General features: G+C 40.5%; 2 protein-coding genes across 4 annotated transcripts in view; one reads left to right on the forward strand and one right to left on the reverse strand.

Annotated features, from left to right (window-relative positions):
• The window catches only part of CCDC148 (coiled-coil domain containing 148), a 236,277-nt gene extending 224,576 nt beyond the window's left edge, over window positions 1-11,701 (forward strand). For all 3 annotated transcript variants that reach the window (XM_073883847.1, XM_025854665.2, XM_073883855.1), the window contains 3 exons: window positions 2,963-3,080; window positions 5,531-5,671; window positions 10,315-11,701. In XM_073883847.1, the coding sequence (XP_073739948.1) occupies window positions 2,963-3,080; window positions 5,531-5,671; window positions 10,315-10,461 (406 nt within the window). In that variant the 3' untranslated portion in view covers window positions 10,462-11,701. The remainder of the gene's footprint in view (window positions 1-2,962; window positions 3,081-5,530; window positions 5,672-10,314) is intronic.
• Window positions 11,702-31,730: 20,029 nt separating this feature from the next.
• On the reverse strand, window positions 31,731-52,039 carry UPP2 (uridine phosphorylase 2). The gene is given in 7 exon segments (XM_025854363.2): window positions 31,731-31,801; window positions 44,039-44,184; window positions 46,297-46,357; window positions 46,360-46,514; window positions 49,893-50,014; window positions 50,588-50,783; window positions 51,879-52,039. Coding segments are annotated over 7 exon segments (912 nt in total).
• Between the last annotated feature and the right edge of the window lie 20,050 nt (window positions 52,040-72,089).

The following is a 72,089-nucleotide window of genomic DNA, read 5'->3' on the forward strand; positions in this document are numbered from 1 at the left end:
CCATATTATTACAGGAGAGGTTTTTCTGATCACCACATTTCCCTGATCAAAGCCCTCATGCTTGCAAAGCCCCAGTCTGGCCTCTCCTGTGTCTCCAGCCTCAGCTCTTGGCACTCTTCACTTTGCATCAATCACTTTTGGTCATCCCGAATATTTTTTAGTTCTTCAAAAATATTGTGCTTTCTCACCTCTGGGCCTTCCTATGTTATTTTTCTCTGCCTGGAACATTCTTTCTATGCTCTCCCCCTCTGCTCCTTTTTCAGGTCTAAAATTCGGAGCACTTCCTCTTGGTTGCTCCCTTGAATGCCCCAAGTCTGCAAAGGTGCCTCTCCCAAGGCCTATATCACGTGGCCTCTTCAGAGCAAGGGCCCCCCTTTGTCAAAATTGCCTGGGTCTTTGTATCCCCACTAGACTGCCAGTTCTGTGAGGACAGAAGCCTGCCTCCCATGTTGAAATTGTATCTGCAGTACCTGACACAGTGGTTGATGCAGAACAGATGCTCAGTAAACATTTGTTGAATGAGCGAGTAAGCCTCAGAGTAAACCGTGAGCCAGGCTTCTTCAGACACAGGTTCAGTTGCCTGACTCTCGTTTTTAACTTCTTCCTCACTAGTCAAGCTCCCCTAACTGGAACTACTATTACTTTTCCACAGCAGACAAAACTTTGTTGCAGACAAAGCAACCTATATATCCCAAAGGAAGAGAAACTTTTCAAAGGTTCTGAGAATTAGCATATGGTAATTATCAAATCCCAGGGTATCTTTTAATTGAACCTTCACAGTAGTTCACTTAGCTTGTACTCTGTACATAAATTGAGTAGAACCTCATTAGGGAGGTTGTGTCGTGCCTTAGTGAAATGGAGAGAATGAGCAGTAGCTTCCCATGACATGGAGGCCTTGGAGAAAGGGAGCAGTCTGGTTCGTGGCCTCTTTAATCTGTGTATCTGACCACCGACTCCTGATATGGGAGATGAGGGGGAGGACAGCCACGGCCATCAGAGGAGTTCAGGATCTGCCTTCTAAGTCCGGTTGTGGGTTTTGTGTTCTGCAAGAGTCTACTGCGTGCTTCCCTCCTTTCCTCTCCTGTGCTGCTGCTTTAATGTCAGCCTCAGGAGCAGCCTGGTTTTAAAGATTTTTTCCTCCTCTGAAGGAACCAGGTGACTGCCAGGCTCAGCCTCCCAGTACTTCCCTGGGCTTCTTTTTCATTCACTCACTCTGCTCAAATGACACAGCTTCAAATGCCTTACTCTGTTCTAGCCATCTTGGACTCTTCCTTTCTCAGGACTGTGACCAGGGGGCAAAACCTAAAAGTTGCCCACTCTCAGATGCCAACCCTATATTTACATGGGCCTTTCTTGACTCACCCTTGCCCTGGCTTGCTCTCTCTCTCTCTCTCTCTCTGCCAGGAAGGCCAGCCTCCCCTCCACCACCATGTCTCTCCAAATGCTAGTCATTGAGACCCAGCTCGGATGCTGCCTCCTCCCTAAAACTCTAGCTGAAGCCTCCCAGTCTTTCCCACAATCCAGCAAATCCCCGTGGCCCTTTTTTATTCCTCTCTGAAGGCACTGCATACCTTGACTCGTTCTCAGGCCTCTCTTTTTGTCTCTATATTAAACTACAAACTTCTAAGGGCTGTCTTTTTCTCAATGTGCTCATAATATCTAGCACAGGGGAAGCACACAGCAGGTATTCATGTAAGTGAGGCGAGTGGAGTAATCAAGGGGGAGAAGAGAGAAGAGCATAGTGGCTAGTAGAAGGGGGGTGGGAGGGTCAGGGTCGGCGGGAGATCTGGGGCCAGTCTCCCTGGGTTTAATCTCTGGCTCCACCACTTTCTGGGTGTGAGAACATGGGCAAGTTACATCACCAGTCTATACCTCAATTTCTTTGTCTTGAAAATGGGATCAACACTGGTACTTGTGGTGAAGTCTAAATGAGCTAAAACACATAAAGCATTCAGCAACAGACTTGATACATAGTGAACAGCTACATCAGTAAACCTCAAGATCCAGAATTAAAGAGGTCTAGTGAGGGTATATCTATGGAAAATGCAGGTATACACACTAAGGACAAAGCACATTTGTCACTGATGTCTTAAAGTTAAATCTAAACCATCAATAATGGAAGACCAAGGCAATGGCCTCATACTCCCTTGAGAACCCAAGTGTCTACTTTTTTAGAGAAGATAAATCTCATCCCTATAATTCAATAGAAGAGTGGCTTGGGCAAGAAGATGGGAAGGGGGGATGTCTAAAAAAGGCCGCAAAGGAGGGTCAAATGAGCTTGGAGGTATTGAAATGTGCTCTGGTTTAGTATCTGCTGATTTTAAGGAGAATGGGAACATAATGCTAACGGAAAATCGTGTTTTTGCTGCCATCTACAGTCAAAGTGCAATTTTTAAACTTACACACACACACACACACACACACACACACACACACACACACAGGGCATTCTTGACAAAATGAGTGACAATATAAAGTTTGGTTTAAGTTCCAATAATTTGGCATATTATCATAGCATTTTTTTTTACTATTCTTAAAGTATGTGTGTTTAACTAGTAACGTTGCCTTTTTAACATCTCAAATTGTGTAAAACTCCTCTTCAGAAAACTGCTGGACTAGTCACTCAGGAGTGAGAATGTCATCTGTTGGGTCGGATTAGCTGCAGCTGTGACAGGCTACAGACAGTTTGAGAGTCAATACAATGATTTCAGTGAAGGAAGAGATGGATTGGATATTACCCTACGTTTTCCTGCCCCCTGATCTGCAGTTCTCTGGTTCTTAGAATTATTGTAGCTTGCATTTTATACCAGTGTATTTTGTTGTGTGGCTGTGAGAAATCAACCAAAAACAAGTAAAAATAAATTATGACTGTCATGTCACCTCTGACATGCCTCCTGCCCCTATCTGTATAATTTCCATAATTATTATATTTTCCCAACATCCTTGTGCATTATTTTTAAAGGGTTAAATATAGACAAGAATTACTGGAAAAGCGTTTGATGGAGAAAAAAGAAGTGGCCCTTCAAGAAGCTCATGAAGAAGAAGAGCGAGAGAGGCGGCTAGAAGCCCTTAGGAAACAGGTGTTTTTAATTTGGAAATTTTCATGGGTGGTTTCTAAGTGTCCATAACATAATTAGTAGGCTTAGTTTGCAACCTCTGTGATATAAAATGTAACTTTTCCAAATTAGGACACTGATCTTCATTCCTGGGAGCAATTAGATTTATGTTGAACAATTTCCAGTTTCTTAGTATATTAAAATAACTTTATCAGCACCTTTCAAAAAGCTCTCCCAAGACTTAAATGCATCCATGTTACCTCTAGTTTATTAGCTGAAGAGTATCCACTTAAAGGAGCGAAACTGCATCTACCATAAGGATTTTATGCTCTCAAAACACCTGGTGGAGCTAGAGCAAGGTAATCCTCTTTGGGGTAGGAACCTCTGGAAATACCCTACAGTCAGCAAACTTGTGAAAAAACGCTTTTTAAAACTATTATTTTTTTTGTGAGAAAACCTCCCATTGCTTTGCCTAGTAAAAGTAGGCAAAAGTTTTTAACATAGACAGCAGATGGCAAAGGCAGGAATTTAAGAATTTGAGAAATGTGATAAAATAGTTTTACTTGATAATTTTTCAGAGGTTTTGATCTGGAAGTAATTAGTTCAACTCATAAGCTCCAAAGTCCATTGACACCATTTCCCTGCTGATTGGAAATGACTGTCTGATTTCCCTTCCATGTCGGTAGAGGCAACATGGAATCTTGGATAAAACTTGGCCTCTGGTGTCCTTCAAATCTGGTACAACCTGGTTCGCTTCCTATTGGCAGAGGAAACTTAGATCTTTTACTTAACTTCCCTGAGCTTCGTTTCCTCCTCTGAAAGATGGGACTGAAAGATGGGACCTCCTCTGAAAGATAGTATCTGCCTCATAGGTTTGTAGTGATGTGTTCACAGTCTAAAAATAATACTAAGTATAAAGCCCTCTTCTAAATGTTCTTAGGTTTTATCCCATTTAATCTCTACAACAACCCCATGATGTATGTATTGTTTCTATTTTATAGCAGTATTCCTATTTTATAGAAGAGGAAACTGAGGATGCACAGGGGTTCCCCAAAGTGACACAGCTAGTAACTGTCAGACTGGATTCAAACCAAGGAGGGCTAGTTAAATGGCATAGTTTAGAGGAAGTGTAAATACATACAACTATCATATCATCATCTTTGATAAAATAGATGACAGAAATAAATTCAAACATAGGAATGTAAATCCTGGTCATCCTAGATTCAACAAAAGTTAAATTATTCAATCATTAGCAAATAATTACATACCATGGCCTTCTGGGGACAAAACTTTAATGTCATTATTACTAAACACATTCTTGTTCACAATATAACTTTGATAACTACAGAGTCCATATGACTAGAATTCTTTCCATCTGTGAACTCTTTGAAAGAGGAACTGTGCCCGTTACCTGTAATCAGTGTTTAGAACTATAGTATAGGACATTTTGGCTAGGAAACCTATAATAATTAAAGTACGTTCAAACCCCAGTTATGTCATTATGGTTTCTAAATGGCATTAAAAATGCCATTTTCATTTCTTTTTTTTAAGATTTTATTTATTTATTTGACGGAGACACAGTGAGAGAGGGAACACAAGCAGGGGGAGTGGGAGAGGGAGAAGCAGGCTTCCTGCTGAGCAGGGAGCCCGATACGGGGCTCAGGACCCTGAGATAACAACCTGAGCCGAGGGCAGACGTTTAACGACTGAGCCACCCAGGCGCCCCCCAAAATGCCATTTTCTTAATGCTAATTCTTGACTTTAAGAATTAACAGGCAGGTGTTACTAATGGTGCATATGATTTACAAAATTAGTGGCTTCTTTTCAGTAGGATACAGGTTTGAATGATTTCAATTATCATAAAGGACAAGGGCATTTAGGTTAGAATGACTCTACAGTTTTTCAGTAGAAGGGGAAACAATGGTTTACAACAATTCCTGGAAATCTAGTTGCTTAACACAATGGGATTCACCCATCTCGCCCAATAATGCCAACACAACTCCACTTTACCCATGAGTAATATTCTTTCGATTGAGCTTGATCAGATTAAACTTTCTAGTATATTGTTGTTACCATGGGGTTGTTACCATGTCCATATGTTGCTAGCAGATAAAAGTTGATGTTTTTTACTTTTGGTTACCTTTAAGGTAGTTCAATATGTAGGTTTTCTGGATCAGATTTCCTGTGACTTAGCACCAGAAAGATAAATTTTTATCTAAATTTAATCCTAACTGTAATAATTCAATCAGTAGCAAACAATATATATCATGGCCTTTTAACATGTTTTGTTTTTAAATCATTAACTCCTTTGTGGATCTCTAGGCCTGGCCTGGCTTAATATTCTGTCTGCCTTCCTTTGGTTTTATCTTCATTGAAGTTAGGAAATTTTACTAGACATTAAACATTAATAGTGTTCCCCAGAAGTAGTTAGCTTGTGTCTTAAACCAAGTAAGACGTGCTCTTTCTTCTTTTAGGTTGCTATTGTCGCTCAGTTTGATCCTGTTAGAATGATGTCAGATACAACCGCATCAAAAGCAAGGATGGGTATTGGAATTGAAGAAGAATTTATTCTTCAAAAACCACTCTTTACAATGAATACATACAATGAATACCAGGTAATTATGAGAATTAGCATGATTAATGCAAAAGCCATGATGATAAGATTCATGGAAGTATGTGTTTTGGGTTTCAGATTATTTTCAGTATTTACATTTGAATGCCACATGGATTAGCATAATTTTTACTGCTAAATGATAGCACACAATTACTGCCCAATTCTTAATGTTATAAAATAGTTGATAGGTAATCCTGGAACAGTTTATCTGAACATATTATGAATCTGTCACTGAAAATTATTTTTTAAATTTACATTTTTATGTTAAAATTATTTTTAAAACTTATAAATTTTACTTTAAAGTTGTGTTAATATTGTATTTTGTTTAAATGTTTCTCTATCAATTTGGAATTTGTTTAAATTCATAATATAAGTCCTATTAAAGCAACAATTGATGATACTGATAAGACACAGCAGAAGGAAGCTTTCAGAAATTAAAATGAGTTGAAGATAATACATCAGAGCTAATGATAAAAGAAAACATTTTCTGTGGAAAAGTATTAAGGTGTTATTTACCCATTTCCAGGAATTTCTGACTCCTTTTAGTCTGTTACTGAGAAGGGATTTTATTTATTTTTTATTTATTTTAAAGATCGAGAAGGATTTTAAAAAGTCTTTTTGGATGGATGGATGGATGGATGGATGCATGGATAGAAGGCAGGAGGGAGGACAGATGAACGAATGGATGTCACTGAAATTAAGGGAGAAAGTAGTTCCCCCTAGTTTGTTAATTTTACAAATCTAAGGAGAGAAGCTTAGTATTTAATTATTTAAAAAGTAAGAAACTCCATTCACCCACTGACATAAATCGAGTGTGCCTCTTTGTGAATGGTTCACTTATTAATTGGACAAATATTTATGGAACATACACTGTATTTGGCACTGTGGGGTTGCCAGGGCTACATCCTAAACAGGATGGACTTGTTCTCTCGGAGGAAGTGCGCAGGGCAGCTGGGTTGGGAGGGAAGGTAGCCTGTATGGCAATAATGCTCTGGGGTGAGACTACACCTCCATAGTGGAAGTCTAAGGGCCGCAACAGTAAGGAGAAGGGAACCCATGGAAACGCTGACCAGGGAAGTCAAAGTGTCAAAGAGGAAACAGCTACATCTTAGTCTAGGATCCTTAGCAGCAGTAACAAAATTTATTCCAGGTGATTTAAACCAAATACAAAAAAAAAAAAAAATGGGTTGGGAGGAGGGGTGGGGTGAAAGGAGAGAGATTCATTATAAGGATATAAGTGTGTCTCCAGAAGCCAAAGCAGGGAGAGCAGCTGGGGTAGACAAAGAATTGGTCAGAAACTGGAAAACGCTCGGGTACCTGGGCTGAGGCAATAAAGGGTTTCACCAAGCCAAAGAGGGTGGAAAGTGTAAAGTCCGTGGTAAGGGTGGGTGCTGGGACATGAGATTGGAAACATAGGTTAGGGTCAGACTGAAAAGTATTTTAGCACTTGCTTGCTAAGACATTATCCTGTGCGCACAGGCGAGACTCAGAAGCAGGTGAATTATATGATCAGATATGTTTTAGCCATGTGTCCTGGATGGAAAATTGGTGGGTTTGGGGGGTGTGTGTCAGATCCTTGTCAGATGGCAGAGCCCTCATAAACATGGGAGGGAGGGGCATGAATGGCTCTGAGGGAGTAATGACTGTAAGCTAGGCAGCAAGTGACACTGAGGAGAGCCTGCATTCTGGATTCAAATCCACACCCACTATATACTGGCTATGTGAACTTGTGTAAGCTATTAACATCTTTATGTCTTGTTTACTTCATCTGTAAAATAATAATTTGTAAGGTTCTTATGAGGATTAGGATAATAAATGTCAATTGCCTAGGATATTGCCTGGCACCTAGAAGTAATTCAGTAAATTATAATCATTAGCTGTGGCTGCCATTAACCATATAAGAATACAGAAGTAAAAACAGACTTAGGGAGGGAGAGAACTTGTTTTGTTCTTTTCATGTTTGGGGTGAAGATGTCTAGAACACATTTACAAGAAACTGATTGGCTGCTTCTGGGGAGGTGAATTGGGGAAATGGAGGTCAGCTTTCGAGGGAGATCTCCATTTCACTTGATATCTATTTTAAAAATAGGATAATGAGACATTTAAAATTTTTTTATTAACATATAATGTATTATTTGTTTCAGGGGTTGCACTCACCATAGCACATACCCTCCCCAATGTCCATCACCCAGCCACCCCATCCCTCCCACCCCCCTCCACTCTGGCAACCCTCAGTTTGTTTCCTGAGATTGAGTCTCTTATGGTTTGTCTCTCTCTTTGGTTTCGTCTTGTTTCATTTTTCCCTTCCTTCCCCTATGATACTATCTTGGTTCTCAAATTCCTCATATCCGTGAGATCATATAATACTTGTCTTTCTCTGACTTATTTCACTTAGCATAATACCCTCTAGTTCCATTCACATCATTGCAAATGGCAAGATTTCATTTTTTCTGATGGCTGCATAATATTCCATTGTATATACGTATATCTACCACATTTTCTGTATCCATTCATCTGTTGATGGACATCTAGGCTCTTTCCATAGTTTGGCTATTGAGGACATTGCTGCTATAAAAATTGGGGTGCATGTGCCCCTTCGGATCTTTGGGGTAAATACCCAGTAGTGCAATTGCTGGGTCGTAGGGTAGCTCTATTTTCAACTTTTTGAGGAACCTCCATACTGTTTTCCAGAGGGGTTGCACCAGCTCTCATTCCCACCAAGAGTGTAGGAGGGTTCCCCTTTCAGGATGAGACATTTTAAACTTCACAAACCAGAAATTGAGAAGACAGGTGATTTCAGGAGATAATTAAGGAGCACACAGGTGGAGCATGAATCCTTGGAAGTGGATGAGGGGGACCACAGAGACTATATCCAGCAGAGGAGAAACTAGATCTAAGGCTCAACTACGTTGCTTCTCAGACACAAATCTCTGTATTTTCAACTTGTATACATCATTGCCTCTAGTTTCTGTACGTCCTCAGTTGCCAGAGTCTTTTGATTCTTCCCTTCATAATGTTTGACAGTTCTCTCTTCCTTGCTACCAGCCAAGCTTAGGCATTTATTACTTCATGTGTAGACCGCCGTAGTAGACTGCTACTCCAGTGTTCTACCCAAACTGCCCTGGTCCCAAATTGACCTATTTCACCTCTGAATTTGCATGTGCCTTCCTTTCCTGCTCTATCTCTTTTCCTCCTTTCTCTGCTTCATAGAAAAATAGGGTGAACATTACCGTTAGCTCAAGTGCTGCTACTTACCTGAGGTCATCCTGTCTCACCTGCACCGGGAGAGGTACCTCTGTGTTCTACTATTCTTGGAACACCATCCACATGTGCCATGAGCTGTAGTTATCTATATACATTCTTATTACCTCTATTAGCTTAAGAGCTTCTTGAAGGAGGGGCTGCTTTCAACAGCTTATTATTCTATCCTCTAGGGGGACTTCAAGTCCATGTAAAATGCCTCATTAGCTAAAATCCGTATGTGACTACCTTATCATAGCAAACAGCGTCTGTTGACATTTAATATTCGTAGAAGAGGAAAAAGGCCCAATCAGCTATAAATGAAAATAGAAATTGAGCCACTCATATTTCAATTCCCACTTAGAATCACATTGGCGGAAACATTTTCTAATTCTGCTTGAAATAGAAATCCAGCCTTGGAAGGAGAGTTCAAGTGATTTTTTTTTTGTTGTTTTTTAAAGTAGGGACCATGTGTTTAAACACAATTTACATATTGCTGAATGACTGAGAAATTGAATGTTTGTTTAAAGACCAATGCACAAGGTTGTGGTTTAGGTTTATTTTAAACAATGATTGTCTATACTTTCTAATTCTAGCTATCAGTAATGAATCAATGATAGTACTGAAAGTAAATTTTCCCCCATCTTTTAATAATTTCAATGTGTTATATTTTGATGAGTAGGATATTCTCTACACCTTGTGTTGGAAACTACAGATATACTGGAAAATGATAATGTCAAGAATATTTGGACATTTTCGGGGCACCTGGGTGATTCAGTCCTTAAGCGTCTGCCTTTGGCTCAGGTCATGATCCCAAGGGTCCTGGGATGGAGCCCCGCATCGGGCTCCCTGCTCAGCGGGAAGTCTGCTTCTCCCTCTCCCGCTCCCCCTGCTTGTGTTCCCTCTCTTGCTGTGTCTTGCTCTGTCAAATAAATAAATAAAATCTTAAAAAAAAAGAATATTTGGACATTTTCTTTTCTTTTTTTCTTAAGATTTATTATTTATTTGAGAGAGAGAGAGAGAGAGAGCATGAATGAGCCCAAGCAGGGGGAGGGGCAGAGGCAGAGGGAGAGAGAGAATCCACAAGCAGACTCCCTGCCTGAGCATGGAGCCCAACTTGGGGCTCCATCCCAAGACCCTGAGATCATGACCTGAGCCAAAATCAAGAGTTAGCTGCTTAACCAACTGAGCCACCCAGGTGCCACTGGACATTTCCAGTCAAAAAACAAACAAACAAACAAACAAAAAACACCTCAACAGAATATAGTCAGTATATATACCAAGTTTATAGGCATCTACCCAGAAAAAACAAGTTAAACAGCTTGAGGAAATGTGGAACTAAATGATAAAATGTAATTTAGTTCAATGAATTGCTACTTATTTAAATGTATTTTATTTCTACAGATAATTTCTGACCCTAGACTCCGTTTCGAGTTAGCGCTTCGAGAAGCTGGACTTCATAAAACATTTTATGCCAAAGAGATATTTCCAAAAATCAGTCCTCGAAAACCTCCAAGAAAGGACATGGAGTCTACTGTATTTAAAATCTAGAGTTCATCTGCAAATCCTATTATATGTAAATAAGATTTTTCTTTGAAAACAAATGTTTATATGGATAACAATTACTACTTTCTAAAACCTTTTTAAATATCAGATATAGAAATCAAAGCATTCATTAAAACATCTTTGTCTTTTATGACTCAGAATTTCATAATGTCATGCACTATTTCCTGTATCTTTGTTACGTCTAATAGTACTAAATTCAACAAGACTATGAGACATAATTATGACACATGTGATACATGTATTATCATTTAGTAAATTGCATATTGGAGGTTAAATTATCCCATGAAAAGAGCTCAAAATAACCATTTGCAAGAATTATAATTTATGTTGCTAGTACCTGCTGAAGTTCATTTCTGCTTGTTATTTCAGAATTTGACTTTTTAATTATGGAAACTCCATTATCATTAATACTTCTCTTATTTCTTGATTATTATAAGAGGAGACTCAACCTTTCTCTAAATTTAGAAACCAATTTGGTATACCATGTTTACTGCAAACCAATCATCCAAACAATTTCATTTTGCAAATTAGCCTGTAAAAATAAATTAGAAATTAGGAACAGCATTTCAAGCATGGGAATATCTGTTTTGGCTTGGAAAAAATGTATTTGTATGGTTGTTTAGAAGAAATATTTTAAAATTTATAATTTAAATGCTATCAAAATTCCAAATTATTTAATATCTAGATGGTATTATAGATAAGGAGCATTTTTTTAAAAAAAGATTTATTTATTTTTAGAGAGAGAGAATCTCAGGCAGACTCCCCACTGAGCGCAGAGCCTACTGCAGGGCTTGATCCCACAACCCTGAGATCATAACGGGAGCTGAAATCAAGAGTCAGCTGCTCAACTGACTGAGCCACCCAGGTGCCCCAGATAAGGAGCATTTCAAATAAAACTCAAGTGTAGGGGTGACTGGGTGGCTGACTTGGTTAGCGTCTGCCTTCAGCTCAGATCATGATCTTGAGGTCCTCGAATCGATCCCTGCGTTGGGCTCCCTACTCAGTGGGGAGTCTGTTTCTCCCTTTCCCTCTGCCCCTCCTAACTCCCCTCACTTGTGTGCTCTCTCTCTCTCTCTCAAATAAATAAAATCTTTAAAAAAAACCCATCAAGGGGCGCCTGGGTGGCTCAGTCGTTAAGCATCTGCCTTCGGCTCAGGTCATGATCCCAGAGTCCTGGGATCGAGCCCCGCATCGGGCTCCCTGCTCCGTGGGAAGCCTGCTTCTCCCTCTCCCACTCCCTTTGCTTGTGTTCCTGCTCTCGCTGTCTCTCTCTCTCTCTCTCTGTCAAATAAATAAATAAAATCTTTATTAAAAAAACCCATCAAGCATATATTTCTTGCTATTTAAAAAAAATTGATTATTTAATCAGAAGAGCAAGTCGTTGTTGGAAGTTACCACCGTTACTGTTAAGAAGACTACCTCCACCCCTTTAAGCTCTTTTTCTCTCCATTGCAACTCCCTGCCATTTCCTAGGCATCTCTAGCCCAGGGGCTGTAGTAACTGCAATAATGTAAAAAAAGACAAAAACCAGTGTGACTAGTAGAATATTTGGCTTCATGATTATTTCCAAGGTGATGGGAATAAATAATGTAGCAAACACAGCTCATTAGAATAAACCTTCACTAAAAAGTCTATGGGCAAAACCGCTTATCTCCACCCACAAGTCATTATAATGACCTCCCAGTTCAGCCTTTTGCATCATCACATCTCATAATAAGAAGAAGAAAAGGAATCCTTAACAAGACTCAGGGCAGTGAGCATTGGCAACTGTCTTGAGGATGTCTCCCACAGTCACAATTTCCTTTATGGGCCCTCGATTTACTTGACGCAAAACTTCAGACCATAAGCCATGAAAGCCCTGCTCTGTCAGAGCACGTCTTCTCTCTGTGGCAAGACATATTGTGGTAATGTCTCTCTAGTGTTCCTTCCTTATCTGTAGGGATGTTATTCTGCCTCCTAATCTTTTTTTTTTTTTTCACATTAACATTAAGATCTGATTCTTCCTTTGTTCATTTATACTTAACATTTTTTTCCTTAAATTTTAGAAATAATTGTAGCTCTAGATAATCCTTCTAACTTCACAGATCTATAGTTCTCTCTTTTGTTCTATTTGTGCAGTGTTCGAAAAATTTCGCAGCTTGCTTTCTGGAGCTATGTCCTCCCCTAATTTTATCTGGACCTGCTATTTCCTTTGACACTGCTGTTCCTGTGGTGCTCAATTTGCATTCTCCTTGCAACATTTTCTCATCGTGATGGAACTTTGTCCTAGTAGTAAGTTTTGACTCCTTAGTCTGGGACTTCATGGGACCCAGACTTCTGTGGCCCCTTCAGAGTTCACTGCAAACTCTTTATGCTCATTCATTATTAGAGTATAAAACCCCTCTCAGCTTTCTGAAGTTTCCAGTGAGTACTTCTTGGCTCTTTAGGGTTCTCTAGTCTGTCTGATGTCCCTTGCTTCCCTCTGTCCTGCAAAGGTGTTGGTATAAGCAGGTCTTACAGCTGTCAGTGGTTAACTCCTTTACCCATTCATATTTTGTAGTATATGGGAATTCCTTGTCACCTACTTTTGAAGACTATCCCCATGGGTGTTTGGCTTTATTGTGCTATTATTTGTTTCTTTTTATAGGCTACTTTGAGGAAATTAAAAAATTATGCCACTTCTGCTGTCATCTTCCCAGAATCCCCACAACTGAATTCTTGATCCCAATGGCCTTTCTTGCACTAAACAAGCCCACCCCATTTCAGTAATGGCACCACCATCCACCACAGATGCAAACGTGAAATCTGAGGGTCACTCAGGCTGCCCCCTCTCCCTCACTAGTAATATCGAATCTATCAAGACCTACTGACTTTCTGGCTTCCACACTGGAGCCATTCTTCCAATGGAAGATACGTGCCATGCTTTGGGGCCATTCTCACATTTGGGGATTATCTCACATTATGTACCCATTTCCCAGAGTAGATGCTAGCTACTCCATTTTCCTGGTTCTCATGGTATATATTCTATGCAAGTGAATGCACCTTTTTGAGATTTCATTATTAGAGAGCTATGTGAGAACCCAAGAATCCATTTTCTGGTGAGGTTAGTAGTGGAGGCTTTCAAGCTTTAGGGAGTAATGGTTGCATAGCTGGTAGTCTCTAGCAGTCAGTGTAGGTGATGACTGTAGAGGTGCTTGGGACTACCAGAGCAGCAGTGGGTCTCCATGAAGCAGTTTCCTGGTTAGGGTTGAGCATCTTCCCAGTCGGATAACCTCAAACACAGACTCTCTGGTCTCCCAGAAAGACCTAACACTCTTTAATAAATTGCTTTTCTATTTAAACTAGCTTATGTCAGTTTGCTACTGTGGCGGCAGGGATACACTGATCTTTCTGTAGTTGCTGTTATGCACCAAGCACAGTCTCATGCCCTCCACTGATCTGTCTTTTAATATGTCCTCTCAATTACCATCTCCCCTCTCTTCAGAAAGTAGGAAGAAGAAAACAGTTCAGGCTTTTTTTTTTTTTTTTTGGTCACCTTAATTGTTGAGTACTGTTTATCACAGCAGTGATTTTCACTCTAAGGAGAGACCAACTAGAAATTACTTTTTCTCTCCTCAAAGAGTTCGGTGCATTTCCCCATATCCAAAGTCCCATATAGCATTTTTAAAAAGCATAAAGAGCCTGGAGCTTCCTATATCTGGTATATATTTGCTTATTTTTTATGGAGCCTGTATTTTCTTGGGTTTTCTTTTGGCCTCATTAAAACAACTCCATCATCTCCTTAGCTGTGATAGATTTTAAGTTCAGGACACAGAGGTAAAGTATAAAGTCATTTTGAAGGTAAAGACATTTTTAAGGAAACTTGGGGAAATTAGAAACTTTTTAAGATCAAGACTGTGTTTGGCTGGAGAATCTACGATACAGAATTTTTCAGATCTCAGTCAGATCCTAGGAATGATGAAGTTTCACCTAAGGAGAGAAAAAGATCTGAGAATTCTGTTTCTGACATCCGATCAATTTGTTTTGGAAAAATGTTACATGCTTCCTGATGCATTTGAAGATGAGCACTTGCTAGATTACTGCTGAGTACCAGAGCGGTCCTGAGGGGGAAAGTTCTCAGGAACTTAGACATTAAGCATTTAGGAAGAGTGAATATTGCACTTTGAGCCTCAGCGTGGGACTGGATTATAATAATAGAATCCATGAACTGTGTGACCTCATGGAATCAAGTCTCAATCCTGAGAGAGGAATATGGCATCAAATCTGTCCTGTTCTTGTCATGTTAAAATCTCTAGAAAGATGTTTTCCAACCTCCACAGCAATTCCTCTTTTTACACGAACAAGTGCCTGTGTTCTTTTTCTTTCCTATCTTCAATAGCATTTGAGTCTACATTTTTCACTGCTTAGCCTGATTCAGGTTTGTATTTAAGTACATGTTTTAATGTCACTGTAGGCCTTACTAATTTACCAGGTGCCTTTTTTTCCCCTCAGAGAATGTATTATTTTGTATGTGGGAATGTAAGCGTGGGGAAAGAGCAGTTGCATTATTTCCCTCTGTTTTGCACATTTTCCCAGACACGTCAATATTACTTAGCACCACATATGCTTTAAGTTCCTAATATTTATAAATAATTTCAAAAACAATTTGCTTACATTTCTTTAGACATTTTATAAATGTTGTATTAATCTGAAATGCTTACCTTCACAGTATATTTAAAACAAATGCTGCAAAAATTGTCCTGTTACTGTTGAAATATTATAAATTAACTTAATTTGGGAAGATTATTAAAAGTAGTATTTATTTTTAAACTTACCAAAATGAAATAAAACGTTCCTTGAAAGCAAAAATAACTGACTTGCTAAAGGAAATCCAGCACAATGCAACATGAATTTATGTCCATGTGGATTAGGACACTGCTATCTGGAAAGAAAATATCTAGATAAAGTGAAAATATTTTTTCATCCATATTATTATATCAGTATATCATAGTTGCTTAAAACTGGCTTAAAGGACCAGCAGAAGTCTTGGAGCTTTTTTATTTTTATGTCTCTAAACAATTATCTTCCCCCCCCCATTTTCTCAATCCAAATCTATAGTTTAAATCAGTTCAACAAATATTTACTGAGATTGTGGCATAAGATAAAACAAAATTACTACAAAATTGCCACATTAAAAAGAATGAATGAGGATTGTGGTGGTGGCTGCACAGCTCTAAATATTCTAAAAACCATTAAATGATACACTATTTTTTTAAAAAGGACTTATTTATTTTAGAGAGAGAATGCAAGTGAGTGGGGGAAGGGAAGAGGGAGAGAGACAATCCTCAAGCAGATTCACTGATGAGCCTGGAGTCCACAAGGGCTCGGGTTGGGGCTCCATCCCAGGACCCCGAGATCATGACCTGAGCTGAAATCAAGAGTTGGATGCTTAACCGACTGAGCTACCCAGGTGCCCCTCAATAAAACTGTTTTTTTTTTTAAGATCTTATTTATTTATTTGAGAGCAAGAGAGTCTGAGTGGGGGGTGGGGCAGAGGGAGAGGGACAAACAGATTCCGTGCTGAGCAGGGAGCCTGATGCAGGGATTGATCCCAGGACCTTGAGATCATGACGTGAGCCAAAGTCAGATGCTTAACCAATTGAGCCACCCAGCTGCCCCTCCTCAATAAAACTGTTGTTTTAAAAAAACAAAAAACAAAAAACAAAAAACAAGGAGAATTACATGGCCTTATATGAAAAGAGAACCAAGATATATTGTATAGATGAGAGGTGGGGGCAACAACAGAAAAATACATATAGAATGATATTTTTGAAAAAAAAAAGAGTACAAAGTTCTGAAGGATAGATAAGAAACCTTCAACTGTTACTTTTGGGCTATTGGAATGGGAAGTTTGTGTGGAGTGACAACCAGGAAGTCTTACTTTTCCCTTTGTACCCTTCTTTGCTGTTTTAATGTTTACCATGAGCTTGTATTATTTTCATAATTTTATCTCTTTGTTTTTATAATTTTAAAGCTAAATATTTTATCTGGTGCTATGTATGAGATGCCAAGGAATCTAAGAGTTCCAGAACCTGCATAAACTGCCCTGTGATAGGACTGCCAGCAGAGGGTAGAGATGGATAGGAGTCGGTAAATGATTACTGTCTCAATAACGAAATGGATTGATGGATGGACAGGTGAACTGTAGGAGTTTTGTCTTTATATGGGATAATCAACTCATAAGTAATTATCTATTGTTGCTCTGAATAGGTATACGTATATAGAGTAGAAAGACACAGTTTAAAATAAATCCCTTCTTAGGGCTCCTGGGTGGCCAGTCGGTTAAGCATCTGACTCTTGATTTCAGCTCAGGTCATGATCTCAGGGTCGTGGGGCTGAGCACATGTCAGTCTCCACGTTCAGTGGGGAGTCTGTTTAAGATTCTCTCTCTGCCCTTTCCCTTTTCCCCCTCCCCCCCTAAAATAAATAAATAAATCTTTTAAAAAAATAAATAAAATAAATCCCTTCTTTTCTCAAAGCATGCCCAGCATATGGCTGAGAAGATAAAACATCTCATATTTAAGAAAAAATACAAGTAAAAGGCAGTAGGTAGGAGAAGACTGTAGAACAAGGCATTCGTGTCCTTCTTGCTACCCTCCTGGCTTGTGTTCCAACTCCTCAGCTTCTTGGGACATTGGAACAGTTTGCGTCTCCTCCTTTCCTTCCCTGCCATCTCTTCCCTGTCTTAAGCAGAGAGATGAGAAAGGACTAGGAGGTAAGGGAACAGAGAGGGTAGACCAATATGAATGGGTGCAAAGATTTGTGTCAAGGGGTAAAAGGGAGTGTTATAGTAAACATTGCGCAGCACACAGGTAAGTCTGGAGTTAAAACATGAAATTGGGATACCATTGCAGAGGACTTCTGTGGTTGAACGTGACCCAAACTGCCCTCCTGGAGAAATGGAAATTCCCCTAATCTCCTACACAGGTATAAATAAAGGCAACTGCATAACCTCTAAGTGCAGGCACAGGAAAATAGGTAATAGAATATTATGCAGCAAGAATACTGGGACCCAGAACTCAGACATTGGGCATAGATGATTGTCCTAAGTGACGTGGCTTGTTGAGTGGCTTTACAAGGTAGCAGAAGTTATCTTCTGGGTGATAATGGGACACTTCTAGTAGGAAAGGATGCATTTCTGGGTGCCCTTTTGTTCAAATCTGGCAGTTTTTTTCATCCCTGCAGGCTGCTGACCATCGTCACCTCTCTTGTCTGTTCCCATGTGAAAAAAAATGATACATCATTCAGATATTTCCTTTGTGCTGTTTGTGAGTTTCACTTCTGTCATTCTCCAACCTAACCCCCTTTTCTCAGACACAAGCCCATGGACCCTTGAATAACAGCCTAAGGTGTCCAAACTTTATCATGTAGACAGTACTGAAAAATAGTTAAGCTTTCTTGGACATTGAAACGAAGACAGTGTTTCTGGAAGGCTAACGTGAGAGTTGGTACAAGTTGGATGAAAGTAGGGAGAAGACTGGGACTGGGGGGAGCCCTTTATGATTAGTTAGAATAGATCAGGTGTGAGATGATGTGAAAATGGGGAAGAGTAGGGTCTGATCCTTATCAAATGAGGGGGAAAAGAGAACTCTGAACTCATTCACTCCTTTCCCTTTTACAAAGTTCCTTTAGACCATACCCAGTGAACCACGCCTCCTAGTAGCCATGCCGTTCTACAGTCCCATCTCTCCACACTGAATCTGGATGACCTTGTGACTTCTTTATCCAACATAATGGGCAGAAGTGATGCTGTGCCGGCTCTGAACCTGAGCGTTAGGAAAGGCCCGGCAGCTTCTGCTTTTGTGTTCTCAGAAGAAAGTTACCATGTGAGAAGTCTGATCACCCTCCTGGAAGATAAGCCACACAGAGAGCCCTAGAGGATGAGAAGCTCTGTGGAGAGAGACGCCATGGGGTGACGCACTGAAGCACCAGACACTGGAGGGAAGAAGTAATCTGGGACATTCCAGTAGATTCAGGTCTCCACATGACTCCAGCCCCAGCCACTGTATGACTATAACTGTGACCATACAAGAAACCTCAGGGAGACCAGCAGAAAAACCACTCATCTGAGCCCACTCATCCCACGGAATTATGAGAAATGGCAGTACATTATTGTTTTAAGGTGGTTTATTGTGCAGAAACTGATATCTGAATCTAAATCTTGAACAAGAGATCCTGGACTTGACTATGTTCAGTCCTTTGCCTGAACTCCTAGTAGGAGCAGCCAACGTCTATTGAGCACTCACTACACACCAGTCACTGTTCTAGATGCTTTACATGTATGACATAATTTGATCTACAACAACAACTCTATGAGCTATGCACTAACATTAGCCATTTTATTTAATGGGGAAACAGGCACAGTAAGGTGACTTGCCTTGCCCAATCTTACACAGTTCATCAGAACCTAGATTTAAAGCCAGGTAACCTGCCTTCTGAGCCCTGAACTCTACTGCCTCCTAGTCTCAGGATTTGCCAATCTGGCCATCCTTCTGTTGTCCCAAATATCTAGAACCATGTTGGGTCTCAATTGAAAATGATGGGACTTAGCCACAAGTCACATAGTGGTGACTCTTCTTTGGGTTTTTACCTGGATATGGAATCAAATGTATCATAATAATGTGATTTAAGAAGCACTGAGAAAGTCCCCCAGCAATCCACCTACCCTTAAATGATCTCCCATTATCAGCAATAGGTGCTAAATTCCTTTCAGTAGTGGAGCAGTTATGAAAATGTGAATTCTCTAGAAGGGCTACACCTTGAGCCATTGTTTTCAAGGTCTATCCTACAAAACTTTCTTTCCTAAGATCTATTCAAGCACCAAATGACTTCCCAACTAGTGACTATAAAGTTTCACTTCCTTTATATATATCAGTATTTTTGCCATTTTGTAGATTAAGACCCTATATCAGCTTGTATTTTTACCTACTCCTTTCCACGTTTCTGGAAATGCCTACATGTCCTACAAAAGTGTCCTGGTTGCAGCCTGTCATCTTAGCCAACCCTGTGGCTCCAACCATAGCCCTATGCTCTGAAGACCATCTTTTGCCATCTCATATTTGGCCTCACATAGGCAGTTTCCATTCTCTCTCTAAGCTGGGCTCCAAGCATGAAATTTCCTTAATTCCACACGCTAATAGCTATGATCAATCTGTAGCAATTCACAAGATTTATTGAAGGCTTAGAGACTAAAAGGGGATTATGATCAGAGAAGTAAAGGACTAATATTTGAGATGTGATCACAGGCCCACTCTTCCACAGGTCTCCCACCAGCCACCATTCTCCTTGGCATGGCTTGCCAGGATGTAGTAGTGCCATGATGTCATAGTGGCCTGCATCTAGGAGAAAACCCAAGTGCCTCTTCTGCCTGCAGGCAGGCTCCAACTCTGTCAGGCCCTGAGGGATGAAACTATTCCCTTGAGATTGTTTAGTCTTCCACGGTGAATAACAAAATGCACAGAAATAACAGAGAGGAAATGCTAGCAACACGTCCTTTAGAATACAGCTGGCAGATGCAGAGAAAATACCTGTGGAAATGAACCTCTGAGCCGGTGGGCTGTTTGTGTGGTGGGCATATGAGCAGTGTTGAGTCTAAGCAATGGCTGTCAATTTCAGAGACGCCCATCTAGAGCCAGGTCATTAGCTGACAAGTTTCCTTACCTGCACGCTTTGCAAACAGTCATCAGATATTCCCTCAACTCATCCTTTTATAGAGAGGAGACTCGTTTCCATCGTCTGACTCTTTTGGAGGAGTCTCTATGTAAACTTCTTCACGGTGCACAGACTGAATTGATCACATTTCAATTTCCTATTTTAATGTTACCTAGTACTGTTTTTTAATCAAATTGATTTTTCAGTCAGTGTTTGCCAGTGTGTTTGCTTGCATTGCTTCTTGCATTCTACACATTCTTCTGAGTTTATTTTTTCCCCTGAACTACATCCTTCAACTAGCTGTTCTTTCAGCAAAAATCTAAGTGTAGGATTTGTATTTTGTCCTCGTGCCTGAATAATATCCTTTCTGGGTATAAAACTCCAGGTTTATAATATTTTTCCTCAGGACTCTGAAGATACTATCTTCTAGATAATCTAGAATCTTCTAGAATTTATGGCTGCTATTGAGATATGTGCTATTAATCTAATTGTTCATTTATAGGGAATCCTGTTCATTTTTTGCATGCTTTTGATATTTTCTCTTAGTTTTCTTAGTTTCACCACAAAATTTCCATGTGTGATTTGACTTTACTTATACTGTGCTTCTTGAATATTTATGTCTTTCACCAACTCTGGAAATTTCTGCCACTACATTTTTAAATATTTCCTCTTTATTGTTCTTCCTGTTCTCTCCTGCTATAAACTTCTGTTAGAAATATGTTGGATCTTTTCATTTTATTCTCTACATTTCTTACTCTTGCTTTTATATTTTCCATCTCTTTTTCTTTCTGTTCTATATTTTCAGATTTTTTTTCAGTTCTATTTTACACTTATTCTTTCTTTAGCTGTGCCTAATCTGCTATTTAATTAATTCATTCACTGAGTTTCCCTTACAAGTTTTTTTTATTTTTGTAATTTTTAAATCTTGAAAGGTTTTGAAATTTGGAATTTCATTTGGAAATAAAATTTGCTCTTTGGTGTAATGGTTAAGACCCTATAATCTGGCATATAGACCGAAAGTGTGCCTACCCCTGCCCCTACCTCTGCCGCAAAATCGTGTATTAAAATCCTAACCCCCAATGTTGGTATTAGGACAGGGGCTTCTGGGAGGTGATGAGGTCATGAAGTAGAGCCCAAATGAATGAGATTAGTGCCCTTGTAAAAGAGGCTCCAGGCACCTCCCTTGCCCTTACCACCATGTGAGGTTGCACTAAGAAGATTGCTGTCTATGTCAGGAAACCAGCTTCACCAGACACTGAATCTGTCAGCACCTTGATCTTGGTCTTCCCAGCCTCCAGAACCATGAGAAATCAATTTTTGTTGTTTATAAACCACCCAGTCTATGCTATTTTGTTATAGTAGCCTTAATGGACTGAGATGTTTGTATAAATAATGTCCTTGTACAAATTTCAACTCTACCACTTATTAAATTTGTGACCTAGAGCAAGTTATTTAACCTTTTTGCCCCAGTTTTCTTTTGTATAAAATGGAAAAATACTAACACCTCATAATACAATAATAATAGTGTTGCTGTGAGGATTAAATGAGTTAATATTTTTAAAAAGATTTTATTTATTTATTTGAGAGGGAGAGAGAGACAGTGCAAGTAAGAGCTCAAGAACAGGGGGAGGAAGAAGCAGACTCCCGTTGAGCAGGGAGCCTGATGCAGGGCTCAATCCCAGCCAAAGATAGCCGCTTAACCAACTGAGCCACACAGGTGCCCCAAAATGAGTTAATATTTGCAAAACATTTAGAAAAGGGCCGAGCAAGTGGCCAGTGCTGTACTATTAGCATCAGCAGCATCAACATTATTCAAAGTGGCCTTGTCTTTTTGCATTTCTCATTCCTGTGTTTCAATTACCTCTGTTATAGCTTTAATAATTTTAAAGATGTTTCCAGTGCTTTGGGGTTATGTTAGCTGTCCATCTTGCAGAACCCCAATAGACTTCTTCCTTCACATAACATGATTTCACAACTGCCTTCTTTCCTTGCTAGTCATCCTGCCCTCTCAATATTTCCTTTCATTTTTTTCTTATCAGCTTCTTCCACTTCACATTAGTTTCTTTCCTTCTTTGGTAGTGTATTTCAATTCTACAGAGTCCTGTAAGTGCTATGTCAACCTGCAAAGATAAATAGCCTCATTAATTGGTCTTCTACTGTCATTGAAACACCAAAGCCCATTTATACCAAGAGCAGTGCATGTTGGCTTGATGCAGGAAAATTTCACTTCAAAATCAGACTTTGATCCTGTAGAAATATTCCCCGGTATCGCTCTTCTTCTCTTCTCTCTAGTGAGTATTTTAGATTTAATCATTCTTTCTGATCGCTATTGATGTGTTCATCATATTTTCTCACTGCATTCATGACTATGATGAACTGTGCTTTGAAAAATAACCTTGGTTGGCTACACTATCTTGAGGAAGAATACCCAGACAGGCTAATGCTAAGATTCAGACCTCCTTGGCAGATATATTCCTACACTGAAGACAAGAACATTAGGACAAGCAGTCTCTCTACTGGTAACCATTACCATACCCAATTCCTTTGCTCTGATTCCTAACTTCCCATGTAAACTTCTTAGAGGCCATGATTCCTCCTGTAGAACAGAGGCCCGTGTAGAAAGGCCAACCTGCAGGCATGATCCTATCAGGTCACATAGTATGAACTTTCTCTCTAAAAATCAGTAAATTAGAATTTGGCATCATAAAAACCACAATATAGACCTCACTGAGCCTTTGCTTTTAAAAAATTGTAAAATATGCATGCCATAACATTGACCATTGTAACCTTTCTTGAGTATCCAATTCAGTGGCATTATGTACATTCATATTATTGTGCAACTGTCATCACCATCCATCTCTAGAACTTTATCATCATCCCAAACTGAAACTATACCCATTAAACAATAACTCCCCTGTCTTCTTTCCCTCAGCCCCCGGTAACCACTGTTCTACTTTCTTTCTCTATAAATTTGACTACTCTAGGTACCTCAGATATGGAGAATCATGCAATATTTGTCTTTTTGTGTCTGGCTTATACCACTTAGCATAATGTTTTCAGGATTTATCCATGTTGTCCTATGTATCAGAATTTCATTGACCCTTTTTTAACATACTGAATTTTATACATTTTTCCTTTCTGGGAAAGCTAAGTTTTATTAGTCACAAAGCCAGAAAGCGTTTTATCTGCACAGATACTGAGACCATGGTGGATATTTCTCCCTCATCAGCCCTTTAGATGCCATTCTCTTCCATAGCTGCTGCTCTGGCTCTGTCATGCTTGAACTTTCTTTTGCCTTTTAGCAAAAGAAAGACTTTGGAAACACATCACCTTCACATGAAAAGGGAATTTTTATTCTGAAATATGTAAGCTGCTTAACTTATTAGGTGAAAATGTGAAGGCACTGACCTTCACAAGTAGGGGAGCTGACTAGTCTAACAAGAAAATGATGTCTTTGGTGGCCTTAGCTTGTCTTTAATCCATCTCTGCCCTCCCCACAACCTTGGGATATTGTGGAAGGTAGCGGTCAAGTCTTGGTCATCTACACCCAGACACAGTTTCTTGTTACGGGTACTTGTCTCTACCTCCCTCCCCCTCCTCCCACTTACCTCCAACAGACTCCTCACTGGTTCTGCTCCATGCCTGTCAGCCACTTTCCTTTGCCTAGGCTCAAGGCCCCATCTCCTTAACCTGACTTGTAGGGTCCCACATAATAGAACCCCATTTTACCTTTCCAGCTCCAGCCAAACAGGACATAACTAGAATAGTGGTGTCCTATTTTCCTTCTTTGTCCTATTTCATTCTTTTATTTTCAATGAAAACGCCCTCCCCAAAGTCTCTTTCAAAATTTCAGCCCTTAAATAAAGCTTGTCTCAAATATTCACCTTGTCTAAGAAACCTTTTCAAATCCTAGCTCCATATGATCATTCTCTCTGTTGACTCCCCAAACACTTTTATTTCTACCTCTCTTTTGGAGTCTCTCAGATAATCCTTTGAATTATAACACATTTGTCTTAGTGCCTCAAACTTAGTAGGCTATACATTGTTTAAGGAAGTTACTGTGTCTTGCTCTCCCACAACACCTATCACTATGACCTGCACAAAGTAGGTTCTTTATAAATACATTTTCTTCTATCATTTGCTTGTTGACTTAAAGCAGATCTGTGGTATTGCAACCTTAAATCAATCATGGAACCAGCTGTATAACAGGTGACTTCTCTGGAGTCCCAGTGGAAGAAAGAAGAAGGCAGGACAATGAAGTGTAGGAAATATATCTGAGTAGTGGACTGGTTTCCACTGCTGATTATTTACTCAGAGTAAGTAGAACATAGATAACATTTGCTTGCCTCTTAATTAGTTTTTGTTGGTTGCAATGTTGGGAACACATGTAAATGCAAAGGACCTTAAACCCAGATGAAAAATAAAGTGATATGAAAATGAGAAGAAGAACCCAGATCTTAAATAATTCATTCTTCTTATTCTAATAGGGCATGGGGCAAAATCACATTACTCAGATGATTTCTCTAACTCCGGAATGTCCAGTGTTTCATGATGGTAATGATTAAGCTACTGTAGAGAGTAACAGATTTTCTAAGAAATTTTAGAAATTTAGAAAACACTGACCCAATCCTAAATTGCTGCCTTTTGTAGCTAATTCTTGACTAATCCTCTATAAAATGTTATATTGGTTTCTAGGTTCTTTGCTTGATGATTTTAAAATAAAAAAATAAAATTATTTTATACTTATAAAAATATTTAAATCAAATTTAAAGTTTCAGGGAGAAAAGTGGTTTAACGGTGGGCTTTTGTTCTCTAGTGAAAACTGTCATGCTCAGTGTTTAGAAAAACAAATTATAAATATCAATTCTGGATTGAGTGATACCTATCTGGGGGGAGTAAAAAAGCAAATCGGAAATGGGGAAAACAGTTGAGGAGTTAATAATGAAGTAGGTTGCAAATTATAAGTCTTTCAGTTATTCATCTTAGGAGACACTGGATGGCAGAGCCACTGGCTATTATTTTAGGATTCTTTGAAGATAGAAAAAGTCCTGAAGGACTGAGGAAAGAAACATTTATATAGATCATTTATGTTTTAAAAGGGACAAAGAGAGACCCCGATAACTAAATATTAATTTACTTAGCTCTAATTCCGAAATGAAGATTGTAGATCAAATCCTCAAAAAAACCAAGTACTTGTGGTATTGACTTCTACAGGCTCACAGAATCCTGTAGAAGAACAGTGTGGCTTTATGAAACTCAGTATGTGTCAGACAATTTTAATTTCCTTCCATGACAGGATGACGGGACATGTAGCTTGGGAGGCAAGCAACAGAAGCCATTTATCTGTCTTTTACTCAAGCTTTCAATTCTTTCATACACGTGATGCCCAGCAGCCAGCTAGGAAAATAAGTCAAACACCATGTTTCTCAAGCTTCAAGCCCTGGAGAATTCCATGAGAACTTTCACATGTAAGAATAAACATTCTTGTATTAGAAGATTATCTTTTTAAAAGTATTCTACCCGTTAAAAAGAAAAATACCAACTTCTGTTTTGCAGTAAATATTGTAATCGAAAGATCTTCACGTGGAATGGAGTTTCTTAAGTCAGTGTTTTTCAAAACGGTTTTGGGTCCCCAGATGTACTTTGGAGGCTGTATTACAGGGTCGCAGCAGGAATCAGATGGCACAAATAAAGCGAGGTACTGAGAGAGTTACTGAAAGGACTATTTACAAAGAGGGGGTCAGAAGGTAGGAAATAAAGGATGGTGCAGCTGGGAACAGCTGTTACTGGCCCTGATCTGAGGGCATAGGGGGAGCAATTACCAGAACCTAGAGAGGACAGCAATATGTCAAGGGCCACCAGCAGGAGGTCTGGACATTGGTAGGGGACACGTTATCCTGCCATGAACAGCCTGAGGCCGGTGTCTGGACCCATGAAGTTTTATGCAAAGTTGGGGATATATGTGTTAATGTGCCTCCTTCTGCAGAGTGGGCCCATAGATTTTATCAACAGTCTCCAAAATGAGTCCCAAATGTTAAGAGCTATATTTTTAAGTGATGGAAATAAAATTCAAACTGACTTTGTTATATTCCTGAATTTTATGGTTTATAGCCCTTGTTAAGGATCTACAGGGTACAAAGCATTGAATAACATTCTATAACTAGATACAAATAAGCCAGGAGAAGTTATTTAGTGTATTTTGGACCAAAGATTCAGTTTTACTGAGCAATTGTTAAGTGTGTCAGTTATTTAGTTTGTTGGTGCTTAGAAGTGAAACATGGAACTAAAGAGCTGGTCGTGGTGGTTAATGAGTTCACATAGCAAATTACATTGAATAATATACACATATTACTCTGAAAGTGGTTAAGAATAACATTTGGGCAAAATTAAGTTGACAGGCAGTTAACTATATATTTACTTTTATCTATCTATCTATCTATCTATCTATCTATCTATCTATCTATCTATCATTTTCGGTGGTTTTGTTTGTTGGTTTTTGTTTATTTTTGTATATATATCATTATATACTACACACACACACACACACACACACACACACACACACACACACTTGCCCTGGTGCCTGGTACATTGTAAGAGTGAATGAATGAGCACTGGGTATTATGCGCAAACAATGAATCATGGAACACTACATCAAAAACTAATGATGTAATGTATGGTGATTAACATAACATAATAAAAAAAGAGTGAATGAGTTATACACATAAGTTCATTACATATATACACACATATAAAATATATGTCTTAATCAGCTCAAGCTGACAAAATATCATGTGGCTTAAGCGACAGAAATTTATTTTCTCACAATGCCGGAGGCTAGAAGTACCAGATCAAGATTCCAGCCTGTCCCATATCTGGTGAGCAGATGGCCACTTTCTTAGTATGTCCTCACATGGTCCTTCCTTGGTGAGTGTGGACACAGAGAGAAAGAGAAGGAGCTTTCTGGTGTCCCTTCTTATAAGGACACTAATCCTATGCAGCCAGGGCCCTACACTACGCTCTCCTTTACCTTAATAATTTCTTACTGGCCCCATCTCCAAATACAGCCCCCCTGGGGATCAGAAATTCAACATCTACATTTCAGAGGGGATACAAAAATTCCTTTTTAAAAAAAATACATTCTGTGGTGAGGACATTTGAAATTTGCTATAAGAGTGAGCCTTAAATATACAATCACCATGCTGTGATCCCCAAAATGTATTCATCTTGTAACTAAAATTTGTATCCTTTAACCAATTTAAGCAGCATCTCCCCATTTCCTTCATCTCCCCCCCCCCCCCCCCCCGCCCGCTCCTGGTAATCGCCATTCTGTTCTCTTGTCTAGGTGTTTGACTTCTTTTTGTTTAACTATTCCACATATAAGTATTACTATGCAGTATTTGTCTTTCTTTGACTTATTTTACTTAGCATAATGCCCTTCAGTTTCATCCCTGTTGTCACAAATGGCAGGATTTCCTCCTTTTTATGGCTAAATAATAGTCTATTCTGTGCACAGGCCACATTCTCTTTATTCATTCATTGATCAACACTTAAGTGTTTTTTTTCCCCATATCTTGACTACTGTAAAAAAGGTAACTGTGAGGTAGTGGATGGTGTCAATTCACTTGATTGTGGTAATCATTTCACAATGTATTTGTATATCAAATTATCACATTGTACACTTTAAATATATACAACTGTATTTGTCAATTATATCTCAATTATATGTGTGTGTGTGTGTGTGTGTATGCACACACATTGAGGAATAAGAGTCAAGTGAAAGAGCTTGATCTTTATAAACTATTCCAGGGGAGACACCATCTAAGAACTTGGAGAAGTTCACCTAGAGGAATACCCTGCCATATTCACAGACTATCCATTCTTCTAAATCATTGGCAGCAAATCACCAGGGGAAAATTTTTAAATAGGGCTTCCCAGTCCCATTCCCAGAGATTCTTATTTATTTGGCCTGAGGAAGGGCTCCAAATCGTGTTTTTTTTAAAGGCTTCCCTGGCGATGGTAATGTGTACCAGTGTTGAGAACCACCTGGAGTAGGTGCATTGACCACCGCCCACCCCACCTTCACACTCAGGCCATCTGCTCCAGGGCCCATGCTCCTCACTATACTACACTGTGACCTCTTAGAATTGGGACTAGTTGTTCTTCTCCTAATTATTAGTTCACATTTTATCTTAGAGACACTAAATTTTTTTCTTTATGAAGCAATGCTAGCCAGCCCAAAGCCAATTTAGGACCTGCCATCTGCCAATGAATAGACTGTATGGAATGCATCTATGCATCTTGGTATCAGCTCCAGGCTCTGGGCCAGGGATGCCCCTTCCCCTCACGTTTCCCTTTTCTTCCCCACTTGTTTGAATGTATGCTATTTTGATGTGCTTTTATTATCCTTGTAAACTGTTTCTAATTATTTTAGGGAAGAAGAAGGGATATATATTTATAATGAATGAATGAACAAAGGAACAAAGATATCAAAACATGCACACAAACCACCATACATAGGAATAACCAGGAGAGAGTGTTTGCAAGCCTATCTATCTGTTTCTTGAAGAGTGTTCAAGGAGGGCAAGATGAGTGGAGAAGATGGAATTAGGAGTGAAGTGAAAAGCCAGTGAGCAGACACAAGGCAGGCACAGGGGAGCAGTCGGAGAACACCTACAGAGGACTTCTCTGTGGCAGTCTAAGGGGAGAAGGGAGACATGGGCCTTTCAAATGAGGACATGCTGGGTGGTCAGAAGCCAAGTTCATGAAAAAGGATGAATGTTCTCAACACAATATAGGAATGAGAACAAATCAGTATCTTCCTAGTGTAACCTTAGTTCGAAGGGAACAAGAAGGAAAGTTATGCTGGGCTGAGGGGGAATTAAGCTTGGAGACCTTCCTGAAGGTAATGAATCTGGATTTGGTTGTGACAGCAGGGAAAGCCATATGCTATAGGGGAAAACAAGAGGTTCTAGCCATCGCCACAACTCTACACTGATGGTACAGAGGATTTTCCTCCCCCAAAAAGTGAGATGGGAGGGACAATCGGGGGAGCCCGGCCGACAAGGGACTGACTAAGGTAAGGATGAGTCTTGCAAAGATTGGGCATTTTGTAAGAGTTTATACAGGACATGCTAACAAGAGGATTCCTTCTTCATTTAACGAATATTTATTGAGCACCTAGTATGTGAGAGGCACTGTTTTAGGTTCTTGGGATGCATCAGTAAATAAAACAGGTAGACTTTGCCCTCGTGAACCTTATAATCTAGGCAGTAGACATTAATCAAATAATGACCCAAATCACAACATAATTGCAAGGTGTGGTGAGTACTTTGAGGAGGCTGTAGAAGGGCTGTGGGAAGCTGTGGGTGAGGCTGGCTGGGAGGGCTCCAGTTTGAGGACCAGGAAGGTGGTGGACAGATTGGAGAAATATTTAGGAGAATCAATTAATAGGATTTGTCGATTGACTGGAAGGAGACAGAATCATCAAAGAGGTCTCCCAGGATCCTGGCTTGTTCAGCTGATACTATTTTCTGAGATGGGAAATAACTAGTGGGGAAAACACACATACACAAACTTATGTGGGCGGGCACACATACCCGCACACTCCTAGTCAGGAGCTGAGAGGATGATTAATTGTAATTCTTCTTCTCTCTCTTTCATAACCTCCTCTTCTCCCAATAAAAAGGAAAATAAAGGCAATTTTCCAGGATCTGACAGGTAAAAGTTAAACCTGAAGGCTTATGGAGAGCACTACAAAGTATTCCACGTGGTCTACAAAGATATGAAACAAAATGAAAAGCTCACTAATGACTGCAGTGTTATTCTACATTACTTTCAGCTCTGATCTTTGTATCTGACGGTCGATTATTGGGGTACCTTAAAAATCACACTCCAAGCCTATCAATTGCCAAAAGAAGTCCTCAAACTGATGCACCCCTCAGGGGGGTTGTTTGTTGTCAGTGATTAAAAGACAATCTTTTTTGGGGTGCCTGGGTGGCTTAGTTGTTAAGCGTCTGCCTTCTGCTCGTGTCATGGTCCCAGGGTCCTGGGATCGAGCCCTGCATCGGGCTCCCTGCTCGGCGGGAAGCCTGCTTCTCCCTCTCCCACTCTCCCTGCTCGTGTTCCCTCTCTCGCTGTGTCTCTCTCTGTCAAATAAATAAATGAAAATCTTTAATAAAAAAATGAAAAAAAGAGAAAATCCTTTTTATCTGAGCAGGAGCAGCCTCCTGCAGACTCCACCAGCCTAGACCATGTTGACCACCAACAGGGAAACCCACCCTGCCCCTCCACTCTGTCACCCATGTTGCAAATAATCTTTATTATGATTGGAATTAAGCTTTATTTGAGCCACGACCATATAAATCTGTACACAACACTACACACTATACAAGCATGTCAGCCATCCTCCACCCATCCCCCATCCATGCTTTAGAAACCCTTCAGGGGGGGCGCCTGGGTGGCTCAGTCGGTTAAGCGACTGCCTTCGGCTCAGGTCATGATCCTGGAGTCCCAGGATCGAGTCCCGCATCGGGATCCCTGCTCAGCAGGGAGTCTGCTTCTCCCTCTGACCCTCCCCCCTCTCATGTGTTCTCTCTCTCTCATTCTCTCTCTCAAATAAAATAAATAAAATCTTTAAAAAAAAAAAAGAAACCCTTCAGGGGGCAGCAAGTCATACAGAGCACAGTCACACAAAAGTACGACTTTCACATCCTGAACTCAAGTCTAAGCTCAGTTGTTATTAATTCCTCAGCCTATTAGGTTAATATTGAAATGAGATTTAAAAATATAGCCTCTTTGAAAGATTTCCTCAAGAGACAAGAAAACGGCTAGAAGGTAATTTAGTCATTTGTGAGTTCTGAAATCAAGATCATTCTTTGCATTACCTAGGGTTTTCATCTGAATTTATATTGTGGCCCAGAATTGTTATATTCCATGCTAAAAATCACAAACATAGGCAAACATAAGCCTCTAATCCTATTCCGTGGTGCACTGAAATCACGCAGGGGGGTAGAAAACAAGAATGGTCAAATTTCCTGAAGGGTGACCTCCTCATATAGACCTACATTACACTGACTCTTTTTTTATGTAGATATTCTAAGTGTGCATCATCAATTTCTGTCACTTGTCCAACACCTAGTAAGTGCCTGACAATGTTCCAACATTTCTGGACTGGTTTCAGAAACAGAGTGACTGGAAACTGTATCTACAAGTGGCTAATCTATTTTGATGTGAGCTTAATTAATGCTGCATATGAAACTCCAAATGTTACAATCCAGGAGTTTTAAATTTTTAATTATAGACTAACAGTTATTCTAAGATGAAATTTTAATTTAATTTAATGTTAAGCATTAAATTCCTTTACAATAAATTCATTTTTTCAAGAGAAAGGGGTTTTATAAAACCACTCTATTATGATTTTAGCACATGGATAAGAACTATATAAAAATGTCACAAAAAATATATGACTTCAGCATTACAACTTGAACTACAAAGTTACAGGGAAGGATTGGGCTGCACAGTTATGACATCTGGTCATGAAATCCAAGCTGCTGTTTGATGAAGTTGGAGATTAGGGGCTGAGGCTATTGCTCATGGAGCAAGCGAAGCTGGTCACATTTAAGTCTGTCAAGCTGTGTCACCTGGACCACAGGAGCTAGAAGAGTAGGTAACATGATTACTGAACAAACGGGTTTATCTTTGTATAGAAACCAGACAAATATCCCAATCTCCCTAGCATATGTGCTTTGTATTATTTTCTGTTACATAGATGTAACCTGCTGAACCCTCTAGCCTTCCACACAATTCATATTTCTGTGGACTCCATCAAACACTCCATCTAAATAAGTTAACTGGGATAATTTTAAGCACTCTCCTTTCTCCTTTTTAAGGCTCAGGGAAGCTTTGTGTTCAGGACAAGAATAAGGAGAGATCTTTGCCATCCTAGACACACAAAGCTCCCAGCTTTCTCTCCTATTGCCAGTTCTTAAAGAAGGATCTTCTTACTTGAGGGTATTATTGGAGAGCTAGACATTACTCCTGAGATGACATTTTCTCTGTGGTGCAATATTTGAGTTTGCCTGCTTCAGCCCTTGCTGAAGAGTAAAGTAAATAGAGAAGAGGTATGAACACAGAACCCAGGAAATACCAATAAATGTGATCCCTGACCCTTATGAAATTTGAGAAGGAAAATATGAAATGAAATGCATAAACCTACGTGCCAACACCATGAAGGAGCAAATTTTTTAGAATTTAGTTTCTAAAGAACAGGAATAAAAATTTTAAGATAGATATAAAACCAGGGGAGAAGAACAAACATCTTTTTCTAAAAAAAAAGAAGAAGAAAGAAATTCTCAGTTTTGAAAAGTCACCATGAAGGTAGTTTCTTTAGTTTTTTCCATCTAGAAGAACCAGAGAGAAAAATCAGGTCCCCTACATATTCTTTATTGTCAATGTCACATGAAATCTTTGATTTCAAGTTACGTGGTTAAACACATTGAAATCAAATAGATAGCAATGTAGTAATTTCTATCTTCATCTGCATTATTTTATTTTTATTTTATTTTATTTTATTTTATTTTATTTCATTTTATTTTAAAGTAAGCTCTACGCCCAATGTTGGGCTTGAACTCATGACCCCAAGATCAAGAGTCACATGCTCACTGACTAACCAGGTGCCCCTCATCTGCATCATTTTAGATAGTTATACATTTTGGTGTACATGGGATTAGATATGCCTACGTTAACAAGCTTGTAAGGCATGGAGCTCAAGTTGGGTGTGGATGTAATATTTATTTTTTTGACCTCCCCACTAATTCAGACTTCTTAATAAGATCTGGATTTGGGAAGGAGAAATGGACAGTAATGATAAGAGATGCTATCATTTTGTTTGGTTGAGTTCTTGTTATATGCCGGGTGTTTATGTGATCATTTAGTCCTTACGGCCAGCCATACCATGAGCTAGCTATTATTTTTATCCCCTTTGACAGATGATGAAATGAGGGCTTAAGGAGGTCAAACAAGTGGCCCCAAATGACACAGTTAGTAAACAGCCAGTCAATTCCCAGCCTCCTAAAGTGCTGAGAAGTGTTCTCTGCCTTCCATCCACTGCTCCCCTGATCAGGCACATGGTGAACCATTACCCAGACCTCCCGGTCAACCTGACCCTCCTGTTCAGTGAAGTGAAAAGCGATGAAAATATTCGACTTGAGCTGAGTCAAATATTTTATCACCTAGGACCCTATTTATTCAAAACTCACTCGCTTGTAAAGCAACTTGGTTGAACAGGTAAATAAGCAAAGGGAAAGGCTAGAAACTTCCTCAGTTCTTCGAGTTAATGATCAGCAAGTTTCTGAAGCCTGACATGGGCTGGCAGTAGCAGGGAAAAGTTGAAAGTCCTTCTCTAATCCTTCACTTGGCAAAAGGATAAAAGGAAACTTGTGCTCTGTACTTTTCAGAGAGTGGGAGCTGACTTTACTAAATGTCTTTTCTGGTGATTTCAAGGGGAATGCCAAAGATGGAAAAGAACAGGTCATAGTAACCCCAGTGGTGTTTTCTTGACCCTGAAGGACCCATTAACAAGCAGCATATAATAATCTTGTCACCTAAAATTACTATTTCCACGAGCAATTAAAGGGGACTAACTCCCCAAAACAATTTGTCAAAATTAAGCCTGACAGCTTTGCTACCATAATCCTCAGATTGGGCAGGGAGAGTGGCTCCTATGGAGAGATATTTAGTGACCTAGCTGTCACCAAGGAGGTTGTCAGCTTTTAACTGACCTTAGGCTGCCGTGTGATGGAACACACCAACATGAACGTGGAGCTCGATGCACCTTCAGCCGCATCAAGAATTCCCAGTGACTCTGCATTCTTTGGGATTGTTTATGGTCCCTTTAAGCATCTGATGAGAGTTGTCTTTGGAACCTCTTTTCACAGAAATATACATATGCATATAATCACAAAATATTCATGTATAATTTCAGGGAATTCAGGGCCCCTGAAATCCACCATGAATCCTTAGGAATCCACAGACCCCAATGGACCCCCACTTTAGGCCTCCCTCTCTGATTCAGAACAGACTTCCAGGAAGGTTTTTGCATAGACTGTAGGCAAAGACAGCAAGGTGAGGCACAAATTGCCCTGTGCACTGCAAAGCCCAAACAGGGCTGGGCCTTGGAAAAATGGCAAAGCAGCAAAGGTAAGCTTTGGAGTTTCCAGGCTGGCCCCTGTGACTGCTCCTCTTGCACTTATCCCCAGCCTTTTTCATGGCCCCCTTCACTCCTCAAGATCTGAGTTTATTAAGCAGACCCCATCTTTACTTACTATGTGCCTGGAATTTAAAGCATAGGAATCTCAACAACCTAGAGCCTATGCGTTTTCTCTGTCTTCCCTGAAACATCAATTTCAGGCTATTGGCTGCTAACTGAAACCAAGTGGAGAAAATTTATATTCAAAGAGGTGGATCAAAGCTAAGGAGCATAGGAATAATTTGTTCTTCTAGACTGGTATTTCTTCAAATGTGCCCTACTGGTCACCTGGGTCAGAACCAGAGCTTGTATTTTGTAGGTTTTTTAAAGATTTTATTTTTCTATTTGAGAGAGAGAGAGGGAGCAGGAGGAGGGGCAGAGGGAGAGGGAGAGGCAGAGACTCTCAAGCAGACTCCGAGCTGAGTTGTAGAACCCGATGCAGGGCTCGATCTCATGACCCTGATATCATGGCCTGAGCTGAAACCAAGAGTCAAAGGCTTAACCAACTGAGCTACACTGGTGCCCCCAGAAGTTGTTAATAATGCAGATTCTTAGGCTCTATCCTGGACCTATAGAATGAGGGATGAGTGTAAGGGAAGACAGTGAACCTACATTAGAAAAGTACACCTTACCAGTAAATTATTTTCACATTAATATTTGATAACAATGCTTTAAAGACTTTAAACTTTATCCTGAATCAAATCAAGTTACAACATACTTAAACCCTAGGGCTTTAGGTTCCCAAAGAAATGCTGATTTTTAGACAGAACCAAGATTTAGCATGAACTCTATCAAGAATTGCCCCAAATCTTTTATAAAAGTATTATTGAAGACACTATCCATTGTAATATAGCTGACAATTTCACTCAAGTTTAACATTTGGATGAAGTTTTTATGATAAACCTCGAATGCTTTCTTTTATTAGATAATGAGAGTTAAGTAACTCAGAGTGTTTCCATTTTCAGCTTGGCCTCCAGGAAACTCAGAACTAAATCTAAGTATTTAGATTTAGTACTGTACTCCCAGGTTGCCTCTTTCATATTGAGAACTCCCCACCCACTCCCTTAAATATATGCCTCTATTCTTTTTACCTCTGTTTAAATTATATTAAGCATTCATCCTTTATTGAAAGCTGCTGCTTATGCCTATTCAAAAAAAATAGAGAATACGAGTAATCTGTCAATAGATAAATATGTTACTCTTTTACATATTATGGAATAGTGGAGAGAGTGGAGATCAAGAGACAGGAAATTTCAGTCCTCATCCATCTTTCTCTGTCTAGCTGGGTTTCCTTAGGCAGGTTGTCTCATTTCACCCTCTGAGACAGGGGCAAGTTGGATCTCAGAGGTCTCTCCCAAATCCACACCCTCAGCTTATGTGCTTCCCATCATTTCGTTGGTGTGAGGACCACGCTGTCATCTCCAAGAGGTCCAGCTGTAGCCTTCGGTACTTGAGCGTCTGCTGGAGGCTGGACTCCCGACCAGAGATGCGTCAGGATGGGCAGGGGATAGAACCGGATGTGCTGGGGGTGGGAGATTCCAGCAGGGGCCCCGGTGAGGGCGAAATGGGTCACAAACAATGCCAACCAGACAAAGGGTTGAGTCAGTGGCCCTAAATGATCCTCTAATATGGGAGTGTGTTGGTATGGGAGGTGGGAGTTAGAGAGATGGTAGGAGGGAGATAGATAGTTGGTGGGAGGGAGGAGTTAGATAGATGGTAGGAGAGGAGAACCAGAATAAATCAAATAAAACTACAGAGGCTCACCTTGATTAAAAATGTGTAAAAACCAACAAAGAAGAAAGAATTTTTAAAACTTTGTTTTTGTAAAAGTAATAAATGAATTACCTACCATTTATGCCTGATTTTCCGGACACACTGACTGATTTTGCATACTGCCATGCTTTATTTGATTCCAACACTAACCATCTTGGTATATGCTGAGTCCTTAGGGTTTGCTGGCTGAAGTAGAACAACTACCTGCTCACAACTTCTAAAATAGAGAAATCTGCATTTTTGTTCTTGTTGCTGTTCTGAACAGACTGTGAACCTTGTGCATCCATGGGAAGCTGCTGGGATGATGCAGCAGAGTGTGGTGCAAAGGGGCCTCAAATCAGAGCTGGGTTCCAATCCCAGCTCAGCTGCATGTTAACTGGGGGATTTGGGGGAAGTTACTGAACCTCTGTGAGCTACAGTTTGTCTCTTGGGAGGGTGAAGAGAGCTGCAATTGGTTGCCTCATACCCTTGTGTAATAATATTTCAAAACCCTGATTTTTCTCCATTTTGCAGTTAAGAAATGCTCCAGCTCCAGCCTGAATGTAAGCTTTAATCCTTGTTGTAATATCTTCTTTATCAGTGATCACCGTGCAGTTCCCAGAGTCCACTATCCTTCATTGCTGGGACCAGCAGAAGAATATATAATTGAGTTAAAATCAAGATTCTGCTCCCTTTCACTGAATTGTAATGAAGTAATATTATAAAGACTGACTGTATCCCCAAAGTTACCAGTATCTGTCAAAAGAAATAATACCGGAATCTTCCTTTACCCTAAAAAACAAAACAAATTAAAACAAACAAACAAACAAAAAAACACTCTGAGTGCTACAAACAGCTAAAGACAAAGAAGAGGATTTAAGGAGAACCTAATCTTAAGATAAATATTAGGTTTCACATATACTGCCATGCAAGCAAGCATGTGTCAAAAGGCAGCACTGTCTTTTAAAAATGGTTACAAATTGAACATACTTATCACAAGTTCACCAGTGCAAAAGGATTATCATCTTTAATCAGAGTGTTAGGGGTTTAATTAAAGTAGATTTTGCTTTAAGGGAGGGACAGATGTATGCATATTACAGAATCATAGATAAATTCATTTATGCAGCATTGTACAGTGGATTTATGTTATTCTGAAGGTTTAGCCTTTCAGTGGAGAATAACCCTGTGAATGCCACTATTTCCCTTCACCCTAATCTTTGTTAAAGTGACATTGGATTTCCACTGTTCTTTTTCAGGATAACAACATCAGGATAACAACAGTGACTTACGACTTGTGGGTGCCCGTGGCCACCTTTTAAGCAGTTTGTACACCTATCAGACCAAAGGATCCAGGAGCTAGAGATCCAGTAGAGGTAGTGTATGAATCTTACAGCAAAGGAAGGCTTAACTCTAAAGCTTTGCCTCTTCCTATTTGGACAGTTCGGAGATGCTCTAGGGTCCGTTAGCAATTCCAAGCCATTAGTGTGGCCAGGGAATGAAGGAACCAGATGAATTTGCCATAGCCATTTTTCGTGGTAAATAGAAGTTAATGGCCATTCCTTTCACTCATTTGTTCACTCATGTAGCAAATACTTATTGAATGCCCAGATGGCAGATATTATTCTAAGTGCTGTTGATATAGCAAGAAAACTACAAAGTCCCTGTTCTCATGGTGCTTATATTTCTAATGGAGAGAGATGCTAAGTATATACCTTCACTCATTAATGTATGTAAAATAATATATAAGTTAATATGTAAAAAAACCAGAAATATAATTTATAGTAGTAACTGTGATACAGAGAAATGAAGTACAATGGGTAAGTGAGTTGAGTTGAGGTCGTCATACAAGGAGGGCTTGCTGATGAAGTGAGGTTTGTGGTGAGAGCTGATATTAATTATAAAGAAGTGGTAACCCATGTGGACACAAGACCTCTTTGTCCCAGGGGGGATGCAGAAAGATCCGATTTTGCATGAATCCATATTCAACAAGTGACTCCTCTGGGTTAGAACAATGGCTTCTAGAAGACCCTTGTTTAAATAAAAAGTTATTTGTAAGTTGAAGCCATTAGCCATCATCACCTTTACATGAAGTCAGAGTGGTTATCTAGTCATCTGGTAATATTAAAAGGACAGAAAAGGCCATTAGAGAAGGTGGTCTGGACGGACAGGGTGGTCTGGACGGACAGGGTGGCGTCGGCCATTACTAACAACAGGAACAGAATGGAGGAGGGCGGGGGAATAGGCCTGGGAGGCTAGCCACAGCCTGTGGGGCCTGAGCCATTGGTGGCAGGTGAAATACATTGTCCCGTGGTGCTTACCACTGGTATCTTCTCCCTAACTTCCTCCATGTTAAAGCAGCTGCTTGTGAAGGCTCTCTCAACCTTCCCCACAACAAAATTTCTAGCTCACACAGAGCTTTTCTGAGCTTCACGGCTATGGGGGAAGGATGTTATGAAGTGGTGATTAAAGATGGGAACATGGTGGCATTGTATGCATGGAGATTTGGTCTATGCCCTGCTCGATCTTCCAGGGGGCATTATACCAGGAATTCACCTTGAAAACAGTGCTGTCTGAGGGAGATAGGAGTCCCCATCACCACAGAGACATTCAGACAGAAATACTCCCAAGAACTACAGGATTAGAGTTACAGATGCAACCTTTAGTGTGAATGATGGCAGTCCAGAAGAGGTCAGCTCAGGGCAAGAGCTGCAGGAGTGGCTTGGAAGCCAGGTGCTGGCAGGCTGGAATCAGCTACCTAGAGTTCTGCAGCTGCAGGGAAAGGAAGCAAGAGAGGAAAGAGTCCAGGAGGGCGCAGCAGGGGGCAGAGAGAGCAAGGTCACAAGGAATTGCAGCAAGGACAGAAAGTTCCCTCATATCCCTCATAACACAATCCTTTCTCTGGGGTTTTGGCAACATCCTTAAAGAGAGAAAGATCAGGGTCTAGGGTTCACAAGCCTAGCGCTCTTCCTGATTGCCAATCAATGCCTCTTAGGAAAAAACTGATGGTCATCCCCAAACTTACAACCAGGGCTGCACCGTTTGGAAGGAGGCAGTTTTTGTCTAAATAAACTTGTTATCAGATTCTCCATTTGCATATTATGTGGCGCCGTGGCTCAAGTGACCACTTGTTGTTTCTATACTAAAGAAATACGAAGAGGCATTTCCTGGAGCAGAAATGTCTAAATCCAGGTCTTCCTACAGGCTGTGTGCTGATTGGACTGTTGCTCAGGTCAAGATCAAGCTGTCACCACCTGCAGCTCTGACTCTCACTAACTTGTGGAGAGAAAAGGGTGTTAATGATGACCTTCTAAAGAGGGTAAGGATGCATTTGCATTCTTCACCCATATATTACAAGGATCTGCATGTATGTGTATTCTGAGAGCTGGGAGTAGTTAAGCATAGTGGTCCTTCAATTAATCTCTTCTTATGAACCGTAACTTCTTTCTAAAATGTATTTTTAGAAATGTTACCATATATATTTTGTTTGTAGTTTTATGTATTAAAATTGATCGACTCTAAGGACAAATATTGGAATTAATATTCCACCTGTGATCAAAAGACACATTAACATGTTATAATTCTTGACTTCTTTGGAGGTTTCTTCTCTGGGGGCCGGGAAACCAGACTCTCCAGGTGTACTGCCAACTCCCCTGGTCACTCCTCCATGGCCTTTGTTGGATCTCCCTCACCTCCCCTAACTTTTCACATCTAACCAAAGACCTGTTTCTAGATTCATTTGCTTTGTTGTCTCATCTGCTGTGTGGCTTTAAATGCCATCTCTATGTTGTCAACTTACATTTTACTTCTCCAGCCAAAACTTCTCATCCAAACTCCAGATTCATAAATCCACTTGCTTACTCAGCCTCCATTTGATGTCCACTGCATCCAACTTTCTTCAATCCAATTATGTTAACTTCATCCTTCTTGTTGTTCAGGACCCAAACCTAAAAGCTGTTCTTAACTTTTGTCTTCCTCTCAAAATCCACATCAAATTGTCAACAAATCTTGTTGGATATGCCTTCAAAATGTACTCGAATCTGACTACTGCTCACTACCTCCACTCCTATTACCTGGTCCGTCATCTCCCCCTGGACCACCATACTACCCTCTTACTTCTCTCCCTACCTCTGACTTTGACCCCCCAGTAGGCTCTTCCCAACTCAGTAGCCAGTGTGCTCCTGTTAAAATCCAAGTCAGATCTGGTCACTTCTCTATTCAGAACCCTCCAATGGCTTCCCGTTTCCCTCAGAGTGAAAGACACAGTTCTCACAGTGACCACACAGTCTGCACCCCCTCTCTCCTCCCACTCCGCACTGCTGTCTCTCCTCCAGTCACACTGGTCTCATTGTTCCTACAACACACCTTGCATGCTCCTGGCTGGCAGCCTTTGATTTGCATGTCCCAGGCTCTTCCCCAGATACCCATGTGCCATTTTCCTGAATAGTACCTTCTCCATGCACCCTTCCCTCACCATGTGATTTAAAATTGTGGTTTTCCTTCCTGCTTTGTTTGTCCCTGTTCTCTTTCCCTGTCCTAATTTTTGCCATAGGCCTCTTCAGCAGCTAACATATTACTGTTACTCTACATCACTCTTTGCTATTGTTTGTCTCCCTCTAGATGCCACAGGGGCAGAGACTGTCTGTGTTGTCCTCTGCTAAATCCCCAGTGCCTGGGCACTCAGTCCACTAGTTGATGGACAGAAGGAAGTCCTTCTTGGGGTGCCTGGGTGGCTCAGTCAGTTGAGTGTCTGACTCTTGACTTTGGCTCAGGTCATGATCTCAGGGTCCTAGGATTGAGCCCACCATTGGGCTCCATGCTCAGCCAGGAGTCTGTTTGGGGATTCTCTCTCTCTCTCTCTCCCTCTCCCTCTGCCCCTCCGCCCTCTCATGGGTGTGCTCTCTCTCTCTCAAATAAATAAATTAATTAAAAATAAAAAGAAAGTCCTTCTTTCTTTAAGAAGATAATAATTGAGATAAATCTTACTAACAAAAGATCTGATTTAAAAACCAGGTTTCTCAAACTGAGGGTTGCTGGAGTGGTGGGGGGTGGGAGGGATGGGGTGGCTGGGTGATGGACATTGGGGAGGGTATGTGCTATGGTGAGCGCTGTGAATTGTGTAAGACTGATGAATCACAGACCTGTACCTCTGAAACAAATAATACATTATATGTTAAAAGAAAAAAAAAGAAGAAGAAGGTAGTAGGAAGTGAAAAATGAAGGGGGTGGAAATCGGAGGGGGAGACAAACCATGAGAGACTATGGACTCTGAGAAACAAAATGAAGGTTTTAGAGGGGAGGGGGGTGGGGGAATGGGTTAGCCCAGTTGATGGGTATTAAAGAGGGCATGTACTGAATGGAGCCCTGGGTGTTACACGCAAACAATGAATCATGGAACACTACATCAAAAACTAATGATGTAATGTATGGTGACTAACATAATAAAATAAAATTAATAAAAAATAAAGAATTGGGACACACACACACACAAACACAAAAAAACCCCAGGTTTCTTAGTATTGTACCACGTACTCAGTAGGCATGCTCTAAAACACATTTGAAATGATGAGATATTTTATGGCCTGTTTTTCTTTCTTTCTTTTTTCTTTGGGAAAAAAAAGACAATTGCCATGTGAAATGCAAAACCATGGATCCAAAAAAAATTGCTCCAACATTTTCTTGGATATTACTGTCAATATTTGGAGACTGATTTCCACTAAAAACATTATTTTAGATGGTGTTATTCTGCTTCAGATCTGAGGCTTTTTAAATCAACTTAATGAAAAAAAAAATAAAAAAAAATAAATCAACTTAATGAAGACTATTTTATTTGAAAACTAATTTTATTCGCTTTATAGCTTTATTTTCTTCCATCAGTAAAATTTACAATTTTTGAAATCTAGAGGATAACTATGAAAATAATTGAATATCCCAAAGAATAGTTATTCTGATGAGTGCTCATGGAAATTATATTTTACTTCATCAGGGTTTTTTTGGTGCTAGCTAAAGGTTAGAATAATTTCACCCAAAATTAAAATGCATGGCACACTCATATTTGGTTTCTTATTACCATTTCCACTAAGAGGAACCCGAGCTTCTTGGAGAAATGGCTTGTTCCAGACCTGAGGCAAGGAAAGTGCAAGTTGTGCCTGAGAATCATGTTGTGTTTGAAAGCAAGAAAATTCTCAAGAGCTAAGAGGATTATGTCAAAAGGATCAAAGAGTATGCTAGAAAGGGCTCTTCCTGGCCCAATTTGGGATAATTTGAGTATCAAAAACAATGACAGAAACCATTTATAACACATTGATTTGAACTAAATTCACAAAGCAATAATAACTATCCCCTCACTACCAGAGAGAGAGAGAGAGAGAGAGAGAGAGAAAGGGGTGTGAGGAGAAGAAACTTTTCTTAAAGCAGAATGCCCCTATTAAATGGAGGGGGAACGGTGCTCGCTTCAGCAATACATATACTAAATGGAGGGGGAACGATAGAATTAAAGATCACCATTTTGTAACCCATGCTAAAATCATTGGTAAAAGATAGTTGGGTTACAGGGTGTTCATGTAGAGATTACTTGTTCTGCACAAAGAGAAAACTTTCACTTTTCAGTGGAAAGTGATAGCAGTTATCCCTTGAACCAAGTGATCCAATTTGAAATTACTAGTAGTGGGACATCTTCACATTATTACATCTCCCTGAGGTGGTACAATCGGAAGTTTACGTTGCCATAGAGTGTTCTTGCGATAAAGCTGAATCTAGTGAGGCCACTAAATTCCACTTCCACTTACAGGAAATCCACAGTATAGATGAACAAGTGAAACTCTATGATGAAACACACAGACAAATCTAGAACATGGTATATTCAACAAGATAACTTGACTCTTTAAAAAAAAAAATCCAAATAAATAAATAAATAATAAATAATAAAAAATCCATTGTCATAGGGAAAAAAAGAAGAGTAGGGGGACTATTCTAGATGTAAAAAGGACAGAGATATAACAACCAAGTAATATAATGTATGAAGTTATTTTGATGTTGAGTAAGAATAAAAATCTATAAAAAAATATAGGAAAACTAGGGAAATTTAAATATGGAATGGATATTAAGTGATGTTATGAAGCTATTTTTACTTTCCTTAGGTTTTTGGGGGTTTTTTTGGTTTGATAATGGTATTTTGGTTATTAGGAGAATATCTTTATTCTTAGGAAATGATGCTGAGGTACAAGAGTTAAGTGGCATGATGCTTGCAATTCATTTACAAATGAATCAGGAAAAAAGCAAATAGATGTATGTATACTTATATTTATATACACTTATATGCATACATATATGTACATATGTATATATAAATATTTAGAGAGCATTCATAAATGTGGCAAAGTATTAAATTAATCTTGGTAAAGCATACATAGGTATTTATTATACTATTTTTAAATGTTTTCTGAATTATGAAAAATATTCAAAATAAAAAGTTGGGAAAAGCAAAAATGCATGTAAATTAACTTTAAAAACCTACTACTCCATTGATGTTTTGTCCTTTGATGAACTGTTTTAGGAATATTTCATTTGTATCATGTCTTGATAAATTTAATTTTAATAGAAAATAGCAGCCACTACCAGGATCAAGAAAGTGGAACTTGTTGTCAAGTCCTGGCTAGATAACCTTCATGACTTTGGGCAACTCACTTTTGACCCCTGAGGCTTGGTTTTCTCAATTGCATAGTGAGAATAATGTCCTGCCCTCCCTCAAGATATGATGATGATATTATAAGCAATTACAAGGCATGCCTTCAACCCCAAGTAATATATTGGTGGATTCCTTTTTCTTCTCCTGTGAAGTGAAAATAATTTCATGAAAAAGGAGAATTGGACCAGAGGCTTTCATGAATAGCTCACCTTTCAGACCACAAAATCTACACGCAGCCACAAACACTGCCGATTCCATTTCAGTAGTTTGCACTCTGGCTTTATATGCTCTCTTCAAGCAATGTAACTTTTCTTCTCTGGAAAAGGACCACAATGCTCCGTCTAGTTGACCTGGCCTAAAAGAGAGTGGAGAACTCTTAGCAACTTGATGTCCTACCAGCGTGGCAGCAGCATCACTAAGGGGCTTGCTGGGGACCCAAGTGCTCGATGGCTAACTCTAATGCTTGGGTCTCCACTCCTGGTAGGACAAATCCAGCCATCTGAATCATCCTATCAAGGGACCTGGAGCAAGGCTTGTGCCCAGCTCGAGTCTCTTGTAGAAAGGAGTCGCCACGATGTTGAGCGCTCTAGCTCTGGGGCAGAATCGTTGGGTGGCCACAGCAGCTAATACTGTACTGGGACAGCAGGACCCACCAGAGGGCTGCTAGGAGATCTGCCCTTTGAGGAAAATCTCAGGTTGCTTCCATGACGGGGGGATGGCTCAGGGCCAGGTGCTGGCCGAGAAGCAGCAGCTTCAAGCCTCCTGAAGCTATTGAGGATCAGGAGGGTGGTTTGGACGGTGCAGTTCTCCATCTCTGTGAGGACAGTGCTAGCTGTATATAGGCAATTGACTTGTCCCCTTTCTCCCCTGCCACACATGTCTCAGGCTGCATGCCACCCTTTTGTGATCGCTTTTTCCCTGCTAGGCTGCTCTCGGGGTTCATTTATCATTTAATTTCACCTGTGTCAGCTAGTGGAGCCGGAAGGAAGTGGAGAAAAGCCTGATGCTATCTTGCCCGCGCCGCTCCCGATTGAGGGGGGCATCGAAGCAGGGAGGCTGACACACTCTGTCACCATCCATTATTTGCACAGTCCCCATTTTGGCTCCCTTTCCACTCTTTTCCTCCCTTTCCTCTTACACACTACTTCCACCCTGGCTGTCTGCTTCTCCTTGTTCCCTCCTCCTCAGTGCTGCCTGCCAACACCTCTAATGCAGTGTTATTTAAGCCAATTCAAACTCTGATGTCCCAGAAGGCGAGCAGGTAACATCCATGAGGTCTGCCTGGTCTGAAGAGAAGGGACAGCCTTGCCTCACCTTTAGCAAACGTAGCCTGGACGTGGGCGGGGTCTTGCCAGGGCTGCCATGCATATATTATTTTATATTTTTTATGTTATGTTATCTCCAGAAGCCAAAAATCTGGACTTTCATGCGAAACCTCCAGAAATGTTCAATGTTGGCAAAATAATTCACATTTTACAAAATACTGTGCAGGCCAAAGAAAACACTGACTCCAACAGGCTGCCATTTGCAAGCTCTGGCTGAAACCTATCAGTGACCCTCCCAGTGAAGGGGCTGTGGCCTATGACAGAGTCTCAACCCTATCAGACCCAACATGCCTCCTATTTTATAACATAGATGTACTGACACCCCTTTGACTAACCTGAAGTAACATTTGTAGATAACATAACCTGTCTCCATACATAATTTTTTAAAAAATTCAATATAATACCCTAAGTTTGATCCAAGGGAAAAGAAAAGAAACATGATTTAAGATGAGATAATACGCAATTTGATGAACATACCCAAACACAAAAACATTATAGGATTTCTAGAAGGCCCTTCAAGGAATGGTAACAATCCCGCTTAGGTTCTTTCTTCCGGAATGAGCAGAGTCTGCCCTTGAGGGTGTTTTCTCCTGGCCCCTCCCCCACCTCTTGTAGCAAGAGCTACTATATGGCAAATCACCTGATTTCGGGACCCCCTCATGGTTGAGAGAGAAAAGTATCATTCTGAGACCACCCATCCTTTTAGACTCCCTCCCGCAAATATTTTTCCCCGTTTTCTGGTCCTTACTCTTCCCTGGGTACCAGATCCCTTCTGAGGCATGGGAGAATGTAACTTAAAATGGCAGAAACATAGAATCAGCTTTTCCTCTTTTCCCAGAATCACCAGTTTCAATTAAAGGCATAAACAGAGATAAGATTTTGCTAACATCGCTAATTGTATTTTAGTATTTGATTTGTTCTTGGAGGATTAAACCCACTCTCAATATAAATTCATTGTGGATGTTTCTCTGCTGCTTATTATGTCTTCACATTCCTATGCTCTAGTGAGTCAAAAAGGCTGTTTCAGTTCCTTTATTTAATCCCCAACTATTTAATTTTCTAAAGCAGAGTTTTTAATGTAAATTATGGCCTTGAATAACAAAGGGTTGCAACAATTTTCTGTTGCTTTCCCAATTTGTAACTTCTTGTCACCTTCATAAAAATCCTAGGTACACATCACATGTCTGATGAGGACTGGGAAGGGGGGATTCCCTTGCTGTAGCTGAGGAGCTCCTGGGCCAGTTCCTTGTCAAGTTTAGCAGTTCAGGTAGTGATATTGTCCAAGATTACCTATTCAAACCAGGGATCAAGGAAGGAGTCTGTGGCTGCACCTTCTATTACAACAGACCCCAGGGCAGTATTGCAATGTGAGATTAAAAGAGTGGTTACAGAAGAATGTCACTTAGCGTTTACTTTTGACATGTAGTATGTAATCCATTCTGCCAACATTAATTAATGCTGGTTGCTAATGCTTCTCCCTATTTTCATCTTCTAAATTATTTTCTTTTCTAAATGCAATTAAATAATAATATTCAGAACAGGCATTTACATTTGCTGTCTTTCCAGATTCACATTTACAACGTGATCAGGTTTAGATTTCAAGACAGACGTGACTCTTGGACATGCAAATTAGTACTGGCCTTCGGGCTCAAATTTGAGTAAATTAGGTCAGGAATAAACTAAATGAGCCTTCCGGCAAGTAGCTTTCATAAAGTGATGTGACTACTTGATATTTAATCTTCTCTGCAACTCCTTGATTACTATAATTTCTTTGCATCTCTATCCTCTCTTCCTTCTGATTCTTGTCACATTCACCCTCCCCCCACCACCCCATGTAAATTAGGCCTCTTGGCTGACCTTCCATTGCTGCAAAGCCTGGCTTGCTCCCGGGACTCAGGAACTCAAGTCTCAGGGACCTGAGAAACCATTTTCTGCCAACTCCTATTGTCCCTGCCTGCAGTGCCGTCTTGTCCTCCTCCACACTCTTTCTCATCAGACTACCTCCAACTCATTCCTCAGGCATGAACATAAGTCACTTCTTTCAAAACTGAATCATGGAGGGCGAAAAAATAAAAAGCAATAATATGGATAGGTTACATTAAATTTCCCCAGCCCAGCTTTTGATCTAGTTTCTGATCCATTCTGATTTCTGTGTACAGCCTGGATAAGGGGACATATATTGATAGTGCCCTCTGTGTCTTAACATTTATTATACTTTGTAATTACTCACTGTTTGTCTATTGCTGGGATAACACATGAGCTCTATAAAGGTAAGAGCAATGTCTGTTTACTCTTTTCCCTGTAAGCCTAGCATTATGCCTATTATAGGTACTCAATAAAAATTTGTTGAATGAGTGAATGAATGCTTCCATAGAGATGCCATAGAGCAGAGATCTGCAAACTACCATCCATGGGCCAAATTCAGTCTGTCTTTATAAATAAAGTTTTACTGAAACACAGCCACATTCATTCATTTACATATTATCTCTGGTTGCTTATACACTACAATGGCGGAGTTGAGAAGTTGCAACAGAAATCATATGATCTGCAAAGCCTAAAATATTTACTATCTGGCCCTTTGCAGAAGAAGTTTATCAACCCCTGACACAGAACACAGCCATATTCTTCTGGATTTTTATAAATTCCAGTATTGATCAACATGGGATTAATTTAGAAGATCCAGGGAGATCTCCATGATGAAAGAGCCTTGGTGGGTCAGAAACTTTTAAAATAAGTCAAAAGTAAGTCAAACAAGTGGCTCCTTGAATTATTCACAATGTCCTAAGAACAGGAAACTGATCGAGACGGAATTTGAAAATGTGGGCGTCAAAAGTGGTATTATTCACCTACCATCCTAATATTTAGATATGTTAGAACATTTATATCTTGGTTAAAGTCTCTCAAAGGTCCAAGTACCATTTAATTGGGTATTTTATCCTCATCAAGGTTTGTTGGCTCATCTAAGGAGTGGGAACATCAGCAAAGGAATGAGATTTATCTTCTTCGTCTCCGAATGCAATGCTGCTTAAAACAAAACAAATAGGGCGCCTGGGTGGCTCAGTTGGTTAAGCGACTGCCTTCGGCTCAGGTCATGATCCTGGAGTCCCGGGATCGAGTCCCGCATCAGGCTCCCTGCTCAGCGGGGAGTCTGTTTCTCCCTCTGACCCTCTTCCCTCTCGTACTCTCTCTCTCTCTCAAATAAATAAATAAAATCTTTAAAAAAAAAAATATTCGCATCCCTATCAATAAGCTAAGAGTTCTTCATGAGGACAAAACTTCAAAATGAAGGTATCCACAACAGCACAGTGTTTCATTCCCCACCATTCATAGACTTTCATTGTGATACTAGTACAGCCTATGGGCTGGATGCATTGTGTTGCCATAAAATGAAAGAACTAGGATCCATGACCATGAGCTGGATGGTCAGCAGAGTGCCTTGCACGTGGCTCATATCAAGCGGCAGCCACAGCAGCAAGGACGGTACATTGCATGGGCATGGGCTATGCAGACAGAACCTTGTAGCCCACAACCCCAAATTATAAACAATCTTAATAACAATATTACCCATTTCATCCCCAAATGCACTGATACCTACTACTGATTATTTGGGGTAACATTGGATGAAAAACAATCCAGAAGGATGCCTGATTTAAAAGTGATTGCTAACATTCTCCTTCTCTTTCTGGATGGGCATCCACAGATGTTCTTTATCCCACCTGTGAGGGCCGTGGCTGGACTTGACCCTGTACAAGTTCAAGTGGTAGAAAGGGCATAATCTTTGTGACTATGACTGTTTCTAGTGAAGGATGGCTCAGCCACCTGTGGCTCTGCGCTACTGGACAAGTCACTTCTCTAATTTCTTGTCCAAGGTTTTCTAAGGTACACACTTACTCCAGAACTGTGTCATTCTGAGAGCAAAATCACAGCCCTTGCAATCCTGTCACTCTGCCAACCAAACCTTAGTTACAGTGTCCTGTCTGTATTTGCATTTGGTGACATAGTAAAATCGCCTCCTCCCAAGGTCTGCTCCTGGAGAAAAGATTGGAAAAGAAGGAGGTTTCCTCAAAACTTGATGTCAGCCCAGTGTGGAAGCAGAGGCACAGCCCCTGACCAGCCAAAGAAGAAAGGATTTGGAGGGCAGGGGCTGGCCAAACCTTAGGAAGCATCACCTGGCCCTTCCCTAAAAACCCAGCCTGATCTCCTCTGGTGTGTTGATGAGAAAAGACCCAACCAAGTAAAGGGGTGTAGTCACTGACATGAGCTAAAACAAAGTTTTCCTAAGAGCTCTGAAGTCTGCTTCCTTGGCTGACAAATGAGGCAAATCTTAGTGATTAATTTTTCCCTCCAAGCACTTATTTCTGTCACTTATAAAATTCCTCAGCCTCAAAATTTACTCATACTTATACTCAAAACTTATACTTATCCTCATACATATTCGTCAGCAATGCTTCCAGTCTTCCCCTTAAGAATACCTAAGTCCATCTGGGCAATAGGCAGTGTGATCTCTCATGCTATGTTTCCATGGAGGAAAAAAAGAGGAAGATAAAAAGGAAATATTTCTTTAGATTTCTTTAATTTTCTTTAAATTTAAATTTCTTTAAATTTCCTCAAGCCCAGCCTCCTGACACTTTCTAGCCCATCTGGGTATCTGCTGGGCTCCGAGTATGTTGCCGTATTTTGGCAGCTACCCTGTATGGAGCAATCACTTGGATTTAATAATAGAAATCAACCCATCTCACCTATTCTCCCTGATGTACCAATTCTGATAATGGTAACATTACAGCACCAGGCATGGTGCAGTAATTTGATGAGTTCATGAAGCATAAGCATAATAGAAATAGAGGGAATGCCAATGCCATGCTGTTGAGAGAAAAGAGAAAGTCATTATACATCTTGCAAACTGGTACATGCACAGGACATATTTTCTTTCTTCATTACAAGTTAACAGCCCTCAGATAAATTTACATAGTCATTATGACTTTGCCAAAGCTGAGGAAAACGTAAGTCAGCTCTAACTGACGCCTACCTGACATGCTGATAGATGTGTCCATCTGTGAGGATCAGACAGAGACATCTCCCTGCCAGTTACACTGAGTTCAGCCCTCATTGTCAAGAGCAGAAGGTGGGGATGGCATGGTGTACTGGTGTGTCAGGGCATGGCCATTTCTCATCGCCCCGCTGGGCTCTTTACAGTGAGCCTTTGAAAAAGAGCTTTTTGCAAGATTGACTTGTTTCTGAGGAAATATAAATTTGGCTGCCATGTAATTAGTCCTCTTCCACCATACTAAATGAAATAATAAATCCATTTCATTGTGCTCATGTGGCCTTGTTCATTTGCTAATTCAGTGTGAGCTCTGAAAGGTGTGAGGGTAGAGGTGTGGGCTACATCCACATCTGACCATTCAGAGCAGAGGTGAGGTTATGTTGCTATACTTCATGACCATAACCCTTATTTTCCTCAGCATTTGCTACAATAAAATCAGTATCACCAGAATAGGGGTCAAGATAGTTTAGAGGATTTAGTAATTCCTGGGAGTTACAGTATGTTCTAATAACTCTCCAGAAAGATCGTCTGAGCTGGAATTTGTAGGAGCTGGAACTGAGTTTTGAATCGATGGTTATTTCATTCCTAACATAACATTAGGGGGTCAAATGTGTTCTTCAATGTGTTCTCCTCTTGGACAAAGGACTTTGCATGACAAAAAGTACCAGGGGTATCTTGGCAATTAGGTGATGCCTGCCACTAATTCTCTCACTAACAAATCTGGAAAACCATTGTAACCATGACTGTGATGTGCTCAGCTGAGTTCTCTCCCTTTCGCCATCAAGAATATTAAACTATGGAACGTTTGAAGCTCTGCGTTCCCCATTTTTGGTTCCCATTGAACATGTCCTGACTTCCAAATACATTGTAAGCCTCCTAGAGACATGAATCAAACCTCTATTAATTTGTATGTCCAAGATTAACAAGTCTGGGCTTTGGCACTGGCTCTGTCACTAATGAGTAGACTCTCTAAATCTCATTTTCCTCAACTATAAATTAAGAGAATGAACTATTATTTGATCTATTAGGTTCCTTCTAAATCAGATATTTGATAGGTTTATGATTATCACTTATTATGCAACATGATGATAAAATGACAAATGGGCTTATATATTCCTGCAAAATCTCTCTCTCTCTTTCACACACACACACCCACACACCCTCAGCAGCTGTTGGAGAGAAAGAATTTTTAAAGGGGTCCCAGTTGGAAATCTCTGTCCGCCTAGTGAAGGCTGCTCTTAATTGGCTGACCCCTGGACATGATACATATTTCAGGCCTTTTTCCCGACAGGACCGCAGGGTCAGTATAGTGCTGTCTTTATTTCTTACTTTGAAGTCTTACTGCTTGTTTATGATAGTTTCATATTTATATAAACGTTACCCTTTTTGTTCTTACCCATTTACTGTGTAAAAAAGAACAGTTGTCTAAAAGTCAAGTGAAGATTAGTAAAACAAAATTTGCCAAGATCGGAGAATTCTCAGCTTCCTTCCAATGTAGACATTCTATAATAGTTGAATAAACAGATGACTAAATAAATGGATTCCCCTACCTGAGCCCCCAAAGCAGGTGTGAGGCCTTCTTGGCCCAGAGGGGAGGTAACTTAGCTGCCCAGCTGGTGTTACATAATCTTCCCTTCTTTACCCCAGGCTTCCACCCACGTTCATCCATCCTTCCATCACCAGGGACTATCAGGTGATTGACGGATGAGGGCTATTCTCTGGTGCAGGAGCTGCAGATGGGTCCGCTCCTTAGCAGTGTTACACGTCTGCAGTGGACTCTTCCCTGGCCCTCTGGCATGCCTGGCTGTGCCCTTCAGGAGGGCTGCAGTGTCCAGACACATGACAGACACAGAGCTATTGTTTCGGAATACAGCCCTGTGGCAGAGAGACAGACTTAGAAAGGCCAGCTGGGTGCTCACACGTATACACTCTCCTTACGGGGATGCTCCCCTGCGTCCAAGAGGGAAATGGTCTCTGTGTTCCCTAAAATTGCAAATCATTCCGCTTATATTCTGTCTTAGGACACCATGTGTGTCCAGAGCTGCTAGCATAGTCCGAGTACAGAAAGCAGTTCACAAGAACTCGTGGAGATGCATTAGCAGCTTCTCAGGGAGCTGAGTATAGTGTTCAACAGCATGCTTTGACAATTCTGAAGATTGGCCCCTGTGTACGAAAAGCTCAACATTCCCAAAGCTGGATAAAGGGTAGAGGAGAGAAAATTGCTGGTGGCTTAATCAGTCATAAACTAAAGAGAGGAGGTGTGCTTTGAAGGCTTTCTCCCCCTAACTTGAATAGCTAAGTGGTAGCTAATAAACTAAAGTGACACCGAAAGCCATGTTCTGCCCCAGGGCTTTTTCCAACATCGAATGCCACACCTGGGCACTTAATTTAATTGTGTGAAAATGCAAAGCAGGCGAGGAGAAAGAACTCCTGTATTCAGAATCTCCCACCTTTTTCTGCCAGCTTGTGATGAGTACCTGAAGGGCAACCATTGAGTACTTAGACCAATGGAGGACACAGGATCAGTTTTGTGCATGCAATATCTGTCTGTCCGAGCTCAGACATCCTTCATGTCCTCTCTACTGTCCTCCAATCCCAGCTCCCTGTGTATAAACACTGCAAACTCTTTCATTGTCTTGGGGCTCCCACCAATGCAGACAAATTGTTAATAAAAATAAATAATTACCTGCCTTATAACTGGGATAAGAACCAAGGGTCAGCTTTCAACTTTAATGTTTTTATTTTATTTTTTTCTGTACTTTACCTAAGAGTATGTATAGACGGTATGGGTTATGTTCATGAGTTAGCTAATTTGCATCATTGACCTGTAAATAAGGCAACCAGACGCAAAGTTTGATGTACTTAATTAGTAAAGAAAAAGATAATCATAAAATCAAAGTAGGTGTTGATTTTGTTCAAGTAGGTGTTTCCTGGCATTTCTGTTTACAGTGAACATCAACCAGCCTCTTGGGTTGGTACAGACAGCTCATTTGGGCACATTAGCAGGCCATATGCTTACCATGGACATGGAATATAAGTAATATAAGGAAAAAAATACTCTGAGTTTTAGATATGTCTTCTCATTCCACATTCCCAAACATTAGTTTTCATTGTAAAATGTGCTACGTTAACTTAAAGCTTTAAAGAAATCACATCAAGACTCTCCAACTTCTCTTTCAGAAGAAATTCTCGTGGAATAAGCCTTATCGCATAGCCTGGAAATCTCACCATGCTATTTCATCAATTCCAATGATTTCTTTTTGTTTTGTTCCCATTTTAACATCTCTGAAATTATCATAGGTGTTGTAGTCAAGGGTGTCGAACCTAATAAAATGTCATAATGAAACTGTCTATAGTTGCTTGTGTAACAGCCTATCAGGGGCACACCCGCCTCGGGGATGGGTGAAGTGGAGACCAGAGGGAGGATGGCAACAGCCTAAGAGCGTGGGTAGCCTGGTGAGCACCAGGAGGCGGGAGCGATGTCAGAGACCCAAGGAAGTGCAACCCATAGAAGAGCACCAGGAGCAAAGCCATTTGGAAATCTAAGCTAATCCCTGCTCAGCGAGAAGCCTGCTTCTCCCTCTCCCACTCCCTCTGCTTGTTTTCCCTCTCTCGCTGTGTCTCTCTCTGTCAAATAAATAAATAAAATCTTAGGAAAAAAAGCTTTAAAAAAAAAAAGGAAATCTAGGCTAAGCAGTGAGGAGTACAGAGTCTGAAGAAGGTCCAAGTGAGAGAGATAAGGCAACAAATGTAGTGTTTAAGGGCCTGCCCAAACCTATTGCTTGATTAAGTGACTTGCTTAGTGTTACACACGTAATCTCTATGTGCCTCAGATCATTGCCTCCAAGACAGAAAAAATGCAGAACCCTTTGGAGGGTTTGGTAAGGATAAAATGGGATCAAATATGGAGGAAGACATTGCACAAACAGGTGACTTCTGAGTGTTCAACAAATGACAACTACTATTTCTCATATCATGTAGCAATTTTCTGGCCTAGCTTTTGAGCTTGCTTATTGTTTCTGTATTTGCAGAACTTAGTACAAATGAAGCTGGCTCAAATCCAGTAAGGAAAAGGCAGTTGGTGGTGCCTAACTGATGTGGGCAATATTAGGCAGAGGATCAGAAGGATTGATGGCGAGCTTCCTCCCAGCAATGAAGAATATCTGTCCAAGGGAATACCCAACCGAGGTTATGGAGTAGGCACCCCCATTCACAAATGATTTACTAGGACTATTGGGTGGTCTGATTACATGATGCATTCTGTTTCCATTTAACAACAATTCCTGTTCCACACTCATTTTCAACTATACGATGTAATTATCCTTTTATCCAGGGTCTCTGCTTCTCTTCTACCTTCATTATTATCTTTTCTGTGCTGTCTTATGGGTCTCTCTGATGGGCCTAAGGTTGGTAATGAACTGCAATGCAAGTTAGCCATAAAGGCTGGGTAGCAAAGAGGGTAAGACTGTGGTCTAAGGTGAGTTCTTACGTTATTATTTGTAATTCATGTCATCTTTCCCTCCGTTGGTATGGATAGTTGGGACTCGGCTCAACATCTAAGTACAAAGAGGTCATTTTTGTTGTTGTTTTCTTTTTACAAAATACAGTAGTTTGAAAATAGCCTCATTGTGTGGTGCCAGTGCATGTAAATTACAACTATTCAGATTGACCATAAAACCAAAACAGATGTTAGAATAGCTTGCAGTTTGAATTCTTCTTTGAACTATAGATACTGCTGTAATCAACAAGAATTTCTGAATGTTTCTGGAGACACAAAGATAATATGTATAGACAGAAACATTTTCATTCTTGAGGACTTACTCCTAACTCAGACTTACTAAATATCACTTCTAGACACAATTTTCAGTCTGGCTGCTTTAATGAGAAGTAAAATATGGCTGAAGACCACCAACCAACATTGACCTTAAGTGGCACTTTCTGTGATTTATGTCCCAAACAAAATTATCATTTTTCCTGGTTTTATCAGAGAAGATAGAAATGCATTGGGAAGGAGTCTTTCTAAAGAATTAGAAAAATATGCTATGGACTTTGAGTAATGACTGCCAGAATGAACTCATTTTCAAATATATCCAGTGTCTTAAAGGACTAACTTTGCCATGTTGTCCATGTTGCATTAATCTGGTCCTATTTCTAGTCAGTTTAATAAAAACTGATTAGCTGTTCACCACAGCTATTTTCCTTCTTTGCAGGCACACAACTCAATTCAACTTTCCAGATGGATGAAGCCATATGCCTGAATTTCAGCAACTCGAATGTGAACAAATCTGATGGGTGCCATTTCCAGTCCTGGCCTATAGAAATCTCCCATTGGTGCTCCAATAAAATGCCTTCTTCTATCTCCTGGATGGGCATTGACATACAGAGAAACTTCATAAGCCACTCCTTAAAGTTGATAGAACAACAAGATGGAAGGAGCCTGGGTCCCTGAATCACCGGTTGGAGGAAAGCCACCAGGAACATTTACTTTGTACTCAATGTGAGTAGGAAATAAACTTATACTGTATTAAGCAACTAATATTTTTCAGCAGCAGCTAGCAAACCTTTTTAAAATCTAGTAAGCAAGGAAATGAAGGAAATAAGAATGATTATCAGAATCTATAAGGTTTAAATTTTACACGCCCAGCGTTCTCCTTTCCTTTGTAGATAATACTATTAATAATGATTTTCATCTCTATGAATACAGCCTGAATTTTCAGGTACTGATGGATTTTATCCCCTCTTCTTAGCTAGAATTGCTGCCCTGGGATGTGAGGGAGTCAAGAGATTGACTAGCATGCTTTCATTCAAAGGTAAAAATGTGGCTGGAAGAAGGCAAGTTTCTGAGAAAAGCTTCTATATGTGTAAAACAGACTTTGCCAGCTATCTCTAAAGAATCCTGCTCTAGGCTAGACTGCCAGTTCTGATCACGTGCAACTACATTACCTGCTTCCCAATTCACACACCACATGGGCACACATGCGCACACGCACACGCACACGCACATACACTTCTGCCTCCTATCCATCAAAATGGCCCAATCAATAAGAGTTGTCCTCTGGTGGAAAAACCTAGGTTCTAAACCAGATCATGTTTTTATTTTTGTTTTTGTTTTATCCAAAAGAGAATCTACAGAAGAGGTCCATAACCAAGTAGGCGTGAGTTTATAAGGTTGGATAGTGGTTATGACAGACAGAGTGTGAGAATAAGTGCTAATGAAAATCTATTTGGGTAGAAAGGTAAAGGCCTGATTCCTGGGATTGTAACATGGATGAGACAACTGTGTGTGTGTGTGTGTGTGTGTGTGTGTGTGTGTGTGTGTGTGTAAGAGAAAGAGAGGTGTGAGTATCATAATTTTCATGTCTAAGACAAAACTTTCTATCCCAATGATTTCCCAGAAACCAACCTTTAGAATACCAAAGTGTAGTACTTTTTTCTTTCAAATAGAGAAAGAGCCATTACTTTTTTCATCAGAGAAACTTAAGATTTAATCCCACCTTTTCCCTTACCAGTTGTGTTATGCCTATTACAGGTGCCCTTGGAGAGATGGGAGGAGAGGAAGCAATTTAGCACCTACTATTAATGAACATCACAGACTTATTTCTTCTTCCCCTCTCCCTCCCTTCCTTCTTTACTTCATCTTCTTTCCTTCTCCTTCTTTTTCTTCCTCTAGCTAACCTCTTCCTCTTCTTCCTCCCTTTCTTCAATACCTGCTCGCATTTAATGGACTATTCTCAGTTACTGTGACTCAAAGAGTGCACCTAGTGTAGTGGGCAAGAAGCCTGGAAATGGGACTTGGAGGAACTTGGTCCAAGTCCTACCTTTGCCCCTATGTGGTGTAACTTATTTACCTCCTTTAACCTTTCAGAACAATTACCTTTTTTACAGAGGAAATTAATATCTGCTAAATCCACCTATAAGACCTCATGTGAAGATTTAGCAAGGTAGTGAATGTAAGAGCATTGACTTTTGCTCCTTTCACTGCTAAAGAAGTGAATACGTCAGATGAACACTGCACAATTCTCACAGATAGTTCTCACACAATCCTCATGTATGTGAGCACAGCATAACCCATAGACTTGTTGAAACCTGATGTTGTACTACACTTGAAATTAATGTACACTGTGTGTTAACTACACTTCAATCAACAAAAAATAAATAAAAATAATAACAATAAGAGAAAAGAGAAAAAAAGAAAACCGTATAACTTACGGGACTATGAATAGGGACAGACCCTTTGGAAAGCAGAAGTTCTTTAAAAAGTTTATTCTCTTGACCCTTCCCGTGAATCATCCTAAGTAATGTGAAAAATCTTTAGGTACAAAAATATTCATCTAAGCACTGTTTATAATAGAAAATACTTCAACATAAAGGTCAACGATAGACTAGAGAATGGATGGCACAGCCACTTGGCATCCACATGCAACATGTTTCAAAGAAAATGTCATAATATGGGGAAATGTTAATGACAGAAAGTTAAGTGAAAAATGCAGAATACAAAGTTATATAATTCCAACTATTTTAAAGTCTATTTATTAAAAAGGACTGGAAGAAAAGAAAATAAATTGGTGGTGTCTGTGTTTAGATAGTAGGGGTTTTTTTTAGGTGTATTTTGTTCTTTTTTGTGTTTTCTCAATTTTAAATAATGAACATGAGTTGCTTTTATAATTAAAAATATATATATATGATCAAATGAATACAGAAGTGCAGTGTTCCTAACAGTATTCCGTAAACAGTTTTCTCATAATGGTTCTTATGAAAGAACACATTTTAATAATATGAAATATTGGATAATGGTTACTTTCAAGAAGTGGAATAAGATAATATTGTTAGTTTTGTTGAGTTAATTTTATGATTTAATAAAAGGAGAATTAGTGAGGTTCAGCTCTGAATGTAGATGTTCAACAGTGAACAGAATCATAATGAATTCTGAACACCCAGCAGTATTGTCAATAAAATTGTATTTATCTCTAGGGACCAGAGCAACCAAATAATCATGTTTGTATTCAATTTAGTTTGGGACACTTTATGTCTTGTTGGGGTGGAAATGATTGTTCGTGATGTGCACATTCTAAATGGTTTCAGAGTATGACCATAGCTTGGGTTCCTATTAGGATCTCTGACATTTCTCTAGCTGAAGGTATAAACTTTGTTAGGAAAAAAAGAAACAGCAGCAGAGGAAACTCAATTGTTTTTCCTAAAGTTAGAAATAGTTTTACCTTTACATCCCTAAGTATTGCTGGTAAGTTGAGTTTTAATCTTATATCCGTCCTATTAAGTAATACTAATGATCCAATTTACAAATAAGGCCAAGGCTTACAGAAGTTGAGAAACTCATGCAAGATTATACAACCAGTAGATTATAGAACAGTCATTTCTCCAGTTCTGTCTGGCCCTAGTGGTCATTTTCTTTCTTTGCTTGGGGACTGTGCAATATAAGCTACTGGGCTCTGGAGTCAGACTGCCTGGGTTCTGGGGTAAGTTACTTTATCTTGGTTCTTTAGTTTCCTCATCTATAAAATGGGTAGAGTGAAAATAATAACTGCTTTGCAAGTTTGCCCTAAGGCCTGAGATGATGTCTGTGACATACCTGATATATGGGAAACAGAGACTAATGAGCTCTCATTTTTACACCTCCCAACATAGAGAATCTGAAAGATACCAGCTTTAGAGAGACTAATATGAAAAAGTAGGGTGTGGCAAAGTGTGTTCATTAAACTCTAATTCTTTCTCCTCTTGGGGGCATTGCTAGACCATATTCCCAACTCCCTTGCAGTAAGTTGAGGTCATCTGACTGAGTTCTGGCCAATGGAATGTGGGTGGAAATGACACACCTACTTCTAGGCCTGGCTCCTAAAAACCAGTATCTCACTCAATCTCTTGCCTTCTGGCCAAATGTAGGAGATGGAAGGCCTTGGTTCTCAAATGGCTGCAGAGTAGACACCTCCCTTTACTTCATCACTGTTTTAGATTCGAGCGAGAAGCTACTGATATACTTTTTTTTTTAATTTACTTGAGAGAGAGAGAGAGAGAGAGCCAGTGAGCAGGGGGAGGGGCAGAGGGAGAGAGAATCTCAAGCAGATTCCGTGTTGAGTGCAGAGCCCAACATGGGACTCTATCCCACGACCCAGAAATCACAACCTGAGCCAAAATCAAGAGTCAGATGCCTAACCAACTGGGCCACCAGGACAGCCCTGAAGCCACTGATATTTTAAACAGCATTAGCCTATCTGACCAATAAGAGGTTTTTAGTTTTGTCAACATACTTGGAAATGAACTTTGTCCCATTAGATTTAAGTGAGAAATAAATGAAATGGATGATGGGGTGGAAGCACAGAGCTGAACTGGAACCGGAGAGACTGGATTTGGTTGTAATAGGGACAAAGAAAGAATGAATGGGCATATAGTTCAGGAGAAAGAGGATTTAGAGCTTATCAAGAAAAGGAATGCTCAAGAAAATCATGAAGGAGACATGAGGCTAAAGAGCTTGGAGAAGGGGGAGTGAGACGTTCAAAAACCTCATTTTGCAAACACGTGACAGCATAATACAAAATTATTGTAATAAGGTAAGTGAAACTGAAAAACAGAAGGTAAGAGAAGAAGGAGGACATTTTAATGTAAAAACTCTTTGTCCAGCAGCATTCCTCCACTAGATTCCCAGGAGAGAATGTGGAAAAATCGCTAAGGGGCCAAAGGAAGACAGGCTTGCCAGAAAGAAAGGACCGCAGCCAGAGGGCTTTGTAAGCCATTCATGGTGCCAGCCCATCACCCCATCACCCAGTGTGATTCCATGGTTACCTGTTCACTCCCACTCATCCTGGGTGTGACATCCCAGCACACCCTGGCCACACCATCCCTCCTAGCCCTACCATGGCTGCCAGTCCTCTAGTCCCTTCCCCCATTCCATGAGCATTGCATCCCGAACCGGCCACATCATGCTCCCATGGCAGTCTTCCCATATGCCCTGCTCTCCTGTCTTTCCATCTCAGCACACTTCTTTGCCTCCTTCTTGGCTTTCCATGGGGTTCTGTGTATGTCTGTGTCTGAGCGTATGTGCGCATGTAATCTATGAGTCCTGCAGCCTCTTTCAGCTCTGTAGACCAGTGCTTCTCAAAGTTTAGCTGACATAAGAATCACTAGACTCTTCATGGGATCCTCTTCCAGAAATTCCGATTCAACAGGTTGGGGGTGTATGTGTCAGAATTTGCATTTCTGATAAACTCCTCACTGGTGCTGATTTTGCTGGTCCAAGCTTCATGCTTTGAGGAGCACTGCCATTGAGGACTCACTCCATCCCTGTGCTGTATCTATCTCCTTTCCTTTCTGGCGGCCTCTGCCCCATCCCAGGCCTCTAGCACAGCAGTGCTAGCTGGACAGTAAAACAATGCCAGCCATGTATGCAAGACAGTGAGCCGACTGCTACTATAGGAGTGACCTTAATTCAATCTAATCCATATTTATGAAGCAGATCATCCACAGCCTTTGGTTATTTCGGTAATAATTATATACGACTTTAATTATTAGTGATAATGAGTTTTCTTCCCCACACCACAGTGGTCAAGCTGTCTTTGCCAAGAACCATCTGGGATTTCTTCGCTCTGCATTCCTCCCATTTCCCTCCAAATACCTCAAAAAATCTTAACAAAAACCTGGTGTCTTTATATATCTCCAGTGATCCTCAACTTAATTGCCCATTAAAATCACTAGGAAGCTTTTCAAAAAATACTGGTTCCCAGGCCCCAATTAATTTAGACTCTGAAAGTACTTTTTAAAATCTTCCCAGATGGTCTGACGTGCAGCCAAAGTTAGGAACCCCTGCCTTAGGCCTTTGTTCCTCAGGCATTCTTCCCCTTCCCTTCCATTTTTCATGTATTGTAATCCTAGTTGTTCTTCAACTTCATAGTCAAGTATCATCTCCTCCATGAAGGCTTTTCCAAGAATCTTTCCTCCCTGGTCAATATGGATTCCCCGCACTGCGCTCCTAGAGCACTGATTTAGCATTTTACATGTTAATTTTCTGTTTCCCCAGAAAGATTGTGAATTCCCTCATGCAAGCTGTCTCATATATCTTTTTTTAATCCCTAAGGCCTAACAAATTCTATTTGTTGAATTAAATTTAACTGTTCAGGAAGTGGAACAGAAGTACTATTAACTTCCTCCTCAAAAACATTTAGGGTAACAGATTCTTAATTAGTTAGTAGATCATAGCTAGTTTCAAAAATAAAGCATTCCATGATGTTAGTACACTCTCCTACTTCAGAACAATCCTCAAAGCCTCAAGGCAAAAGGACACCTCCTTTCTTCTCTGGGTGAAGGGCAAGAGGACATTTACCCATAGTCCCTTGTTAGACAAAGTGTGGTCAATGAACCAGCAGCAGCAACTGCATTGCCTGGGGAGCTTGTCAGAAACATAAAATTTCAGTCCCCACTCTAGACCTCTAGAGTCAAAATCTGATTTTAACCAACTCTAATGTCATTCCCGTGCACATTAAAGTTTGAGAAACACTGCCATCCACTTTCTCTTCCAACTTCTTTTGCACTTTCTGTTTTACTCTGCAAAACTGCTCTCACTATTCCCAATGGAATCTATAAATCATTATTCTACAAAACAGTGCCATTCATCTTCTCCAGTGATTCTAAACTCCATCAACATTTCAGAGTCACCCAGGGTGCTTTAAAAGATATTGATACCTGGGTCCTCACCCCTAGAAATTCTGATTCAGTTGGTCAAGGAGATATGGACCTTTGTATTTTTAGAATCACCAATCTACTCCACATTTCCTCTTTCAAGAAGAAATTCTCAAGCCAGCACAACCATTAATTTTATTCTTTAGTCTTCCTTGATGTCTGCCCCAATGTCTGATAATCCCTTGGTCAAGAAATTGGAGGGCATGTCCATAGAAGATGTATATCCCATTGAGCTTATCAAGAAGCACTTCTACGATGATCACTTTATCAGTGACCAAAAGAAAGACTAGTTTGGTCATCACACCAAATCAACCCAGTATGAATCTGGTAATTGCAATACTTTGATCTTTCTAAAATATATTTTCACTGAATAGAATATCTTTTATTGTTTCCTCCTCAAACTTTTTTTTTTAAGATTTTATTTATTTATTTGACAGAGAGAGACACAGCGAGAGAAGGAACACAAGCAGGGGGAGTGGGAGAGGGAGAAGCAGGCTTCCTGTGGAGCAGGGAGCCTGATGATGCGGGACTTGATCCCAGGACCCCGGGATCATGACCCGAGCCGAAGGCAGATGCCTAACGACTGAGCCACCCAGGCGCCCTCAGCCTTGTTTTGTATTTTCTTTTCTTTTCCTAAAACATGGGTCAAAGGTGGGATTAAGAATAAAGTCTTTCAGCAAACCATGAAAAGTTACACAGAATGGTCAGTATTACATATTGGTAACCAAAGGAAACTGCTTGTTGAGAAGTCTTTCATTTTACCCTTACCTTCATCTTCATAATTTTTCCTTACCCTCTCCTTGGCTTCCCTGAAGAAATTAACACATAGGAAGCTACCTCTGTTTGGGATAGGTAAGCGGAGCATTTTCTGAAATGCTGACATGACAAAGGCTCTAAGCAACAGGTTTCAAACAACTCTCAGCGAATCAGAAGGAACTCACAAGAATTCCTTAAGCCTCATGAAGATTAATGCTCTATTATGTTCTGTGAACCTGGGGCAAGAATTGGAGCTAAATTTGCAGACAGCTTTGGCAGATTTATGTCTACCCCTGAGATGAATAACATACACAATATTTTAGAAGTGAATTCTATGTAAAGTCTATCACAAAGCACATGAAATCACTTCATAATAGGCTGCAACACAGTTAAATCTCCCTTAGGCACTGGGAAGCTCCCTTAATTATTTCTTAGCTACAGCCCATGGTCCTGGAATTAAAGGCTGAATCCCAGGCTGAACTTTGAGTTCGTTCACTCTTGCAGGTTGGTTAACCTTTTACATGTTTTTTGGTGACATTTTTTTTTGGCCCCATTTTCTTTTATTTTTTTTTCAATTGAGATATAATTGATACATCCCTCCACTTTCTTAGATGAGCCAAATGCCACCAAGAACCAAGAAATGAAAATGCCATCGGGAAGAAAAACTGCATTGTTTTAATTTTGTTTTGTATTATGAGCTGTGTTCCAACTGTATTGTCTCTAAACTTAAGAAACTTACATAACCACAGAGGCCTATCTTATGAACATTTAATATAAAATCCAAAGAATATCCATCTCATCAGAACAAATAAAAAATCAAAATTACTCACCCAACATATGTATTCCTGTCAGATCTTGTGGATTTATTGGGAACAGGTAAGTTTGAAGCCATACTTTTACTATATGGATAGTCAGTCATTCTTAAGTTGATGTCAGAAAAGAAATATTGTGATTTGCTATTAAATTATAGATCAAATCACAGTAGTTCAGCTCCAAGTTAGAATGATACCCTCCTTTAAAACTTATGTTTTCTTCTAAAATTGCCAGTGGAACTTTTCTCTGAGCATTCTAAAGTCCCTTATTAATTCAAAAATATCCTCCTTGACATGGCCTTTTATACTCCAACCCAGCTCTCAGAATAGCACTTCCCCAAGAAGATAGTCTCTCTTTGAAGGTGTGGCATCCTGGCATCCTGTCTCTTTGGCCAGGTTGGTTAGCTTGTTAACTGTTGACCAGTGAGCCTTTCTCTCACATCTGGCCTTAGTCCCAGTGTGGGTCTGGTGTAGCACACTGACTTATTTATTTTGAGACAACTGTACATGGATGTGAGTCTTGCATTGATTTCCATAACAACTCCACTGGGCTCTCTGAAAAATGTGTCCCCTAAACGTCCCACTTTCCAAACATTTCATTTTCTTACCCCATCCCTACCTCTCACCAACTTGGTCTTGTTCTTTGTGATCAGAAGTGAGGAAAACATCCAAAGTCAGGACCTCAGAACATTCCTTCATCTGAACTCTGTCCATTCAAAATCACACAGAAGTTCTGTTTCCCAGGGGCTCTTCATGTAGCTAAACCCTAGTTAAAGTCCAATTGTCAGAGTCCAATCCAGGTAGAAAAATGAACTACAGTCCGATATTTTTAGAAAACAGAGTGCCTGTTAAGAAATCCATGAATTCCTGGGGCGCCTGGGTGGCTCAATGGGTTAAGTGTCTGACTCTTGATTTCAGCTCAGGTCATGATCTCAGGGAGATCGATCCCTGCATCAGACTCCACGCTGGGGGTGGAGACTGCTTAAGATTCTCTCTCTCCCTCTCCCTCACCTTCTCCCCCTCCCACCCCCCAGCTTGCATGCTTGCTCTCTCTCTCAAAAAAAAAGTAAATAAATAAATAAAAAGAAAAGAAAAGAAATCCATGAATTCACTACTCTGCTGCTGCTTTTCACTTTATACGTTTGGGATGGAAACTCTAAAATACTTCAGAGGAACTTCATCTTGATCCTTTTTTGCCTCAGCTCTCACGGCAATCAGCTAAAGTCCTATGCAAGTATGAGCTTCAAAAACATTAGTCTCGGGCGCCTGGGTGGCTCAGTCGTTAAGCATCTGCCTTCGGCTCAAGTGATGATCCCAGGGTCCTGGGATCGAGTCCCACATCGGGCTTCCTGCTCGGCAGGAAGCCTGCTTCTCCCTCTCCCACTCCCCTTGCTTGTGTTCCTGCTCTCGCTGTCTCTCTCTCTGTCAAATAAATAAATAAATAATCTTAAAAAAAAAAAAAAAAAGTTAGTCTCATCACTTTCAAACAAATCAGAGCTCAAAATATTCATAAGCACCCAAACAACAGCAAATACAAGGTTTTGCATAATGCGAATGGATTTCTCTGTAAGAATGTGCATGACAGTGGTGCCTGGGTGGCTCAGTTGTTAAGCGTCTGCCTTCGGCTCAGGTCATGATCTCAGGGTCCTGGGATCGAGCCCCGCATGGGGCTCCCTGCTCAGCGGGAAGCCTGCTTCTCCCTCTCCCACTCCCCCTGCGTGTGTTCCTGCTCTCGCTGTCTCTCTGTCAAATAAATAAATAAAATCTTTAAAAAACAAAAAAGAATGTGCATGACAGTCAATAATCAGGAGTCCATATCCTATGTAGGATCTCCATGTTTGAAGATACTCCTCTTCATGGTGATAGTCAGTCTGGACAAACTCCTCGAATTCCACGGCGGCTTCTTTGGTCCATCTTGGCCAGCGACCAAAGCTTACAGAATGAGACGGAAAGGGGCTAGAGAACCAACGTAGCAGCCTTAAATCTTGCTGTGCCACCACCAAGTAGATGTTTGTAACTTTGCCCAAAGTATTCAAAAATCCCGGAAGAAACTGATCTTAGTACAGGTAATGACAGCTTGGAGGCAAAATAGGCCCGACCATGTGTGTTGCTTCTGTGACTTGGGACAGCAGTAGCTGTTTGTAGTTTACAATGACGTGCGTCTCTTACCTCCTGACCTACCTCCAACGGCTCCAAACACTACTGACAGTTCCGGGCTGCAGCGTGCCCACTTCCCACCATGGAGTCTCCACACTTGTATTGGGTATTCTGTGCTGCGTGTCTCCATTTATTTTTAGGGTATAATGAAGAGGACCACCGAATTCCAGTCTGGCATTTACCTCTGGCTCTGACAGGTGAAACTGTTAGCTAATTAATAAGTGTTAGATAATTAATGACTCCTGTGGATTCATTAGACTAATTAACAAGTCTGTTTCCAGTGCAAATTCTGTCAGCCAATGGTCTCGATCACGAATAGTGTCAGGGAATGCCAGCAAAGATTGATGGACCCCATATAACAAGTCCCCGGGACGTTAAGGCAAGTAGTCTTCATTTGGGTGAATTGCAGAATAGTTTTGTAGAATCTATGAGAGCAGAGTACTATTTTTTTTTTCCTTAAACTGTATTGCAAAAGGCCAATCACCTGAATGGCAAAGGATAAAGTTTTCATTTTTAGAAAGCATGTATACAGTCGGCACAAGGCAAACGCAATCCATCCCTGGGCATTGGGCAAACAAAGGCGCGTGCCAGGCAGCACACTGACTCAGCCCAGCCTTGAGGTCAGTAGGCCTGCATCGGCTCTGCCAGATCCGTGCTCAGACAAAGCCCTTTGCTTCCCACCGTCTTTCTCCACAGAAATTCTCCTCCAGAATTTTCATATTCTCACTCCCACGACCTTGCTCTCTCTGGCTTAATTTTGCCCCTGCACCTTTAATGCTGGAGAAAAGAAATCAGAGTCCTGGTGTACAACGGGATGACATTTGGGTCTCTCTGCATTTGGCACGCTTTCCGCTTAACCTGTGAGATGCATCCATGTAGACATAGAACCATACCCACCCCCGAAAATAGCGCTCCTCTCACTCTGGGGAGGGGCAGGGCTAGGAATTGGGGCTCCCAGAACCTTGCCGTAAGGGCTGGGCATCTGCCTCATGCCAGGCTCTGTGCTAAATTCTGAGAACACAAAGAGGATGAGATGGATGGCATCTGCCCTAAAGGCATTTACACTCTAGTAGGGAAGAGAGATGAGCAGTAAAGAATATGACAGGTGCTATGAAAACTCAGTGAGGCCCCGAGCTCAGCGGTTCCGGGGGTAGAATTCAGGGGCCTCTGGGAGGCTGTGATGCCTGGGCTGTGTCTTGAGGAAAGATGTAGTCTCCAAACATACCCCTGGGGGGGGGGTGAATATGAAAGGCCTGTGCTTCTGGCCCAGGGAACAGTGTGTAAAATGCCGAGAGGTGATAGAGAAAGGGTCTCGTTCAGGGAACGACTGGTAGCAGTATGTGCTTTTACTTCCACGTACGTACACCAGAACATTGCAGACAGGGCTGTGGTGGCTTTCAGGTTTTAAAATTCTGGCATTTTTTAAAAAATCAAGAAAGGTCAAAACGGGGTTATCCTCGTCCTACTTTAAAAGTTTACACTTAATGGGGGCGCCTGGGTGGCACAGTCGGTTAAGCTCGGGTCATGATCCCAGGGTCCTGGAATCAAGCCCCATTTGGGGAGTCTGCTTCTCCCTCTCTCCCCTGCTCATGCTCTCTCTCACTCTCTCTCTCTCTCTCTCAAATAAATAAATAAAATCTCTCAAAAAAACTTCTACACTTAACAAATTGGCATCTTAACTCTTTTAATAAAGAACACAGTCAAATTGTGCCACAAGACATTGCAGGGCTTATAAAAATATTTCTTAATTCATCACACACTGTAAATTTAATAGAACACAAGTTTAAAAGTAGCATATGCCCATCTAATTTTAGACCAAACACTCTCCCACCTTCAGGCCACCAGGCCATCCCTGCCTCCCTGAGGCCATGCTGGGTGCTCTTTGCCATTCTCCCAGACCAACCCCTTCTGCCCTGGGCCCAGAGTCCCTGCTCTGAGAGGGTCTCTCCATGAGGAACCTACAGAAGGTCCTATAGTGCTAAAGGCTGCAATGAGTACTCTTGCCCAGGAAACAATCACACACAGGCAAACACACACACACACACACACACACACACACACACACACACACACCCTGAGAGAGAGAGAGAGAGAGAGAGAAGAGAGAGAGAGAGAAAGAGAGAGAGAGAGAGAGAGAGAAATGGCAATGCACAGCAAAGTCCCCACCTCCACTCCTTTCTTTTGCCCCCTCTTTCTGATGCAGGTCTCTCATGGCCAGGATGGGGTAACTCTTTGGGGCAACTCCTACCTCTTGCCACCCCAGTACCCCCTGCTCTGCTATGTGGCCCATCAATGGCTTGAAAGAGCTCAAAAATGTCTTAAGTTATCCCTACTGAAGCTAAGCAGTTTATTTTTTCATTTATTCATTGAACAAATATTTCCTGAGCACACACCACGCTCCAGGAAAGGTAGGAGACACAGGTGTGATGAAGACAGCTCTGGCTTCTCGGCTTTTCTTCCACAAAAATATTGACATTCCATTAACAGAAAAGATAAAATTAACCGCACTTCTCATGCCAACCTTCTAGATGTCAAATCACATGTATTAAATGTATTTTCATTGTTCTATTTTTCTATTTTTTTAATTCCAGTATAGTTAACATATGGTGTTCTATTCTTCATACCGACTAACTAAAACTCATTGAATCTTTGGACCTTTCCTTAAATGTTTACTTTCCAATACATAGGTTGTAGCTGCATCAAATCCTTTTTGGAAGAGGGGAGGTATTAAAAAACACACAATTGTTTCCCTTATGGTATAAATATGTTGCAGCTTAACATTTTTACACATATGTTCAAACAAAATGTACCTTATTTTCTATGAGCCATCTGCTCTTTCCCACTATGCCCACCGTCCTGGAAGTTGGGGCAGGGGGTGGTGACTTTAAACTTGCCCATCAAGAGCATCTTCCTGTCTTCGCTTTAGACAGTCTCATCTAGATGGCTCATTCTCTTCCAAGTTCATGTTTCTCACCCTCTGCCCACCGCTCCCGTGTGAGATGACACGCACCACGTGGGATGGGTGGGGAGAAGCTTACTTGGTTTCTTGACAGTAAGGAAGAGGAGAGCTTTGGGATCCATGTGCTTAGGTTCCCGTCCTTTGGCTCCACTGGGAGGTGGCAGGTCAGGTGCTGTCCACTGTGTTCTTGTGAGGAACCTCTAGCTACTTGGGTTGGTCTATGGGTCTCTGAATGGGGTGACTGAGACACAGCTGGGCCCATCCAGCACTAAGGGCACATGATGCTGGCACCCACCTCTGAAGTCTGTTGCCTCTTTGTTTCTTTGTCTCCAGCCTCAAAACCCCTTCTCTTGTGGCCTCTTTGTTCAGTCCTCGGGCTTCTGACAGCCCACTGGCATCTGAGAACTTCTGTTTCCCCTGTGAGAGCGCTCTGCCTGCCAGACATAGGCTTTGGCGTTGTCTTGAGCTCTCTCTCCCAATTCTTCTCTGCCCACCATTGGCGCACTAATGCCCCACACCATACTAGATGGAGATTCTCCTACTGACTTGCAAACTCTCCTGGGCTACATGGAAGGAGGCACACTTCTGCCTCCAGTGTCCTCAGGTGGACCTATGTCTAGTTGGATAGTTACACGGCACTCTCGCCCTTGAATTTCATCCCCAGGGGTAGATGGTGACCAGGGACCCTGTCTGAACTTCTTGCCCTACTTCTCCCTGCTCCCAACCCCACAACTCTCATCACAGGAAGGTGAGGTCTTCTTCGTACCTTTTCTACCTGACCAAAGTGAAATACCCTTATATACTGACTTCTCCCTGGTATCTGGCAGTCTCTGTGTTGAAGTTCACTGGACCTAGCCTCTAATATGTTAATGAAAACAAACCTTTTTTTTTAAATCTTATTGTTCCTCACACTGCCTCCCTAGGGACTCAGACTTCCTGTTAAAAGAGTCCTAATTCCCTACTTGATTTCCCATTCCCCTGCAGGTAGATAGGAATATGGACTATGAAAATGGTCATGTACACAGAAAGGAAAGAAGAGCTTGGCAATAGGTTTCAAAACTACGATCTCCATTAACACTTTGAAGCAGTAAGAATCGAAGCTCTAGCACAAAGGCCAGGAATACCAGGGTTTATATTGTGCTTTGGAGTACTTAACCCTCCACAGTTCTGTTAGAATTCTTTTTTTTTTTTTTTCTACGTTGATGCTTTATTTGAAACAGTTCTGAGTTTGGGAGTTCTTTCTTGCATCAAATGAGTGAAGAAAAGGAGGGAGGGAGAAAAAGGCACTTGTCAGTTTGAAAGTCACAGACAGTTTATCTTTCTATAATTAGATTAGGAGGAAAAAACCACAAAGAACCCATCGGTAACAGTAAGATGTGTTAGAATTCTGCACTTGAATTATATGACACTCTTCTAGGCAGAGGCACGCAGAGGGGCAGTGGATGAAGCCTGTGCCATTAGCAGGGTCACTTGAAGGGGACTCTAGTGGAGGCTGAACCAGGCTGAGGCTGTGGAGAAGATGCCAGCGTCCCCCAATCCTTGCAGAGGACTGAAGCCTCCTGTGCTCAGGGCCACGGGATGTTAGAGGCACTCTGGTTAGGTTTTAAAAGTTCAGTAATTTTGTATGAGATTAAAAATACCTCCAAAATGACATATTTTCCAGGACCCACAGAGCATTGACATCTGGAATCTCTATAAAGTTGAAATTTGCTTTAAGAAAATAACTGCTCCTTGAAACACAAGAGAGCCTAGAAATAAACCCACGACTATATGGTCAATTAATCTTCAACAAAGAAGACAAGAACATGCAATGGGAAGAAGAGAGTCTCTGCGACAAATGGTGTTGGGAAAACTGGACAGACACATGCAAAAGATTGAAACTGGACTACTTTTTTACACCGTACACAAAAAGAAACTCAAAATGGATTAGGGACCTAAATGTGAGACATGAAAGCATAAAAATCCTAGAAGAGAGCATAGGCAGTAACTTCTCTGACATTGGCCATAACAACATCTTTCTGGATATGTCTCCTGAGGCAAGGGAAACAAAAGCAAAAATAAACTATTGGGACTACATCAAAATAAAAGGCTTCTGCACAACAAAGGAAACAATTAACAAAACTGAAAGACAATCTACTGAATGGGAGAAGATATTTGTAAATAATATGTCTGATAAAGAGTTAGTATCCAAAATATATAAAGAACTGATTAATATAACTCAACATCAACCCCCACCAAATAATCCAATTAAAAATGGGCAGAAAGACATGAGCAGACATTTCTCCAAAAAAGACCTACAGATGGCCAACAAACACATGAAATGATGCTCAGCATCACTCATCATCAGGGAAAGGCAAATCAAAACCATAAGGAGATATCCCCTCACACCTGTCAGAATGGCTAAAATCAGAAACTTAAGAAACCACAAGCATTGCAAGGCTGTGGAGAAAAAGGAACCCTCTTGCACTGTTGGTGGGAATGTAAACTGGTGCAACCACTGTGGAAAACAGTATGGAGGTTCCTCAAAAAATTAAAAATAGAATTACCCTGTGACCCAGTAATCACACCACTGGGTATTTAGCCCAAAACAGAAAACACAAATTTGAAAGGATACATGAACCCCTATGTTTACTGCAGCATCGTTTACAATAACCAAATTATGGAAGTGACCCTAGTGTCCACCAACAGATGAATGGATAAGGAAGATGTGGTGTATATGCAATGGAATATTATTCAGCCATAAAAAAGAATGAAATCTTGCCATTTCTACCAACATGGATGGAGCTAGAGAATATAAAGCTATGTGAAATAAGTCAGTCAGAGAAAGACAGATACCATATGATTTCACTCAAATGTAGAATTTAGGAAACAAACAAATGAACAAAGGGGAAAAAAGAGAAAGAGAAATAAAAAAACAACAACAGAGTTTTAAGTATAGAGAACAAACTGAGGATTACCAGAGGGGAGGGATGGGTGAAATATGTGGAGGGGACTAAGAGCACAATTATGGTGGTGAGCACCGAGGATTATATGGAATTGTTGAATCACTATACTGTACACCTGACATGAATATAACACTGTATGTTTTTTTATTTGTATTATTGTCTCTTTTTTATTATGTTCTGTTAATCACCATACATTACATCATTAGTTTTTGATATAGTGTTCCATGATTCATTGTTTGCATATAACACTGTATGTTAATTACACTGGAATTAAGTTTTTTAAAAAAATGTTTAAAGAAAACAACTCCTCTTGATTTACAAAGTTTCATGGATCTTTTTTTCCTTTCAGAATTATATTGCCTAATATTTAAAGTATAAAAACCCAGAAATTTCTCTTTGGACAATGATTCAAAATAATAAGTAAAAGAACATATTTCAACTGTGCAAACATTTATTTATGGGGCTTTGTTGAGGTATGAGAAGGACTTGATGGTTGTCAACCATTCTATATAGATAGGACCTGCTTAGTCTGTTCAGGCTGCTATAACAAAATACCACAGACTGACTGGCTTAAACT

Source organism: Callorhinus ursinus, unplaced genomic scaffold (genome assembly GCF_003265705.2).
Source record: "Callorhinus ursinus isolate GAN/ISIS: 27379988/994484 unplaced genomic scaffold, GSC_fseal_2.0 scaffold2, whole genome shotgun sequence".
In the NCBI taxonomy this organism is placed as follows: domain Eukaryota; kingdom Metazoa; phylum Chordata; class Mammalia; order Carnivora; family Otariidae; genus Callorhinus; species Callorhinus ursinus.